Genomic DNA, 72,089 nt, shown 5'->3' on the forward strand with positions numbered 1-72,089 from the left:
CTGTGTGCAGGGGCATAATACTGTGTGCAGGGGCCACTATAGGGCATAATACTGTGTGCAGGGGCATAATACTGTGTGCAGGGGCCACTATGGGGCATCATATTGTGTGCAGGGGCCACTATGGGGAATCATACTGTGTGCAGGGGCCGCTATGGGGAATCATACTGTGTGCAGGGGCCGCTATGGGGGATAATACTGTGTGCAGGGGCCACTATGGGGGATAATACTATGTGCAGGGGCCACTATGGGGCATAATACTGTGTGCAGGGGCCACTATGGGGCATCATATTGTGTGCAGGGGCCACTATGGGGAAAAATACTGTGTGCAGGGACCACTATGTGGCATAGTACTGTGTGCAGGGGCCACTATGGGACATAATACTGTGTGCAGGGGCCACTATGGGGGATAATACTGTGTGCAGGGGCCACTATGGGGGATAATACTGTGTGCAGGGACCACTATGGGGGATAATACTGTGTGCAGGGGCCACTATGGGAAAAAATACTATGTGCAGGGACCACTATGTGGCATAGTACTGTGTGCAGGGGCCACTATGGGACATAATACTGTGTGCAGGGGCTACTATGGGACATAATACTGTGTGCAGGGGCCACTATGGGACATAATACTGTGTGCAGGGGATACTATGGGACATAATACTGTGTGCAGGGGATACTATGGGACATAATACTGTGTGCAGGGGCCACTATGGGACATAATACTGTGTGCAGGGGCGACTATGGGACATAATACTGTGTGCAGGAGCCACTATGGGGCATAATACTGTGTGCAGGGGATACTATGGGACATAATACTGTGTGCAGGGGCCACTATGGGACATAATACTGTGTGCAGGGGCGACTATGGGACATAATACTGTGTGCAGGGGCCACTATGGGGTATATTAGGCATTTCCTAATAAAGTATATTTAGAGTCCCTTTCCTACACATTAAACAAAGCACAACACAATTTCAATAACACACATTTTAATTCATAAAGATTTACAGGAATTTTGAATTGTGTTGCCAAAGTTGATCCTAGTACTATACCATCGAAATAGGATCTGTCTGCAATAAAGTCATTTGACAAAGCATATATTCATACCCCATCTGCCATTATAGTACAAACATGGTAGCCGCTCAGATAGTCCCCGGGAAGTAAGGCCCCAGGTTTACCTCAGTCAAAGCCGACAGGCGCGCCATTTTCCCGGTGGCACATGGGTGCTGCCATCCATTGACGTGACAGCCAGAAGCCTGCAACAAAAGTGCTGTCAATTTGCAATGCATTGCATTAGTGATCAGATCCCTTTGGGATTCAAGACCCCAAGGGGTCTTATAAATACTGTTAATACAAGAATTAAAAATGTATATATAATTGTTATATATAAAATTTCCCATATTGTGAAAGCTGCAGTGGGAAAAAAAATATCAAAAGAGCTAAACCACCATTCTACTTCTCTTAAAAATATGACTAAAAAGCAATTAAAGGAATAGGCATTCCCCAAAAAGTACATCTGTCCCTGCAAAAAAGAATACTTTATGCGTCCTCATTTACGGAAATATAAAAAACTTATGGGTGTCAGAATATGGCGACTCCAAGAAATAAAACAAGATTCATGTTTTATCCTCTGAATGAATTGACCCATAGAATACAGGTCACATGTCATTTTGGCTGCAGAGTGACTGCACTAAACACAAAGCCTATAAGAAAGCTGATCAAGCACATTTTTCTCCAATTCTACCCCATTCTGAATTTTTTACCATAAGGCTATAGCCCCACATAGTGAAACACACCAAAAAAACTGTGGCGGAAATGTGTTTTCCATTGTATTTTCCTCTTTTGACTTTCTACTCATAGAGAGCCTGCACACGGAGTAAACGCTCCTTCATTCTGAACGTAAAACTCATTCAGAATGAGCGGCGTTAAAACAGATTGCATTGATTTCTGGTGGGAATTAATGGTAGAGGGCCGCAGTGATAGTTGACTTTGTGGCACTTTCTCCCATCTCCCTACTGCATATCTGGAGCTCAACCACCGTGATCTTTGAGTCCTTCTTTACCTCTCTCAACAAGGCTCTTCTCCCACGATTAATCAGTTTGGCTGGATGGCCAGGTCTAGGAAGAGTTCTGGTCATCCAAAACTTCTTCCATTTAAGGATTATGAAGGCCTCTGTCAGTGGCGTAACTAGGAATGGCGGGGCCCCGTGGCGCACTTTTGACATGGGGCCCCCCCCCAACCGACACCAACGTTGAAGACCTCGACCGGCCCTCTCCTCCGCACTCTATTATGCCCCCTGCACACAGTATTATGTATAATGATAGTATTTGTGGGGCCTGCGGTGTCACTTGCCGATCTCGGCCCTGCCAGGATCGGTAAGTAAATAGGGCGTGTAACGGCCTACTAAAAAAAAAAACACACAGCGGTAGCGGCTGTCACCGGGCCCCCTAATGGCCCGGGCCCTGTGGCAGCCGCCTCCACTGCCTCTATGGTAGTTACGCCCCTGGCCTCTGTGCTCTTAGGAACCTTGAGTGCTGCAGAAATTCTTTTGTAACCTTGGCCAGATCTGTGCCTTGCCATAATTCTGTCTCTGAGCTCCTTGGGCAGTTCCTTTGACCTCATGATTCTCATTTGCTCTGACATGTACTATGAGTTGTGATATCTTATATAGACAATGTGTGCCTTTCCTAATCAAGTGCAATCAGTTTAATTAAACACAGCTGGACTCCAATGAAGGAGTAGAACCATCTCAAGGAGGATCAGAAGGAAATGGACAGCATGTGAGATAAATATGAGTGTCAGAGAGTCTGAATATTTATGACCTTATGATAATTCAGTCTTTTCTTTATAATATAGGTTGGAAGGCCAAATATGTAGAGAATGTATCCGAAGATATTTCATCTTCACGTCACACAAGTTACAGACCGGCAGACTCCCACATATATAAAAATTGCAAAACTAACCATGATTTACAGAAATAAAAGCAGAGAAAACCCTGACTCCCACGTGTATGAGTACAACTACCTTCAGTAACTGTAGACTATGCAGAATATTCCTGCTAGTCAGCTCCCACTGAGGAAGTTTTGCGTAAAATTCGGTCACGTCAGGGTGACCCGGCTATACTTGAAGTGATGTGAGCAGACTGTGCGGAACATGTCAGCCAGGTCATACTGACACCAGCCGCAGGCACAAATAGTAACAAGTATTAACATATTGGAGTATTTCCTGTTTTCTTCCAGAATTTGGATACCTCATGGGGAACAAACACAGATGGTGATTGGAACTTGGTTGTTCCAAAAAGTTTTTTTTTTCTGATGTTATGTAAATAAAGCTTAGTCATTGTATAATTATAGCTAGGGCTACACGCAAACTTTCTGCAATTACATCATTAATGTGACCCCCCTAGTCGCACTGTGACCCGTAGTGTTCTGCGACTGCACCTACAAGTTGTACACTAGACTGCAATGAGACTCCATTAACATTACTGAAGGAGCCACAGGGTGACCCAGTGATCTTTGGTCACATGACAGGAGTGTAGCTCTTGCCTAAAAGTTCAGCAACTCACTAATATGTTTCAAGTGCCAGAGCCCCAAACTCCTGGCCCACTCGGGTGCCCGATGCTAACTGCCTCACTGAAGGGGGCCCGATGGGTCCGTTTTGTTTTAAATACGCCATTACGAGCCCTAATTACTTATCGATCCCTATTCCTGCCCACGGCTGCGGCAAGAGTATTTGTCGGTTGAACCTTGCGGCATTCGTCTCGCCTGGATCACCTTTTCAGATCCCAGAGTATAAAAAAAGTTTGTGAATTGTGAACCCCCAAAATTTTGGGTCCTGCCAAACTTGAAATGTTTGCAATATTTGCAACGAACACCATAGGTGCTAGTATGGAACATTATGCTGTGTAAAGGGGTCATTGTAAGACTTTAGACTGTGTGGAGAGGCAGCTATGACACAATACACTGTGTGGAGGTCACTTTGGGACATTAGACTTGGTGGAGGGGCCAGGTAAGGGGGACAAAAGGTTGGTATATGGTTTAGTTTTTTGCTAGCTATGCCCAGATAAAAGTGTTTATTGCACGGTTAACAGTATTAGGGTATGTTCACATTGAGTTTTTTGCAGGTAGATTTTGATGTGGAATCCACCTCAAAATCTGCCTGCAAAAAAACGTCTCCTATTAATTTCAATGGGAGTCACTCGATTTTTTTTCCCACTAGTGATTTTTTTCAGCATGCCCTATCTTCCCGTGGATGAGTCAACAGCGGCGTCTGCGGCTTGAGACTCCCTCAGGAGCGGGATACCGATGCACTGCATCAGCATCCCGTGGTGGCTAGCTGCACGGAAAAGTCACACGGTGGAAACCTTTTCCACTGTGTGAACTTATCATTAGGCCCTGTTCACATGGTGGAATTTGGCACTTATTTTGCAGCAGATTTCGACCCCCAAATCAGTGGCAGATTCTTCTCTCTTTCTGCTGGTGCTTTCTATTGCAAACAACTTAAACTTTTCCTAGGGTATGTTTGTTTACCTGGCTGTAACAATGAGGTTGGCTGTGAGCAGGAGTGGGTATTGGTAAATAAGGCTGTGGGCCCGCGGCAAGAGTATTTGTTGGGTGAGCCCCAATAAGTACTGCTATTATTATTATTATTCACACCCCAAAGTTTAATGATTGGAGGCCTGGGGATGTAAGTGAACATAGAAAACCGTGTTACTTACCTCTCCTGGGCTCCAGAGTGACTCCATGCTGTCTTCAGGCCGCTGTAGTGATGTCATGTAAAGCAAGCTGTTGTTGTGACACATAATGACGCCAGTATGACCCACATCTGAAAACAGCAGAGTCAAGCCAGAGCAGTAAGTAACATTGTTTTTTACATTTGTCATAAATAGAGATGAGCGAACACTATTTGAAACAGCCGTTTTGAATAGCATGCTCCCATAGAAATGAATGGAAGCGGCAGGCACGCAGACTTTGCCGGCCGCTTAACCCCGCGCGTGCCGGCTACTTTCATTCATTTCTATGGGAGCGTGCTATTCGAAACGGCTGTTTCGAATAGTGTTTGTTCATCTCTAGTCATAAGGGCCGCTATAGTACATTATAATGTGAGGAGGGGTCACTATGGGATATTAGGTTATGAGGGCTCTTTGAGATATTATTGTGTGTAAATGGGGCTTTATATTGTGTGGGGCCCTGGAAAGGGGGCACTATGCTGTGTGTGTGTGTGTGTGTGGTAGGCGCTCAAGTCAAAAGGCTGATATGGAGCCGAGTCTAAACTCAGTAGGACATTTGTCCTGATCTGATATTCAGCCCGATTGAATGTATACAGAACTGGTTAAGGACCACACTCCCATTCACTTCAATGGGACCACCAAAGATTGCCAAGTCCATATTGTCAGCCATGTATATTATCTTTCCCCCTTCTTTCTGCAAATTGCTTTCAGTTGCTGAGTCCTGATGAATGCCATGAAAGTTTCTTGATGGGTGCCTTCAAATCCTGAGATGGAGAAACTCCTTTTCCTGCAGGGATTGCCCAGGGAGAGTTTCTACTCTACTCTCTACCCCTACTCCCAATACTATTGCGAACCTGGGGTTAGAACCAGGCCAAAAACTCAGTTTGTCCAGACCTTGTATCGCTCCGCCGCTGCCCCTACAGGCAGTTTCTTATCAATCCTGTCTCTAATGTGTTTGAGATATGGGAATGAGGGTACGCTCACATGTAGTCATTTTCTGTGGGATATGGGGACGGATTCTGCCCAAATCCGCAGCAGATTCCATTTTGAATCTTCCTCCCATTGTTTTTAGAGAGATCAAGCTGAAAAAAGGAGCATTCTGATTGCTCTTGCCGCAGATTTTGTAGCTGGAGACTCGCTGATGTACTGGCATCTCATCGCCGCAAAACTTGAAGAGGAATGTCACTTCCATTTTCCGCTGTGTGAACTTACCCTTAGAGTGCCTATAACAATCTGTGCGCAGCGCTGCAGCGTATGTTAGCACTACATGGCAGTGTCAGTCAGGAGCTATAAAGCAGACTATAATCACATACTGCCCCTCATGTTCTAGCCCTTGGGAATGACTAGCAGTTACCTCACTCATCTGGTTGCTAGGGGTAACTGCTCACTCGCCCTTTGCACCGCTTTTGACAAGTCCTCCCCTCCCCCCATGGGACCTACGTCACGTAAAGTAATTTCTATAGCAGGACTGTGAGAAAAAAACTAACTTTTCACGTGTTCATAACGAAACATGAGACGCGCTAAAACGTCAGGTCACCCACGACTGCTCCGCAGACTGAGCCGCACTACGTCATGATGACGCCAGGGGGCGTCCGCACTGCCCTGCCGCGCACGCTCGGGACTGCGAGGACTTCTGTGATCACCAGCAATCACGAAAGCCACGCCTACTGCGATTCTAGGCCGTCCAATCACGACTAGGTATGACGTAGTTGATGAGTGGGCGTGGTATATGACGTAAAGAATAATGGCGCTCGTGCACTAGAACTTGATGTGGGGGCTCTGGTGAGAGCGCTGAGTGGGAGGTGGCCGGACTTCTGAGGTATGGCTGACGGTAGGGACACCGAGCAGCGCCGTCACTCTAGCGGTTGCGGTGTATGTAGCCGTGGGCTGCAGCCTGTTGTCATTCACACGTTTATGCCTTTCAGACCAGTGGTTTATATCATGGGCTCCTTGCTGCTAGGAGAGATGCTGCAAAACTAGTTGCCCATGACAACCAATCAGATTCCTCCTTCCATTTTTCAGAGGTAGTTTGGAAAATGAAAGCAGTGACCTGATTGGTTGTTATGTTATCCTTTTCTTTTTGGTTGTGGTATGTCTTTTATGGCTTCTTATGGCCATAGACTAATGTGCAGCTTCTTATGATGCAGCAGAAGTTATGTTGGTACTTGTAGTCCCACAGCCTCAAGTTATTTGGTGGATGACATTTGGGTAAGTGCTACAATGGGGTGGTGAATAGAAAGCGCTCCCTTGTCTGGTGTAGATCCAGTAGGGGGCGCTGTAGGCACCACCCCTGTGTCCAGGTCAAACCAGGTGGGTTAATGTTGCATCTAGTAGTAACTTACAGTAATGGACAATACTAAGGTGAAGGGTGTGTTATGCCAAGTTCACACTAGCATCGCCTCTCTCTAACTTCCCTGAAGCCTAGGTAGCGCCACCTACTGGATCTATGCCACAGGAGAGAGATTTGGCCTCAGACCACTCCATTCTAGTATCAACCATGACAGCAGTAAGTGTAAGGGTTTATTCACATGGTGGAAGAGGAATTTTAGGCAGAATACTACCTCCAATTCCTCCATTTCCGCTGTGGTGAACCTATTCAGGACTGACTTGCTGAATCCGCCACAGAACCAACAACGCTTATTTATTTCAATGTCTTGCTCCGATCTCTGCCTCCCATTGAAAGCCATAAGAGGCAGGATCAAGGTCAAATTTGGCACAGATTTTGAGATGGAATCTGCCTCAAAAATCAACGCCAAATTCTGCGATGTGAACAGGCTTTTAGACTGTACACCAAAACATAAGTGAATGCCAAGCTGCTTCTGAAACTCCCGTATGTCTGCAAGGTGCAGTAAGGCATTTGTTGAGCCACCTCTTTAATAAAATGCTTTCTCACTGCATTTGGGGTAATGAGTTGCTACTCATTTTTGGAGATTGGTAGGGATCCTGATTTTGACTTTAGCAGGCGTAATGCTGGCTAGCTGTCAGCTGAGCGTTATCTATTCCAGCCCCCCTGATGGACCAGAGCAACGGACAGGCCAGTGCCAGTGTGAACCTAACATAAGTCATAAATATGAGCTGTATGACCCCTTTGAGTACACCCTTAATTTCTAGGAGTAAATAAGGTGGTAAGTTAGACAGGTGCTGATAATCAAATGCCCTTGATTTGACTATCAGTAGAGATGAGCAAACACTGTTCGGATCAGCCGATCCGAACAGCACGCACCCATAGAAATTAATGGAAGCACCTGTGACGCCGGCAAAGTCAGCGTCACAGGTGCTTCCATTCATTTCTATGGGTGCGTGCTGTTCGGATCAGCTGATCCAAACAGTGTTCGCTCATCTCTATCAGTAAGTATGATCAGCTCTAAGCAAAAGCTGAAACTTTGGCAGTTTGCTGGTCTGGAGCATTTAATACCAATGAGAAAAGACCTCAGCAGCATTTTCTCATTTTTGCAGAGTCTGCATTGGAGATTTCGCTGCAATATCTGCCTGAAATTGGCCAACAAAAAGGCCTGTGTGGAGAACTTTCTTCCAGCAGTTTCTTTACAAACAAACCCCATTATAGAGAATGAAGTCTCCGGGGCTCCCTGTGTAACTGCTATTACAGTGGTTTACCTGTCTGTTGTTCTGGTCCTCTGATAGACCAGAGCAATAATTAGGCTAAGGCTAGTACAAACCTAGTATCTGACAAGCAGTTGCCACCATTCAATCTGGAAAGGGTTAACAGGCCATATGAAGTCCATCGTTCTTCAGTGATAAAGATTATGCACAAGTGGAAAACATTTAAGACAATTGACAATCTTCCCAGGAGTAAGCATGCCAACAAATTCAGCCCATGGTCAGACTGTGCAATGCTCAGAGAAATTGCAAAATTCCCAAAGCTACATCTAAGACTCTACAGGCCTCTGTTAACATGTTAAATGTTCAAGTCCATGACTACAATTAGACCGAACAAGTTTGGCCTGTTTGGAAGGGTTCACAAGAGAAAGACTCTACATAAGAAGAACTTAAGCTTGTTGCAGCTGAAAAAAAATCATAAGACTTTAGGGAACAATGGCCTTTAGACAGGTGAGACTGCAGGGGCGATGATGGCAATAAAGCAGCAAACAAACCAAGTGCAAGAGATCAGCACAAACGATGGCAATGCTTAGAGCTGATCTCTATAAAGGGGAAGTTAGATTATATATATATATATATATATATATATATATATATATATATTTTGAACATATGATATGGGTGTGTATATGTAATACACCCTGTTTTTCTCATGACTGTCCATCTGGTTTTCCTGTGCATGATCTCTGCACCCTTCTCTTGTGAAATGTTTTTCGCCCTCCTCTCACTTTCCTTTTTACTATTTTCTTGTTTTATATGGAATAAGGACATTTCTTAGAAAGCAGCCTCATTTCCTGTAGGTGACCTCAGCTGTTTGTGAAGAACAGGAGGAATGGCAATTTTAACTCTTTAAGGACACTGCCCACTTTGTCCTTTTGAGAAGCAGAAATTAATTTTCCATTATTTCAATTCTGCATTTTGAAAGGCTAGAAATGTAACCTTCAGTACTCCAGCTGTTGTATAACTACAACTCCCAGCATGCCTACTTGCTCTGCTGTTCTTAGAATTCTCATGGAAGTGAATGGGGCATGTTGGGAATTGTAGTTTCACAGCAGCTGGAGAGCCGAAGGTTGTTGACCCCTGGACTAGAGCAGAGAGAAACTCGTCTTTTTGTCAGACTTCTTAAGCTAGGGCATCGATGGCAGATTGGTGAGGGTCTGACTCCTTGAAGTTGTGCCGATCAGCTGTTTGCATTGGGCATAGTGTACTGAAACTAGTCCCGCGCTATACTTTGTAGCGACTGTGGAAGTTCTTACAAACTCTGTACTCTTGACCTGGCTTCTGATCTGTGGGGGAGCCAGCAGGAAATGAACTGGTTCTGCATAACTATATCGCAGGATCTGTGCAGCCAGTGGTCATTAAACCTGACGATGGATAAAGTCATCAGATCCATCATTTCCAGAGGTTAATATGGTTTAGTTATTACTCATTGTTCCTGAGGTTACTAATTTACAGGTCTTGTCACTGCAGTTTCCTTCTCTAGCTTCTATTATTGGGATGTTCTCTGTTTTGTGGCTTTTATAGTGCAACACATTCCTGTTTAACTGTAAGGGGCTATGAAGATGCAGTAAAAGTTCTACCACTTAGTTTAATATTAGTTTTAATTTAGTTTTAGTTCCTTACAAATTTATTTATATTTTTTTTTACTTGCACGGACACGAAGTCCTGCATGTCCGACTTTGTGTTCGTACGAAAACCCAGTGTCATGGCGGAGAGGCTGCATATGAACACCGACGGTTTGCTCTAAAAACCCATTGAAATTAATTGGTTTTGAAACTGATCGCCAGCAAGCTGTCTCTATGCAGTTTTTCAGGGAATTTAGGCGGAGACTCAAAGGGCGGACAGTGGCGCTAGTGTGAACACCGCATTAGATTTGGAAACTAAATGTTGCCTGTTATATTTTGTGTGTGTATATGTGTGTGTATATATATATATATATATATATATATATATATATATATATATATATATATATATATATACACACACTTCTCCCATTCTTATCAGCCATGTTAGCAGTACTTAGTACCTGTAAGGGCTCGTTCACATCTGCGCCTGGTCTCCGTTCTGCAGGTTTCAGTTTCCTGCACAAAACTGGGCAGAAGATGGAAACCTGCAGGCATATTTTTTTAAACCCATTCATTTGAATGGGTTTGAAAAGTGTCCGACGGTGAGCATTTTAGGCTCTCCGTGGCGAAACTTTATTTTTTTTTTTTTTTAACACTGACTCCTTATATGTGTCTGAGGCCCCATGTAGTGAGGAGCTGCAGCCAAAAAGAGCTCACTGTTTTTCCCGCAGCGACAATTAAAAATTCAATTTGTCCTGCAAACAAGTTCTCGTACAGCTTGGTCTAAGCTTTCAAGATCCTGGAATGGAAAAAGAAAATAGCTTTGTCTTAAAGGCCACAATAGGCAGTGGCCTTTAAAGAGTTAAGATCGCCGTTTCTCCTCTTACGACAAGCAGAGATCTTGGAAAAAGTGACAATTTTGGTGAACGTATTTGTTTAAAAAAAACCCCAAACTTTGCATCCAGTTTTCTTATTTCTCCATTACATCAAATTGTTAAATGGTCCTAAATGTTAAAAAAAAATAAAAATCCTTGTCATTTAAGCAATGTTTTTATTTTTTTTCTGCAATATCAGACTCTTGCCTTTACAGCTCCACAGCAGATCTATATGTATATTAACAAAAGAATGAGCAAATAGAAAGGAGTGCATGCTGTCCCATGGTAACTTTGTACAAACGGACCTCTATGGAGAGGGGAGGAGGAGGAGGAGGGGCCGCTGTCGGCTGGATAATTGATTTATTGGCTTATTTTGTGTGGTTATAAAGTCTTATCTGGGAGACAGTAGCACAGCAATAGTAGATGTCGCAGGACCGGGCTCTGGATCCTGTGGGAGCCACAAGGGTCTCTCGACCATGTAAAATATACTCCTGGTCTAAATAATAGTCTTATTACAGACTTTGCATTGGGGCCCAGCAACATCAAGTTACACCTCTAAGGGGTGATGGAGGAGTCGAAGAAACAATTTGTCTTTTCCAGCGGCCTCCTGTCCCCCCTCCGCTCTTCATTGACTGATATGTAGAAAGATATAGTAGCTCAGCCTGAAAGGTTTAATAAGAGATATTACAAGGTTTCTTCTACTCATCTGTACTATTCACGTATACAAAGTTGTTTATAAGTGAAGGTACACTTTCCTTTCACAGACTGTGATAAATCATTGATATCTGCAGATTGATCTCCCCCAGCCCGCCTTAGACCTAGTGAGGTGACTGCGACATCCAGAAAATGGATAGAGAGATGGCCGCACATGTGTAACTCTCCATTCTCTTTTATGAGAGCAACAGAAACGGCCGCCTACACTTGCTCCATAGAAGTGAATAAAGAGCCGTGCGCATGTGCGGCCCACCCGCCATCTATTCTCCTCTCGGATACAATGGCAATCCCCATCTCAGCTGTCAGGACTGGAGTTCTAGGGATCTGTTGTCTGCAAACTGCAGAATAGCTGTGAGAAATGTCCCTGACCATTATAGTAATGTCGCTGTTGTTTCCTTGACTTGACCAGGAATGAAGATGAAGGGATTGGTGGTGTTCCTGTCCATGTTCCTAACCCTCAGTGCGTCCCACCTGCACAAATCCTTCAATCATCATGATGAACACTACGAGGATGATGAACACAATGCTGACTATGACAAGAAGATGTTCCTAGGAGGAGAGGTATTACTAAGAACAGAACCGCCGTCACCCTGTATCTAAATATCCTAGTGCAGACACGGTGGCTTTATGGCACCTTCCTGGGCAAACGGCACATACAGTGGTTATCCTGCTTGTCCCCCAGTAACTATATTCCTGAATGAGTCCCATTGCAAGATATTGATAGGGTAAGGACGTTGCTTCATACCATTTATTTGGGACAGTGGTTGAGAATCTCATCTTTAATGTGACACCAAGATTACTCTTCTACCTGTTTTTGGTTTTTCCTAGAGATATTGCCAGTTCTTCTACTGGGTATATCTTTGGAAATACCACAGGTAGATCAGTGATCTTGGTGTCATATGGAAGATGCGAGTTTTTAGTTTTAGAATTTTAGCACAGGACTTCACATAAAGGAGACATAATGACGTATACGAATGAAGTATTTTACATTTATTAACATCTCATGTGCTGCTGTTTGATGGTGATTTCATCTTGTAGATCAGTGTTTTTCAATTGGAGTGCCATGGAAATCTGGTAGGAGTGCCGTGTTTTGTTAGTGGTAAGATGGTGGCAATGGAAAAAAGAAAAATATGGCCGGCTCCCTTTATAGCAGTTTAAGGGTTTTTGTCGTTACTTATCCACAGGATAGAAAATCTCTGAGGGTCTGACTGTTCTCATCACTGGGGGTCCTGGCAAAGTATATTACATAGTGACAGACTCCATGAACTTAGCTTTGGGTCCTGAACTGGATCTTTTTCACAGAAAGAATAGTGCTGCATGCTATACTATTCTCCCCATAAGTCTCAAGTTACAGCCAGTTGAAGCTTCAGTATGAACAAAGCCTGAATTTAACATCTCTGACTGACCACTTCTTCAGGCGTATTTGTTTGACCATACTCTTCACTATGGGGTACTCTGCTTGGGAAGAAAAACAAAGAAATTCTACTCTAAAGCAATCTTGTAATTTTTTTTTTTTTTTCCCCTGTAAGGAAGAAGTGGACGAATTTGCAGAGCTGAGTCCAGAAGAACAGCAGAAAAGACTGAAATCTATTATTAGGAAAATTGATGTGGATAATGATGGCTACCTCACCGTAGGTAGGAGAGATCTCTGCATGCGTGGCTGTAAGGTCAATGCCACAGTTTCTGCACAGTGGATGGGATTCTTGCAACTCCAAAAGATACAGCCCCTGGAAGGTTATATGTAATTTAGCTCATAGACTCTCTTCACACGACCAAGTATATTGGCCAAGTAACACTCGAGATCTGTGGAAAAATAGAACATTGAACACTTTATTTTTTTGGACCATTGGGACCATTCTCAGGGACCTTATTCACACATTGAAGTGAATGGGTCCCTGAAAAAAGGGTGCATGCGGATGGTCGAGTGAAATGGCATAATTCTCCAAATGGGCAGTAACCTTTCATTCTCTTATAGGAAACAAAAGGGGTACAATCAACTCAGACAGTTAAAGCTAATTCATGTATTGCCTTCCAGGGAATGGACTAAAAATGCCAAATTGTTCAGGGTCACAGCAGAACGAAGCAATATAGAATTGGTGTTGCACAGAAAGGGATTGTAAAGTGCGAAACAGAATAAAAAAATAAATATATTTTGTATGCAATAGTAGTAAAAACAAAAAAACCCACATTAGAATAAAGGTAAAATGCTATTTATATGGTAAGTGATGCATATATAAATAGGAAACACAACAAAGAAATTGCTCAGCCCCTAGTACACTATACTGTCATTCCAGAAACTCTTTCAAATAAATGTCATCATTAGAGATGAGCGAGTACTATTCGAAACTCCTGTTTTGAATAGCACGCACCCATAGGAGTGAATGGACTCAGCCGGGGGGATAAGCGGGCACGCAGGGAGATAAGCGGCCGGCCACGGCAAAGTCTGCTTCCATTCATTCCTATGGGTGCGTGCTATTCAAAACGGCCATTTGGTCTGTTCCAAACATTGCCACTAGAGTGTGATATAATTCAGTGAGCAGAACCTGTCACTGCAGGAAAGGATCACTAGAGATGTATTTAATACACCTTCTATAGCAAAGCATATGCTAGCAGCACCCCCTAGTGGCAGCAGCTCAAATGATCTCTCTTCTTGGGGGGGATAAGTGGCCAATCTGAAGGAGTAGGCAAATGTGATTCACTCATATTAGTATGTGTACCTTCAGACTATTTTTAACTGTCTTCCAACTTTCTCTTGCATACCTTAATGCTTACTACTTTAACTGCTTCTCTTGTTCCTTAAGACGAGCTGAGCTCATGGATTCAGAAGTCCTTTAAGCATTACATTTTAGAAGACACTAAAGAGCAGTTTGTAGAAGTGGACTTGGACAGGGACGGCACCATAACCTGGGAGGAATACAATATACACATGTACGATCGTCTCATTGACTATTCTGAAGATACTATTCTTGAAGATGATGAAGAAGAATCTTTCCGCCTGGTAAGAAAATGGGCCTAGGTCATAGTTCTTCTTTTTAGTGCTGTGGGCTTGTAGTAGTCATTGGACGCCATGTTAACAGTGGTTGTTCTCTTTACAAAGATCCACTTGAAGGACAAGAAGCGATTCGAGCGCGCAGATCAGGATAACCAATCTGGACTGAATTTACATGAATTTACTGATTTTGAGCACCCTGAAGAAACTGATTATATGCTGGTAAGATGTAAATCTGGAATCTGTTGTAGCGATGGCTCTAGGATATTCTACAGTAGTGCAGACTGTTACTAGATCAGGCAGTACATAATACATTTCTGCTGAAAGGAGACTGTCCCTGTGTATAGATATTAGTGTTACAGCTTCTCTCTGTGTTCAGTTGTGGTGGTCACACATGCTCAGTAACTCACTGCCTGACTTTGCTTTCATACAAGTAACAGTGTCATTTCTACTGTTGCTGAAAGCGACCAATAAGAATCCGGACGTTTTGTTTGATTATTTCCAGAGTATCTTGTTCATAAATGGATTGTGATAGTATTGATCAATGATGTCCTAAGTTAAAACAACAAATCCCCAATCATTCTGCCATGATCTGTGGCCTAGTCTAGGCCTGAAAAAAATTCTGCATGGAAGATCAGCTTTTAAGCCAGATCTTTGTCTTTGCTTTGTCTTTAGGCTGGCACCCCACGTAGTGTAAACGGTGTAATTTTACCGTGACTGAAATGCTGGGGAAAAAACTGCGGTGCTCTGTGTTAACCGCAAAGTGGATGGGATTCTGGCTAAACTCATCCTCACACTGCATAAAATAACCCGCAGGGTAAATGATGTGGTTTTGTAAGTCTGACAAGTCAGTTATACCTACAGAATTGTGGGCGGTTTCCATATAGTTGTAATGGAAGCAGAAAGTCCTCAGGAAACCTATGCAGACTCTGTGAAAAGCACTGTGGAAAAAAATGCAATGCGTTTCTGCCTCGGTCTTTCCTGCAATGCTTTTTGCTAGCGGCCTGCTACGTGGATCCTTAGTCTTAAATTATTTTTTTTTGTAATATCAATAGACATTTAAGGACCTTTCACCACCTCCACTAAATTCAGCTCTTAGCATCTGGTAATGGCTCCTCTTCACTGGTTCCAGAGCAGTTGGAATTTTTTTTCTCTAGCTCCTGCTATTCCTGAGTAGTCAGTGCTGTTAGTTTGGTGCCTTATTTGCTATTTGTTAGGTGGGCAGTGTGAGATAGGAGCAGGAAAGGGTGCGTGATTCAGGATGCCTATCAGAGACCGTGTCATAGCTTAGAATCTCGCCCCTTATCTGCTCTTGCTCGTGACCACTTGATAGTACAAAGCCTATATAGCATATCGGGCACCAAAATGAACAGCACAGGGAAAAATTGTCAGAATCTGTGGAGCTGTGCCTATTACATGATGCAAATTGCTAGACTTGGAAGAGGCGGTGAAAGGTCCTCTCTGTGACTGATGGACAACACCCACCCCCCTACATTTAGTGTCCTTGTGCGTTTAATCTCAGGTAGTCTAGGTGTCAGTACAAGTGAAAACTGCTTTTTTTTTTTTTTTTTTTTTTTTTCATAACAAAATAAGGCTGTATTCAGACTACGGTGGAGATCTACATTGGCAGGATCGTTCAATATATGAAAGGCTGAAATGTACAGCAATCAAATAAAATATACTGTGCTGTGTACATTTTTACTGTAGGCCTTATGCTGTTTCATTGCACAAAATCCTCTTAGCATACACTGGTAGAATGAGGGCCTATGATTGCTATGGACCTATGAGGACCTATAGCAGGAACTTCCTGGTGCCTAAGTTTTTATTTTTAGAGCTTTGTATTCCTCTAACATTCCTAATAATATCCAACCATGCTGTTTCTCTTAGGAATTTGTCATTGAAGGAGCTTTGGAAGAACACGACAAGGATGGGGATGGATTTGTTAGTTTAGATGAATATCTCGGTGAATATTCCCAGGATCCAGGTATACTTTGTTCATCATGTTTTGCCACATTCTGGAAAAGTAGATATTTGTATAGATGTTGAGGTACTACGTGTCCTACTATGCCGTACCAAGATAAGCAGCCATACTGTGTAATGTGTGGTGCTGAACAGTAAGTAATTGCTTTACCTTTTCTTAAGAAGCTACCGAGGATCCACAGTGGCTTATCATTGAGAGAGACCGGTTTGAAAATGACTACGACAAGGACGGCGATGGAAAGCTCAACCCTACAGAACTGCTTTCCTGGATTGTCCCAAACAATGTTGGGGTGTCACAGGAAGAGGTAAGATAGCTGCTAAAAAAAGTCCTATAATTTTAGAAGAGATGACTGCTTTGTACCCAGTTAGTCCTTACCACAGTATAACTAGCCATATACATAGCATAGATGTAAAGTACCTGTGGGGATTCCCAAAATCAACAGTATAGATGCCTTTGATTTGGGACTCCTTAAAGGGGCCATCGGCGAGTAATAGTTTACCAGCTTTATTAATATGCAGTCAGATTCCTGTATATTAAATGTGTAGAGGGCAGCTAGTGAGGCTGGGGCGGTCGCTCTTCTGGCTCTGATGTGACAGACTCCCCTCTACTCTGCTGCCGGGCTGCTTAGTAGGGTGGTGTTAGTTATGTGATGACATTCAGAGCATCAGCAGTGGAGGGAAAGGAAAGGGGTTTGACCTCTCCAGCTGTAGTCCACACGGGTAATAAAGTGGGGGCTCCAGGGTGTGGATATGATAGGATATTTCTTGTTGAACTTTTAAGGGGGTTTCCAAGATGTGTATATTAATAACCTATCCTTAGGTCTTCAATATGTAATCGGTTGGGGTCCAGCACCAGGATACTCACAGATCAGCTGGCTAAAAAGGCTACAGCTTTGGGTTGAGTGCTGTACCCTCTACTGAATACAGTGCATTCAATAGGGGCTGTACTTTGTATTGCAGCTCATTATTCACTTGAATGGGACTGAGCTGCTGCACTATCTGTTGATTATGTAATTAACATAGGGAAGAGGCCGCATTGCTCTTGATCACTGAGCCCGATCACATACTGATGACCTATTCTAAGGATAGATCTATCTAAAAGTCCTGTTCAACCCTTTCCCCACCTTGACCAAATAGTATGTTGGGTTCTGATGTACTGCTACTTCAAAGTGATCACATAGGCACTGCTACTGTGCCCATGCCATCACTGGAGGGGGCATATCGGTAATACCCACCTGTCTGAATACCCCCCTCCCATCGTTAACCCTCTCGGTGCTGCTTTGAAGCCTGGTTACAGCAGCTCTATACTAGGGGGAGCCATGAATGCTAGTCCCATTATCTTGATAAATGACACCATGCTTGCTACCAAGAATGTTCTCTTGTTTAAAAGTTAACAGCTTTTTTTTGCCTCTTCTCACAGGCAAACCACCTGATTGAGTCTATTGACTACGATGGTGATGGGAAACTTTCTGAAGCTGAAATTCTGCAGAACAGAGACATATTTTTAACCAGCGAAGCCACGGACTATGGGCGACAGCTCCAAGACGAGCATTTTTACCACGATGAACTCTAGTTTACCTGAACACATTCTGTTATTTATAGAAGTTCCTGATGGTTTTATTTGTGGTCTCTAGAGGCACTTAATCTGCTTTAACCCACATTTTGTAGATTTCCATTCCAAAGAGTCTATAAAGCCTGGAACACGTGTTAGAGAGAGACTTTCATTCCAGTGTAAAGTAAGGACCAGCTTCTCATTTCTGTTGGAGACTTCTTCAGATGCGTGCTACCAGCTTAGGGAATGACAGCTGCCAGCCAGTAACCTTCTCTTATAGCCATTTGTCACGCTTTAACTAATCGTTGACACCCTGGGGGAAAGTGGGGTAGATTTATTAATATTGTTCAAAATTTAGGCTGCATAAAGCTAGGGGAGACTAGCATAAATTGCACCAAATTTTTCACATTGATGCACACTATGTTGTTTGGCACACTTTACTTGCAAAGGTAGACCTTTTTTCGTTCTCTTGTAATTTCACAAAAAAAAAAAAAAATTCTGCTGGACAACCCCATCAGTTCTTCCTTTAATTCTGTACTTTTGGAGAAGAATTTACTTGTACTTTTAGTTCCTGCCACTAGGGGGAGTGATGAGTCTTCAATATTCCATAGTGAAGACTGCTTTGCTCCTCTGTCAAATCTAGTAGTTGTGCTTTAAGAGGAGCGGGCTACAGAAACTTTATAGAAGCATAACCAATCGCTGCCCATCACTTCCGTCTATCGCCATGTAATATACTACACTGTGCAGCAATGGAGGTGGCTCATTGATGTGGGATAGGACTTTTTCATGGCTAAAGGTAGTGGACCAAATAGATGTTTTTGGTTTAAGTGAATTTTTCCTTATTTCATATTAAAAATAACAAGACTGTGGTAAGGGTGCTGCTGACAGATAACATCGAGGAGTACTAGACCATAGACTGACTTCTTGGATGCGATTTTTTTTTTTTTTTTTTTTTTTTTTTTTTTTTTTCCCCTTTGAGTGGATCAGTCGTCATGAAATAACTTTTCACCCTTTAAGTACTTAAATTTTTCCCTCAAATGGCACTTACTGCAGATTTTTCTTGTTCTAATAAAAAAAAAAACAATCTGTCACCATGACACCTTTTGACTTGTGAATGGCACTTTTTTTTTTTTTTTTTATTAATTTAAATGATGCAAAAAAATGGCAGACATATTTACAATTGAGTCTGTGACAGCTAGAAGGCAACTGGGATCTGACATGCCAGCCATGTTAGCTATAACTTATCTGTTTTATCCGCTTCTATGGAGTGGGAACTTACCATTCATAATGTCGTTTGTAATGCCCATAAAATGCTTACTATTACATACATACTTTATTTAGAAGGAAATCTAGCCCTGCCATTATCTCTTCCTTCATATCACTTCCAGAGCTTGGTTTGCACACCGTGCTGTTTACCAATCACACACATTCTCCCACATTTACTAAGGCTGCAGCACCACAAGGCCTAGTTCACACGGGCTAGTGACCACGTATTTTGGTCCAGATTTTGACATGGGAAGCAGTGTCAGAATCGGGACCAAAATGTGGCTTCCCACTCCGGTGTAGGCCCAAATGAATGGGCCTAGTCTGGAGGGATTGTCTTGATGTGGATGCGCCGCAGCGTTCGCCTCAAAATAGGGCAGCTCGTGTAATTTTTTTTTTTTTTTTTTTTTTTTTCCCCTGCAAGTAGGAACAAACTGCTAGTGGAAAAGAGCGCTAGTGGTCTACATAGACCTCTACCTCCTCATAATAGATTTTGACGCGGAATCAGCCTTAGGCTCTTGCCCTGTGTGAATGAGCCTCAAGAGTGCCCTCTGTGCCATGTAGCCTCTGTGCCACACTTACCACTTTGTCCAAGTGGGTGATTTCCAGGGAATGAATTAAGACTACTGTAATAATGGCCAGTCTTAATAAACTTAAACACCAGTAGTTTGTAACCTCATATACTAACTTCTTTATTAACAGTAGACCCTGCTGACATATCAAGAGTCGTCCAACCCTAAGGATGGGGGTGGGGAGTGCTCATACCTCTGGGCTGGGGTTTAGAAACCAACATGTGGCGTTAGGTAGGTATAAAAGAACATTCACTTACTCTATGTATGGGTCTGATTGTGTAAAAGACTGGTAAATGTCTTATTTTGGTGAGAGCAGAGATTGTCCTTGGGTATGGGGGGGGGGGTGTGTTTTTTTTTTTTTTTTTGCATCCTTGACACAAAAAAGGGAAAACCTTGAAATGCTTGGCATGAAACTGAATATGGCATTTCATGAAGCTCCCAAAGTGAGTCCTACAAAGAGAAGATCAACGTCAATGGATAGTCCAGCTGGCTTCTCCCACCAATTGAACAAAACAAAAAAACTGCTTTAGACCACAATTCTGGAGTAAATCAAGGAATCCCACACAAACTTGGGGAGAGCGTAAAAGCTCCTTGCAGATGGTCTTAGCTGGATTCAAACCCAAGACTCAAGTGTTAACTATTAAGCCACCTTGCTGCCCATACTAACCCAACTACCCCCCCCCCCCCCAAAAAAAAAAAAAAGCCACTGTTTCTGCGCCAACCTTGCCACTTTTGAATGAAAGTGAGCAGTACAAGAACCAAGATGGACCAAAGCAAGGATGTCTTGGCTTGTCAAATTTACTATTACTCAACTATGAAAATATAGATACTGTACAAACCTGTATGAGAGAAAAATAAAGTTTTATTGTCTACTTCAAGTGCCTACGTCATTTCAGTCGGGTGTAACTCCCAACAAACCCACCTGGAAAACCTGCATGGTAATTGTTTTGTCCACAGAGCTAGCAATTTGTGTTTCAGTCTTGTGGTATGGTCACAAGACATTGACGATAAAGTTAAGGCTACACCATGATTCTGGCTGCGTTCCTGCTGTGTGATCAAAGCTCATCGGATCATCCTGTAACTCATTCACTAATGTTAGTGGATGCAGCTTCACTGTGACCCTTAGGCTGAGTTCACACTGGGTTTTTTTTTTTTGGTCAGGAATCCGCCTCAAAATCAGTCTCCCAATAGAGTTCTATTGGGAGCCTTTTTTGGAGGCTGATTTTGAGGTAGATTCCTGACAAAAAAATTACCACCCAAGGATGACGCTGAGCATTAAGGCCCTCCTTCCTGACAGTGGAGAGATATCTGTGCTGAAACTAACGGCACTGACGTCTCTTGCATCTGATACTGCGGGTGCCAGAGTATGTGAAAGGACCTCTATAAGCAAATTGTGCAGTGCTGTGGAATATATTGACACCATATAAATAAAATGGAGTATTATTATTAGAAGCAATGTTTCACCGGGAGCTGTGGTCTGAGCACACTAGCAGTTGTATGCAATGCCATTCACTATTAAGTATTCGCAGAGTGACCAAGTAGTTTTTGGTCATGCGACAAAAGTCAGGATCAAAGTCACTAAGTAGTGCTAGCCTAAGTTGCTGTGAGGTGGATCCCCAGCAACACAAAGGAGCAACCAGCAATAAATGTTTTAGTTGCGTGATATTATGCCTAAGTTCCTGGGCCCCAATGCAAAATCTGTAATGGGGCCAGAGTCATCTGCTGTGAGAGCAGTATCTACCGGTTGTAGATAGCCATTATTTGTACGATGAATTCACCTGGTGGTCTTGAACACGTCTGAAGCACAATGGCTATTATTAAATTAGAAACGCCGAAGAGAACAGGGAACTGTGCTGGAGTCCAAAGGAGGTGAGTAATACATGAGGGGTCACTATGGGACATTACACTGTATGGAGTGGCTGATATATTACACTGTATGAAGGGGCCAATATGGAATATTATTCTTAAAGGGGTTTTCCAGGAATTGGATCAAATATGAGGGGGCTGAGGCATGAGAACAAAAAAAAAAAAACAAAAACTACCACCTGTCATTGGTGCTCTGCTATATGCCACCGCAGCCCATTCAGTTGGCGTACCTCACCTCATACCCCAGAATCTCTGCACCTCATGTGACCGCTGAGACCAATCAGCAGCTTCAGTGGTTGTTGGAAAGGGTCCGGTAATGTCACGTGGGGAAACAGGGTTTCTGGCTTTGGCGGCAGACACTGGCATGCTAGGAACAGGTATTTTTTTATTTTTAATTATATATTACACATGTGCCCAGGGCCCATTGATTCCTTTCAATCACTAGGCACGGTTGCATCTCATTCAGATGGCATTAGTGATGAGTGGTGCGCAAATGCCATGGTAGCCAAACCTAATGTTCTAACTGTGAGGGGCCATTTCAATATCCACTTCAGGCAGCAGAAAAGTCAAAATTGGCCCTGAATGGAGCCCCACTTATCATGTGCTATCTATGGTCCAGTACAACCCTGTTTATGCACATATAACGCAGTTACGTGTAATACTAGAACTTGACCACTAGATGGCGATAAGACATTCATTTAATTCGCGTTTAGGAAGTTTGTCCGCAGTGGCTTCCTGTAGCTGTGGTTATAGGGGGTGTAGCTGCTGCTCGCTCAATGCTGGTTGACATTTCAGTGTTGCAGGAATAGAAAGCTGCTTTGACTTCTCCAGCGTTATGGCCGGCAAGAGAGCCCTGGTGATCCTGGCCAAGGGGGCAGAGGAGATGGAGACCGTCATACCCACTGATGTGATGAGGAGGGCTGGGGTGAGTAGTGGTGCAGCTGGGGGCTTGCAGCATGGACTCTGCTATGTGTGCAGCTGGGGGCTTGCAGCATGGACTCTGCTATGTGTGCAGCTGGGGGCTTGCAGCATGGACTCTGCTATGTGTGCAGCTGCTCTGGGTCTGTAATAGTTTATCTGAGAAATTGAAACTGCACTTTAAAGGGGCTCTATCAGCAAAATCATGCTGATAGAGCCCCACATATGCGTGAATAGCCTTTAAAAAGGCTATTCAGGCACCGTAAATGCTATATTAAACACTGGGCAGACATTCAGGGTGCGCCGTCTTCTTCAGCCACGCCTCTTCTTCCTCCGACGTCCTCTGGTCCCGTCTTCCTCCGACGCTCGCGAGCGGACAGAGGCGGGGATGAAGAAGACAGCGCACCCTGAATGCCCGCCCAGCGTGCACGATCCGTAAGTAGATCACATTCTTTTTTAGGTTTTATTTTAAAACGGGGGGGGGGGGGTAGTTTAATATAACATTTACGGTGCCTGAATAGCCTTTTTAAAGGCTATTCACGCATATGTGGGGCTCTATCAGCCTGATTTTGCTGATAGAGCCCCTTTAATTCTGATCAGAAAGGCAAAGTCTTCAGGGTTTGTAATGGTCCTCAAGATAGGGGAGAAGCCCCAAAGTAAAGGCCCCTGGGATTACGAGAATACGGGTCCCTGAGTCCACCGTCTGGATGGACCAGCAATGCAAAAGTGTGACCGCAGCCTCATTCACTTCCATGTCACTAACAGATTGAGCAGGAGACATCGCTCCCTAGGCCACAGAAGTGAATGGAGCGCTGGTCACACACGACACTGCTTACTTTACATGGGGCACACATTATCGGGATCATATGAGTCTCGTTTGGGACCATTTTAGAAAAAAAGTTACAAATTCCGTTCTCTAAATAAATTGGATGACAGTGGATCAGTGACAGCAAATTGGTGCTTGTACTAATAGGGTGCTGTTTTGTGGGGGGATTGCATAAATCCCTTTACCCTCTTGTACCTTTTGTTGTAAGTATATGTATATTATAAATTAATTTTTGTGTAATGCACAGATCATCGTGACAGTAGCGGGACTGACGGGCAAAGATCCAGTCCAGTGCAGCAGGGACGTCGTCATCTGTCCAGACACCAGCCTAGAGGAAGCCAGGACAAAGGTAATCCAGAGTACTGAGGAAGGGTCGGTGGTGTAATATCTGTTCCCCTGCTGGACCATAGATATTGTCATCGACCTTATCCAATTTAATGTGAGTTACAAAACCAGGAAACCGCTGATGGGTCAGCCATTGTGGTTCGTACATATCGGAAGAGAGCAGCCATGTTTTTCTATTCCTGTAGACTCTTAATATAAAGGACCTGGCTGATTTATGTTGCCGATTATTGTAGGACAGTGGACATGCATATTGTCATATAATGTATACAATATCAGTGGGAGTCTGTCAGCGTGTTTGACGGGTCATTGATAGATATGCTGTAAAGTAGTTAAGATATACCTAAGGGCTAGTTCACACGGCGGACAAGTTTTCTGCCGTGTGTTTTGCCTTTTGGCGCGGATAGTGCGACGGGATGCCAATGCAGTGTATCAGCATTCCATTGCGGCATTCTGCTGCTGATTAGGCCGAATGAATGGGCCTAAATAGGAGCGTGTCCCGAGCCGCGGCCGTCACAGCTGACTCCGCCACGAAATCCTTGGCAAGATAGGGCATGTGGCTTCTTTTTTTTTTTCTGCCAAAATCCGCCTACCACAAACTGTGTGAACTAGCCCTAAGTGGTCATACTAGTTGTATTACAAAGAAAAAGGAGTTTTCCTTCACCTTGTGCCATGATTGCAACAGTCATGGGCTATTTCTGTCTGTCTGTCTGCTCTGAATGCTTAGGAGTCTGCTCTTCTTGGTTTCTTGGGTGGATGCTAAAGTTGTCACCCGACAAGGCATTCACTTAAGTCAAGACACTCCACAGAAAGGAACTGCACAGGGGACAATTTTGGCACAATGCAGATAAAAGATTATCATGTGTCTCCTACAACTCCTTTGGTTGAGGTACAGGCAACGGCTTTACACCTCACTGATCTAGCACAGTCAGAACAGCTGACTCTCTATTTAACCACTTCTATGCTGTGCTCCAGCATATAGTAAGGAGCAGAAACAGTGATTCTCTAAGAGTAAGTTCACACGGAGTAACGTGCCGCGTGATGTGGCACGTATACGGCGTGTGAGACTTTGAGTGCCGTATACGCTCCCATTGATTTCAATGGGAGCCTGGATCGTATATGCCGCGTTATTTTGCGGCGCTCAAAGTCTCACACGCCGTATATGTGCCACATCACGCGGCACGTTACTCTGTGTGAACTTAGCCTTAGGCCTCGTTCACATCTGTGTTTGGATTCCTTCCGGAGGAGTCCACATGAGGACCCCCCTCCTGAACAGAATACCGAACGCAATTGCAAGCAGTATGCCAGTGAAAGCACACGGACCCCATAGACTATGTGCTTGCCACCAGATCTCCTCAGGGATCATGCAGATAGGAAAGTAATTCACAATCTACTTTCCTGTCCGCATGATTCGTGCGGGCAACACGCGGAAAGCACACAGACCCCATTATAGTCTATGGGGTTCGTGTGCTTTTAGTGCACACCGCTTGCAGTTGCGTTCCGTATTCCATTCGGGAAGGGGGGGGCCTCATGTGGAATCCCCGAACGGAATACCAAATGCAGATGTGAACGAAGTGTAATGCACTATCCTAAAGATGCAGCATTTAGCAGGGAAGTAGCTATAATTTTACCTATATTGGGGGATTTGAATGCTGAATGAATATATATATATATATATATATATATATATATATATATATATATATATATATATATAGAATTTTATTTATTTTTTTTTATTTTTTTTTTTATTGATATCAGATATAGCAGGTTATAGTTCACAGGCCCCACCACTCCTGAACGTCAACTATTTCATAAAAATTCCCATCCAACGCCCATGATATTCTAAGTTGTGCAGTTATGGTTGCTTTTGGTCAGGGATTATGTCCACATTGGGGATTGGATTTTTTTTTTTCCCAGTTTGACTGAACAGCATAGCATTTTGGTTTATATTTGACAATCGTGAATGGTGCAGTATGCTGTGCTGTTATATAACTTAGGCGGGTTATTGCAGCGCTAAAGGTCAGAATTTCTGGCACTCCGTAGGACACGGCTCGGGCTAATTTAGGAAGTCTCCTTCTGCCAATTATTCTCTCATCTACAGTTTAACCCTTTTGGGTGCCAGAGCCATATTACTTTATATAAAATGAGTTTGCCTGAAGGGTTTTACATTAAAAAGTTGGGTTAATTTTGCATCTTTGCTTTATTTTTGTAACCTTAATGTTCTGTTATCTTATGCATTTATCCTTCAGTTATACACATATAGCTTTCAGAAATCTGCCCATAGAATTGGCACACTGTTTAACTCCATCTACTGTCAGACATGTGGCCATACACATTAGATTTATGTTGGTTTAGAACATCATCTTCAGCAGCACTGAAAACCCATCTATTGTTTATAGGATTCTGACCATGAAAACAGATACCAGAGAGGAGTAAAAGGACTGGGCTGTTTGATTCTTATCTTCTTCAGGCTAAGGCAGCTCTTTCTTTTTTTTTTTTTTCTTTTGCAGATTTTGCTGCGGTTTTTTTGAGCCAAAGCCAGTGGATTGAGCAGGAGGTAAAAGTATAAGAACCTTCTATATATTTCCCATTTCTTATTCCTTTTGTAGCCAATCTTGGCTTTGGCTTAAAAAACTGCAGCAAAATCTGCAACTAATAGAGCTGCGTTTCCACAACGTGGAGCCTTAGCCTTACAGTTTTGTTCTCACAGGAAGTTGCTTACTTCCGTATCAGCATTCAAACACATGCATGCTCACCCTGATTAAGGAGAGGTTGGGAGGAATAGCTATGGGCCGAATAACAATTTATATGACCGCTATCTAAAGTGTATGGCAAGCGTTACTCAACTGCACAACTTCTTCTAGATTTAGTTTCGGTGAACCTGTCCTTATAGACCAGCGGTTTAGTGTCTCAGGTAAAGATGTCTGCAGCTGTTTTAGAAAAAAAATACTTACCGTATGTCTGTTCTCCTGAGCATTCAGTGATGCTGGGGAAAGTACCCCTCAGTTTCATAGTGTATAAGCCAGACCTCAGGCACATGTACAGTGAAACTGAGGTGTACCACAGGTGCCAGGAGTCTGTGTCTCATCTTTAGGTAGGTGTTTTGTAAAATTTTTGTCTTAAAGGGATTCAAGCATTAAAATGACATTTTTTTGTCCCTAATAGGTAGGAATAGCCTTAAGACAGGCTATTCTTCTCCTACCTTTAGATGTCTTCTCCACGCCGCCGTTTGGTAGAAGTCCCGGTTTTCTTCTGTATGCAAATGAGTTCTCTCGCAGCACTGGGGGCGGTCCCCAGCGCTCAAACAGAACTGGGGGCGTCACCAATGCTGCTAGAGAACTCTCCAGCGCCGCCTCCATCTTCGTCTGGAATGCCTCTCTCCGTGTCTTCTTCTTGTGCTGGGCTTCAAACTTCTAGGCATGCACAGACTGCTCTGCCATCTAGGCCATTTTTTGTGTAGTACGCTTGTGTAAGTGGCCACAAAAAAATGGCCGCAGGCATGTGCATTCGACTCTGTCCGATGGCAGAGCTGACTGCGCAAGCCTAGAAGTTTGAAGCCAGCGCTGGAAGAAGACGCGGAGAGAGGTGTTGCAGACAAAGTTAGAGCCGGCGGCGTCCCCAATGCTGTGAGAGAACTCTCCAGCGCCGCCTTCATCTTCGTCTGGAATGGCCTCTTTGTGTCTTCTTCCGGCCCTGGGTTAAAACTCCTTGGCCTCGGACAAAGCTGTCTGCGCTTGCCCGCCAGCCACAACAAAATAGCTGCTTACACAGTAAGTGTAAGTGGCCATATTCTTGTGGCCGGCGGGCATGCGCAGTTTAAACCCAGCGCCGGAAGAAGACTCGAAGAGAGGCCGTTCCAGACTAAGAGGCTGCACTGGAGCTTTCTCTCGCAGCATTGGAGACTCCCCCAGTGCTGTTTGAGCGCTGGGCCCCGCCCTCAGTGCTGTGAGAGAACTCATTTGCATACTGTCGAAAACCGGGATTTCTACCGAACGGTGGCCTGGCGAAGAATAGCCTTTCTTAAAACTATTCCGATATGGTAGGCAGAAAAAAAAATACAATTTTAATGATAGAATCCCTTTAAGTAGGTTATGTAAAACGCTACATTCTCCCCACACACTTGACATCTAAAGACCTTTCCCAATATACTTAACATTCGTATAGTTATACCCACTTCCCCTTTTAACAACTCTTTATATATACCACAGGCCTCACCGCCTACGCTTGACAGTCAGTGTCCTCAGTCTGGGTTTGGACCCAATGGCCACCTGTCAACTACTCGTCTCCATGCCGTGACATCACTTTATAAGGTTGTCTGGTGTGGACAATGTCCTCAATCACAATCTGTTATTAGTTACTCTGGATGTATTCACACTACAGTTCTAACTTGGTTATTTAAAAAAATAAATAAATAAATAAATTGGGGGTTTCTGCCTATTCAAGACATGATGGATATTTTTGTTTTTATGCATGGGAATAACCATTAAACTATGGTCTCTTACAATTTTTGTCTTCCAGGGCCCTTATGATGTTATAGTGCTTCCTGGAGGTAACCTTGGCGCTCAGAACTTGTCAGAGGTAATACGGCTACCAAATATTGACCATAATAAAAACTGATTTTTTTTTTTTTTTTTTTTTTCAACGCTGCACCAATTTCAGCCATGAGTTGGAAGTACAGAGCTGCCAGTTTTTGACTGTTGTTTTTTAGTCCTATACTCTCTACAATTGTGATGTTTGTAATTCCTCCTGTTCAATAAAGCTTCAGAAATCTGAATATTTTTTTTTTTTTTCCTTTCCAGTCTCCGGCAGTAAAAGAGGTTTTGCAAGAACAAGATGCCAAGAAGGGTTTCATTGCTGCAATATGTGCTGGTATAGTTACATTTTACTTTATTGGATTTACTTGGTGTCATACAGATGTGACAATGGAGGTCAAACACAAAATCTAAAATTATGTTCGTTGCTGTCATAAGATAAGACATTTACAGTAGCGGAGTAACTGAACCAAAAATGAGCGCCCCGTCTGTCCATTCCCTTTTCATATACCATATACGGTAAAGATGGCGGACACAGTCTTCTGTCATGTCTGTTTTAGTTTTGTTATGGAAGAAGTGTTTTTTTTTTTTTTGTTTTTTTTTAAACTTCAGGCTCGCTTTTTACATCAATGCAGTCATTGAAGAGGGCTCCACTTGCCACTTAATGTCCATTGCTCTTATCCTGTGACAGATGAGCACAATGGCCATTATAGGGATTGTCCAATTATGGACACTTATTCAGTTCCCAAGGGATCTGGAGAACGGGGTACCAAAAGTCTCCCTAAGTCCTCCTTGTGAGTGCAGCCCTCCATTCTCTTCTATGGGACAGCTGGAACTGTGGTTCCCCATTCTCCTGATCCCTGGGGCACCCGGTGTTCGAGTGCATGTATTTCCTAACCTGTGGATAGGGGATAAGGGACAACCCCTCTAAATAACTGTAGTGTGAACCCACCCAAATACTCAGGAGGTTAAAGATTTGTGTTGCGACTCTATTTTTATCTTTGCTTGTTTTTACATAGTCCTTCCATGTTCAACACTGGTGCTGCTGTTGAATAGACCTTTAGTGGAAATAATTAAATGTACACCTAATGTAAATTTTACTCTTTACAGGTCCAACTGCGCTGCTGGCTCATGGTATAGGCTTTGGAAGATGCGTGACTACACATCCCCTTGCAAAGGATAAAATGATGACTGGAGGTACTGGCTTTATTTGTAAAGTAATATGGTATAACCTATGGATTTGCATAATCTTCCTGCAATGTATTTACTGTCTGCTTATGAGAATTTCCAGTATAACCGAAGTGATATGGGAGCAGTGAAGGGTTTTCACTCCTTGGACATTTTATGTGCCAGGACACTTTCAGTGCAATAATGGTGGGCATCGTTTCAATGTATACATCACTAGCCTCTGCCTGCGACTTCGTCTGCGTGTTTTTGGCATCAATGATCCGCCAAATTGCTGCCGTTGATGGTTCACCTGCTATGATCTTTTGACAGCTCTTAAGCTGTCCTGCTGCTGAACTTGTTTCTCACACCGTGTCAGTGATTGTTCCGGCATCTCAGCAGCTCGCTGGGATGCCATATAATGAGCATGTTGTTGGCGTTGATGATCTGGCGTTTCAGCAGCTCTCAAGTTGGCCTGGCACTGAAGTTGTTCTTTGCGCCGTGTCTGTAATTGTTTCGGCATCTCAGCAGCTTGCTACGACGCCATATAATGCATGTGTTGTTGGCGTCAATGATCTCTCTCAGCTCTGCTTGAGGAGAACTTCTGGCTACATAGCTCTCCTTGTGTGCCACAAATTAGATTTTCTCTTTCCAGGCATGTTTAAAATTGACAAACTGACATGAGCAAACACCTTTAATCCAAACTGTCAGTTTGTCTGCACCTCCTGGAACAGATCAGATAATATGCAGATGCATGTACACTGAGGGTTAGCGTGTGTTTACACAGAGAGATAACAGACCTGAGAGAAGCTGCTGCAGGAGCAATGTAATATAGTATAGGAACATAAATTCATAACAGTCATGAAGCCATGTCATTTACTGGGATAAAAAGTACCCTATGTTTTAATCGAGGTTACAATCTATGTGCCAGATTTCATTCAAATCCGTTTAGCCGTTTTTTGCGTGATTGAGGAACAAACACACAAACATCCAAACTTTCACAATTAAAAATTCTGCAAGTCAACATACTAGTAATACAGATGTGTACATGTTTTCTTTAGCAGCAGCCCAGATAGAGAATTTGAGTGTTTCTATTAAATGAAAAGTTAGATAGGTTAATTAAGTATATTACAATAATGTTCTCCAAAAACCCCAAAAGACAATTGCAACAACAAAAAAAATGAAATAAAACAATTACACTATAAAGTAGGTGGAATAGCCTTTTAGGCTAAGGTCCCACAGGGCGTAAACACTGCAATTTGCCTGTGGCGGGAAAATTTGTGGCGTTTTATAGTCAGGGCAAAGTGGATGGAGACCCAGGCCTACTTTGCGGTTAAAAACCGTCAGTTTTGGAAATCGCAGCATGTCCGTTATAACTACGGAAATGCTGATGGTTTCCCCATGGGTATAATTGAAACCGTGTGCAGAGGGTACTTCTACGAACTTTGTCTAAAGTGCTGTGGCAAGAACCGTGAAGCTTTGCAACGTGACGCCCTGTGGGGTCTAGGCCTTAGGTCTCCAAGCAAACGCCATACAACCTGATTTTGTGCATTATATACAATTTATGATCTTATTCTACCCTCTGGTTTCTTGTCTCTTCAGATCACTACAAGTACTCTGAGAATAGAGTGGAGCTGGACGGACACTTCATCACCAGCCGTGGACCTGGCACCAGCTTTGACTTTGGCCTTGCTATTGTAGAAGCCCTGATGGGTAAAGACGTAGCTAATCAAGTAAAGGCCCCTCTGGTCCTTAAGGATTAAGACCTCCCATTCACAATAGCTATCCTTCTTGTCCCTGGTAATGGAGATGAGCTAGATAAAGCAATCCCTGAAGTTCTAGGTCTTCTATTTCATGCAGTTCCAGATATTATATCTAGAGCTCAGCGGTCCATTAATTCATCATTTGACCTCTAACAATATTGCACTTAAACTGTAGCACTTAATTCTTATAAAGATCTGTTGAGGTGTGCGACTTATGTCTGACTTGGAATAAACCTCAATTAAAAAATATATATTCTGTTCTCTTGACTCTCTTCTACAGAACTGATGGAGGATACATCACATTGAGGTATAGCTATAGTTCGGGTACATTGAGACTACACAATTATGGTGGAATAAATAAGATATTGCATACATTGTATGACTATTGGCTACCAGATATTGGGGCAGCTGCTTTGTTCTTACCCTAGGGCAACTTCTACACAGTCACTATTTGGCCAGTAATTTTTTGCCTCTCCTATCAAGAAAATATAGCGCCAAAACAATTTTTACAAATGTATAGAAGTATCTTTAATGACCACCACAAATGGTGATGGTTTATATTGATCCATTTCATTGTAAAAACTTTTATACTAACTGGTGCTCACATGATGGATGATAATGATGTTATGCAAACCAAAATGGTCAAATGACTTAGCCCTGCCTTATAAATTACCCCATATCACGTAACGGCCATGATACATTGCATATAATAAGGCACAATGCTTGAATTTTAGGGTATACACTTATGTGTGCACGCCCGGATCTCAGACAGACCTTTCACTAGATGCTTCCTCTGGGGGTGAAGTGGCATAAATGACTTGGGTGAATTAGGTGGAGGAGATATGCCAGTCTATGTCCCTTCCATGCCACTCTCTTTAGTTTGGCCAAGACAGTGTTAAAAGCTCCACTTCCAAATATTATTATTGCAAGTGGCATGTAAGTCAGATCTCAGGTTTTTTCGTGTGTGTGTGTGTATATATATATATATATATATATATATATATATATATATATATATATATATATATATATATATAGTGATGCGGATTGTTGGTAAATCTGCCCCACTACATTGCCACCGACTTAATAACATTATGAGGCACTTAATACTCTGTCTACAACGTGATTATTTAAAGTGACTTATTTTCCATGATATACTGGGAAGAATATGTTTCCCAAGATGTAAATAGAGAAACAGTGCCTCTGTATGCTGCCTCTAGGGAGCTTCCACTTAGAGGGCAGCATACAGAGGCACGGTTTCCCTGTTTACATCTAGGAAAACAGATTTGCATATTCTTCCCATGATCATCATTCTGAACGTAAAACTCGTTCATAGTGAGCGGCGTAAAAAACAGATCCCATTGACTTGAATGGGTGCCGGCATACGCGCGCTACCCATTGAAATCAATGGGAGGCTTTTTTTACCTATTGCTTTCAATGGAGAGCGCGTGTATGCCAGCACCCATTCAAGTCAATGGGATCTTTTTTTTTTTTTTTTTTTTACACCGCTCACTCTGAACGAGTTTACATTCAGAATGAGCAGAGCGTAAACTCCATGTGCAGGTGCCCTAAGACTCCACACACCTGACAAGGTGGTTTATCCCTAAGGAGTGACTATCCCCATTACCATGATATACTGCATTTCTAAACATCCTGCAATTATAGATTTGAGCACCAGATGGCATCAGTATACACACTTAGCATATTTTTATCTATTGGTAGTGTTTCTGTAAAGTTGCTGCATTTTTGCAGTGATGTTCTAGTCCTCTATATAGGAAGGGGATCTTAACAGTTCTGTCCTGTAGAGGTATTAATGACAGGGCTACAAATAACTATAAAATATAGGAGCTAGAATTTTGGAGATATAGGACTCAATGCACACAGTGGAGAGAAACTGAAGTGGAATGGATTAAAAACTAATGTATGATACAGAAATGGATGAAAAATTGACACACTGATGGGAATCAGATGTTCAAAACTGACAGTTTCATCCATTATTAATGTGGGTTTTTTCTTTTTTTTTTTTTTTTTTTTTTAAAGCGGATTAGGTTTCTGTTCAGGGGTCCACAATCAGATTTCTCCCCCAAATGCAGGTGTGAACCTAGTGTAACCCTGCAACTTTATTAAGTATGTAACAAAAATGGCTTTCACTATTGCTATGGTGTTTGCTGCAGTGGACCAGGTTACTTTGCAGGCACCTGAAGTAACTTGGCACATTAAACACAAGATGGCGCCATAATCTATAAGAAAACGCCATAACATTTCATTAGACCATTTTAACAGCATGTAAATGGGAGAGATTACCTCTTTGCATGGTCTTCACAATGAATATTATCTAACGCTGAATTTTTCTGCAAGGAAAACTTAAATCATGTGAACAATCACTAAAGGAATAAAACTAGGAAGGCATATAGATTCCCTCTTTTAGGCGAGACCCCATGTTGCAGAAATGTGATAGAAGCACAGTGCGTGTCTCGCTAGTCAAGTAAATAAGGAAGTCCTGGCTCCTGCATGATGTCTTCAAACCTATGACCGCAAAAAGGACCATATAATAAAGAGTTTATAGCTTTACTAATAAAAAGGTATTCCCATCTTGTAAAGCGATGGCATATTGCTAAGGTAGGTGGTGCCAGACGTTGTTGTGATGTGAGTGAGCTGTCTATGTAGTTATATTGTAGGTCTAGCAAAAAGAAGAAGGCAGAGGGAAGACAACTAAGTGGCGCCCAATTACACATGTGGGATAGAAGTGGAGCAGTGAACCATATTGCCGCTTCTAGAAGGAGTGAAAGACCTTGGGTCAGATGTCTTAGGTGCCAGCAGATGTATACCCTATATATGCTTTGAACAGAGGTAGGTCTTGGGAAACAAAAAAGTGTCTTGAAGTGGGATCTGAGGAAAAGGAGGCATTGCAGGAGCTCAAACGTATGTTATGGGCACCCATTGTAATTCACCAAACTGTTTGTACGAAGGGAAGCCTAAATGGACTGAGGACTGTCCTGACTCAAGCCTAGGCTGGAAGACAAGGGGTTATTGCCTAGGTCAGCGACGGGGAGAAGAGTCCTAAAAGTTATAACTCATATGAGTCAGAGTTGCGAGCAGTGCTGTGTGTGGTCACCAGGAAACTTGCAGCGTTCCTTATGGAAACATAAATCAAACTATGGACTAATAACAACCCCCTGCCCATCTGGGTGCATTAGAACAAAGATGACTAGCCAGGCTGCCCAAGCTTAACTGACCTAGGTGCGGCAACTTGGAGACCCTCAATTATACATTTGACGAAATGGAAGTGTTACGTGTCTGGGATAACTCGCCTTCCATCTTGTCACAAAGTGAAGTGCAGGCTTCAAGCTAAGTGGTTGGATGGTTAGTTTGAGAGAAGAAGCGAGTAGCAGTGGGGTGCCCAGCTTATATCATTCAAGCAGTGACTTGCTGTTGAAAGAAGAGATGTCACCAGAATGGAAGCTATGGGAGAAACCATATGACCAAGTGTCAATTTAAGATATTGTATTAGGCCACCAAGTGAACCCATCCATCAAGATGAGGTCAACATGCTAATTTTACTACCAGCAGATTGAATGAGAGATGTAGTGGCTTAGATGCATGAGAAAGGGGACATTCTGGCCCAAAAAGGGACTTTTATTTTAGAAATTCTTCTACCATCTAGATCTGTACAGAATGCAGGAAACACGATCTTGCCAAGACAGGTGAAAAACGTGTGGTTTTTTGGCGCGTTTACATGTGTAAAAAATTACATTGAAGTCAATGGGAGTCTGATTTTTACACGTGTATTCTTTACATTTGTATTTTGCCAAAATGAGTGAGCATTTACTCCTTGTGAATGGACCCTTAGGGTGCTTTCACACGGAGTATACACTCAGCTCATTCTGAACGTAAAACGCGTTCAAAATGAGCGCGTACAAAGCAGATCCCATTCATTTCTATGGGTGCCGGCATACGTGTGCTCCCCATTGAAATGAATGGGCGGCTTTTTTTTTCCTATTGCTTTCAATGTGATACTCATGTACGCCGGCACCCATAGAAATGAATGGGATCTGCTTTGTACGCACTCATTCTGAACGTGTTTTACATTCAGAATGAGCTGAAAGGGTGAAAGCACCCTTAGACTGTTTCTGCTCTGGGGGGGGGGGGGGTGTCTACGGACTGGCTCTTGCCTTAGACTAGGGTCCTCTTAGTGAGTTAGGGGTATGTTCTCACACAACAGCAGGTCTCAGGCAGCAGCACAACACTGCAAAATGATAGGTGAATAGACCCATGAAGTGACATTTGTGCCTAAATGTCATCTCAGTCCCCCGATACATGACCTAGATATTTAAAGAAAGAACATTCTAGAAAAATAGTCACAAGGAATCAAAGAAAAGGGCACCTGGCGTACCAACAATACGGCAGATAATAAGAATACAAAGACCAGAGTCTGAGATCATTCTGCATCCTTACAGTCACACCAGGGTTTCCCATTTAAATCTATTATGTTAAAGCTTATTTCACTGTTTAAGACCATTATTTCGGCAAACCAAGAAAAAGTGAATCAAAGCTGCAGTGTCTGTACATGAACGTGTTCACAATTCACCATATTACAGCCATAATCCTGTTAACTGACAATTACATTAGTGTATACTCCGCTCTATAACCTTCCCCATCAATGGTTAACAAGGATTCACCTTTCATGACTCCTCTATTATCATCTTGTTATCATACTGCATAGAATTTGCCTCCCTGACATGACTATATGGTATATGATAACAAGAGCTATGGTTACCAACTATATTCTATATAATAGTGAAATGGAAGATGATATATTTTTAACCCTTATAGGGGAGAGCAGAGACCACGTGTGAGCCGGACATTGACTGAGTCCCTACAATCCATGCATAGATATTACTGGCAATTATCACTGCTGGCAAATGTATTACTAGGGCCGGTCTCCTTCTGGGCCAACCCCATTGCTTAGATGTACAAATTAAGCTCTATTCAGACCATGTTTGTTTGTTGTTTTTTGTTTTTTTTACATCCGCTTAACAGATGCAAAAAAAACAATAGGTTCACCCTCCGAATGATGGAGAGACAGACTGCTAAATCAGCAGTTACATATGGACACCGGGGGATGTAAAAAACGTGATCTGAATACAACGTAAAGGTCATCGGGTGCCATCAATAAAACTAGCACCAGCTGAAACTTGCTCAGATGTAGAAAAAACACTGTAAAAATATAAGTTTCTGCAACTGTAAAAATGCTACAAAGTAAATAGAAGTTTGTAATAACTAACTGGTTATGGGCAGCATGGAAAGATATGAGGTGGATGGCGCTGCAAGGTGCAGGAGGGAAGGAACTCATCAAGTTAATGAAAGTGAGTAGTTATCTGGGAGTTATGTGTGGCAGATAGGACCTCATAAAGCGCCCTAATCTAGATGGGGAAGAGATCCCGGCGCTGTCATTGGATGCCGTTTATCGTACAGTGCTAAGGTTTACCATGGCTTATCTCTACTTTATATAAATGACCCTTTATAAAAAGATAAATCTTAGCAACTGTGATAGTGCAAACACATAATGGCCTTGTAGGGGCGGTTTCACACACAGCATTTTCTAGAAAAAGGTTCTGATGCAGTTTTTAGCAACAAAGCCAGAAGTGTACTGAAATGGAATGGGAAATGTAAAGGAGGGAATAGTACTATTCTCCATACTCACTTCACTAAAGCGGAATAAAAAAATCTATTTTTCATCGTTTGAAAACAATGGGTAGCAGAAGCTGGTCAGAATCTGGTCAAATCAGCGCCGGATTCCTGCACACGACCATATTTATTTCCTATACTACAACTGTGTGTTTCATGGGTCTGCATGGGGGGCTGAGAATCTGGCCACTAAGTATGGAGTAGGTCCTATTCTGTTTTGTGGTCCAGGCTTATTCACTCAAGTGGCAAGACAGACAGACTGCTAAAACAGCAGTAAATTGTTCCACAAACACTTGCTTATTGCATTACACTTTATTATAGACTGCATGCACTTATATGTGTGCGGGAATGATGTGGCTAAACCCAAGAATGGATGTCCACGTGTAGCATATACTGCAAGTATTACAGAATACACATATATTTTTACATAATGTTTTTCTATAGCTTGTTGCAACATATTTTCGTTACAATTTGCTATCTAATGACCTAATTCCTGGCAGCCATCTCCATTATCACACCCAGTATAATTACTCCACAATCCACAGTGTGAAATTAAGCGTGTTTTTCCACCAGTGAGTAAGGCGCAGTAATGCCTAGTCCCTGTCTGGCAGTCACTGATCCCTCCAGATTTTATGATGTGTCTCACGTCCAGCCTGATCTGTGCGGGGTCTGGATGTCCAGCTCCCATAGATCAGATACTGATGACCTATCCTGTGCCTATCAGTATGAAAAATCCTTTTAGGACTGGAAAACCTCTTTATGGAGATGGGTGCACTGTAGTTGTGGTGCCTGGAACTGTATAAGAGCAGTGCTTCTTCTTGCTGTACTTAGTAAATGGCTTCCGTTGGCTGCATCAGCTGATCAGTTCGGGTGTCAGACCCAAACTGATCCGATCCTGATGACCTTTCCTTTAAATGGGTTTATCATTATCAAAAATCTTCAGATCCTGGACTGCCCCTTTAAGTGTAAATCTTTTGTAGGATCAATTTGCTGGAGCAGTATCCTTATAACTTAAGATTTGATGTCAGGGGACATGAACAACAGAGAATCGGACTGCTAAAACAACGTTTACCCATGGACACTGGTGGACCTCATTGACTATAATGGGATCTGCCAGGTGTCCACTGTTTTTTTTTTTTTTTTTTAAATATAGATTGTGAGCCCCACATAGAGCTCACAATATACATTTTTTTTTTTTTTTTCCTATCAGTATGTCTTTGGAATATGGGATGGAAATCCATGCAAACACGGGGAGAACATACAAGCTCCTTGCAGATGGTTTTTTGCCCTTGGCAGGATTTGAACACCAGGACTCCAGCACTGCAAGGCTGCAGTGCTAACCACTGAGCCACCGTGTGGCCCCTTACCACTGTTTTTATACAGAAAGAGATGGAGAGAAAAGTCCCCAATGCTACATTTTTAAGAGGACCCCTAACCACCATGAGTCTTTTATATGTCTGTGTTTTTTTTTACTTGGCAGAGAGACCCTGTAAGTTGCCAGGCTTTTGGTATGACTTCACCCCTATATATACCCCCCTGAATAACATTATAGATACTTGGGAACGTTTCCTGTCCTCTTGTTGCCTTGCTCTTCCATCCTATAATTAATATAGTTTTTTTATACTGAAGATGTTACATAAGATAACCACACACCTAAGGTGAATTGAAAGACAGGTCATAAAATCCAGGATTAAGAAGTAACACCTACACCCCAAGCAGTTGAAGTATTGATAAACATATAGACATGCATTAAATATGCATCTGTACCTGGTAGAGCTGGGTAACAATGAACCTGATGGTTATTATAATACTCACAGAATGATCTTCTTTTTCAGATTTGTGAAAGAAAAAATTGTTTATTGAAGCCTTTACACATTCCACACTCCAAAATGTCTGCTTTTCTGGGCTCAAAGAAAGGTGGGTGACAATAAATATGCAGAATGTTATAGTATTCACAGCCTTGCCATCCAACTTTGTCAGAAGCCTAAATGCCAAATTTGCTAAGTGACACATTGATACATTCCACATGTCTGTATTACAGTATATGAAGGTGCACTTGCTATTCAGGACTCTAGAAGAAACTAGGAGACACTGGTTATATCTGAGCTCTTGCAATGAGAGACAACACCAAGAAATAGCATGGAAGCAGAGCAGTAGTAAGTAGCAGTAGTAAGCAAAGAATATGTGTGAATATCTCCCATCTTTTTGGACTGTCAAAAAGGAATATCTCAAGGAATTTATAGTATAGACATTTTGACATACTATATAATCAGGGTCTAATGTACAGTTAGGGACCGTATAGTTTCTGGAGCAAAATAATTAAAGGGGGTTGTCCAGCTGCCACAATTTATCTGCAAATACATCCACAACAATACTAAATCCTCACTGTTCCCTTGTTCACCCTTTGCTTGGCTTTATTTTACTTGTTGTTGTTCCTTATATCACTTTTATTTACATACAGTAAATCGGTGGACAAACTACATTTCCCATGATTCATCTTGCTGCTCTCCATCTCTCTTGCAATGAAATCAGAGGTAATAAGTCATACCCATATATGAGGTCATATGATGCTGTGACATTTCATTTGTAATCTCACCCTGCCCCCAGCCAACACAGAGAGTGAGCAGGCAGATGAATCATGGGAAATGTAGTTTGTTCACAAGTTCACTGCATGTAAATAACAGTGATACAAGGAGCTAAAAGTAAAATAAAGCCAAGCAAGGGCTGCACAACCCATTTAAGTTTATTAATCACATTTATTTTCATTACCAAAAAGAGGGAATTGGGTCAAATGTAGAGACACTTGGGAAGTATGTTATAATCCACAATACTTGATCCAGCGCCTATCAGATACCATAGACAATAAAGAAGCATAGACTGTGCTGCCCCTCACTGGAATTTTATCTCCTTGTTTTACGCAGCGTACAGTTTTTATTTCATGTGTGAATAATCTCCAAGGAAACTCCACCCAATTTTAATTAAACAGTAGAAAGAATAATAAGAGTGATTTCAAAATGTAAAGGTATGGGCGGATTTCCCCTGTAAAACCTTATAAAGTGCTTTATAAAATATAGTAAATTGTCAACTAGCTGGATGGATAATATCTATCTAGCATTAATGATGCCATAGGGTCCCCTTGTAATGAAAAGGGGCTACTGGCAGAGGTGTAACTAAAGTCTTGATAGTGCTGGTTACGGGTACAAAGTAGTTTATTGTGGTTAGTGTAATCTGTGGGTCTCCTTGGTTTACCGGCCAGATGGAAGCTACAATCTCAATACTGATGCCAGTGCTTAGGGGCCCCATAAGGCTCCTGGGCCCCGTTGCCACTGCACCCCTTCAAGTTACACCCCTGGCTGCCGGTCTAGCTCACCAAAGGACGTACATAGATGCAATGTGTAATGTTCTAGTGCTATATGACCCAGCATACACCTGAGAAGAAGGTCCTATTTGCTTCTCCTCTTAATTTCTGTAACCCTTAGGTTCCATGCACTCGAACGTATGCTTTGTCAGTGTGCTAGTCATGTTTAATGGCTAGCATACTGACCCATTATTTTCTATAGTGAATAATGTTTCTGACTCCATATTAGACATACAATGAACCTTTGGCTCCAGGCAGTATGGTGGGTTTTATTCATATTATAGCTTCACCAACCTTGTCAAAACTTCTACGTGCCACTGAAGAAGATCTCCAACATGGTGTTGTCTGGTCTTGGTTATCGACTCAATAAACGTATACTGTTTGCAACAATTTCCTATTGGATCGCCTCTAATGTTCTACAGCCATTATTTTCTATAGACCTCATACACACGACCATATATTATTACGGAAGTGTGTGAAAGGCCGTAAGCCTGGGGCAAAACTAATGTTAGGTCCTATTATTTTACATTTTGTGGCTGGGGCTCACTACAGGAAATCAATAGGTCTGTGGGGGCACAGGTGGCACATGGATATTATCCCCCTGCTGATAGCATGGTGGCTCGATGGTTAGCATTGGAGCACTAGAGTCCTGGGTTTGAATCCAACCAAGGACAACAGCTGCAAGGAGTTTGTATGTTCTCCCCATGTTTGCGTGGGTATCCTCCCACACTCCAAAGACATATTGAAATTGACCCCCCAAAAAAACAAAACAAAACAAAGACTATGCTAACCTACCCAGGCCCCTTCTCTCCAATAGCCCGACATTGGCTGACTTTATGTTATGAACCCTATTTGATAAAACCAATCAAAAATTTGGTCTAGTCCTTTTTTCCATGTACTCTATTATTATTAATGAAGAGATTGAAGGTCTTTGCCATGACATCTGCCATAGATCAGTAGTGTCATTACCATGTTCCCGTTACCTAATCTGTTACATCTGGTCTAGGCTGTGCGTGTCTTATTATCCTCCCTTGAAAAAAAAGAATATACTCCATTATATGCTATGACAGGAAGCTAAGGATTAATGGCCGGATCATGACCCTTAACTGCAGTCTGGGGGGTCTCAGCTACAGCTACTTGCTATTCTACACATGCTGATCATTCGTCATTGTTAAATATCTCGGGTTGGCAAAGCTGGTGATAGATACTGTCAGATGGAGTAGACCTTGTTGTCTCATTTGGTGCCATTTTTTTTAACCAAAGGATAAACACTTTGGTTATCAGACATCACAATTGTCTCCTTATCAACCAATCCATACTCTGCGGGACAACTAGAAGACTACTGAAAGCTGGGAACTGTATGTTCTCCCAGGTTACCCTGGGATATTGGAGGTTTAGAGAGGGTTGGAGAAATTGGGTTGGTATTGCCATCTCTATACAAATGGCGTCTTGCTCACATTGGGGCACTTGTGGCTAGCATTGTTATAAGGGCATTGTTAGTGTGTGTTATGGGGGCAATGTGGCTTACGAGCCCAAATTGGACATAATTGGAGCAAAGGCAGGCAATGGTATAAAATAACAAAGGAATGCTCGAGAAAGCTGAAGACTTCCTCTCCAGCCATGTCTGGGGAACTTTTATTCTACTATATGGACTTACAACATTGAAATGGACTTTGTCTATTCCAGCATTTGGAGATTATGACCTACAAATGGTGATGTACAATATACAGATGTAGCAAAGGTTAACATGACTCATATTGCGTTAACAACACTGTAGCAGCGAGTATTAAATCGCTTAATGACTTTTCAATGACTTTTGTTGTCTTCTGAGATAAGATATCATGGCATCGGAAGGCAAGTGAAACAGTGCTACATCTGTATCTTTTTTTTTTTAATGTTACTCCTTTTCCTGGCCTTCGCAGGGGTTTGTCCAATTCCTTGACAACCCACTTAACGGTCTTGGCAGAGGTCTTAATTTTCATTTAATCAGTTATCAAAATACATAGACAAACAGTGTGTGTGTGTGTGTGTATATATATATATATATGTGTGTGTGTGTGTTTGTGTAGAGAGAGACACAGGGAAAGAGAATGAGAGTAAATCTGCTGTATAATATATCCGTACGATACATATGACTCATGTGATCATCTACAGCTCCTTGGAATCAAGTATTTTCCAGAAATTTGCAGACATTTTGAAATAACATCCATATCCTGTGCCTTGTCCTCTCAAATTCATTCAGTTATAGTTACTAGTATTTTGCAAATGTTGGCAAAAAATAAAACATGTCGATTTTATAAAAGAAACATTGACCAGAACCGTGTAAAAAAACATTCAAGTCTCCCTGAAATTCAGTCTTCCCTGTCTGGGGCTCTGCCCAAGTGAGTGAAGACAGCTCATAGAGTAAAAGGGCTTATTGCACTGCACAGGAAATTAATGGAATATCTGGAAAATAAACGTGGGCTGACACCATAGTATAAACATAGCTCACCGGACTGGGTGGAGGCGCCATTACTCGCTCACAGATCCTACACACAACAGGAGAGACTCATGCAATAACAGGTGAACACACCCGAGGTCAGGACAAATTGTACAGACCTGTCCTCAGACAGATATCCAGACTTCCCCCCCAATATCAATATCATTACAACTGTAGTAAATATAAGTATTGAGTTGTTCTCAAGTTGTTGAAAGGTGAATGAAAACCAATATAGATTCCACATGGGTTGTCACTCAGCTTTCCAAAAATTCTCAAAATAAAATTTAACCAAACTGCTAAAGGATACCTTCCTAGATCAAAAAAACCCCATTGACTGGTTGGGATCCTATTGCTGGGACGTCCGCCAACCCCAAAAATGAATTAGAATTAGGGCTATAGAGAGAGAAGTATAGGGATACATATCCATCGGGTCAGGCTGCTTTCTAGAGATCTATTGGATATCAGTATTCTGCTCAGGGCTGGGGAGTGGGCAGGCCAGATAACTAACTCTGGCTTCTTTATCTTTCCACTCCCAACTCCAACTCCTGTTTGACACTTAAATGGCTGACACACGTGGTCAGGCAGACGCAGGTTAGATCTTCTAATTCATTAAAAATCCAATGAAATATTTAAAAAACTAGTTTATGGATTTATGTAGAGCAAGAATTCTTTTTTTTCAGATCCCCAGAGAGTTCTTTGCCATGTTGAACTTCAAGTGACCAGTATGAGGGAGTGTGAGAGAGATAACGCCACATTTAAGACTTCTGCTCCCCATTCACACCTGAGATCTTGTAACACTAAGCAGTCACATGACATCGGGAAAGGAAAATGACTATGTCCTTGTTGATATCTGTGTTCGGTATTCTGTTCGGGAGTCCACTTGGGGACCCCTCGAACGGAATACCGAACACATTGACAAGCGGTGAGCAATGAAAGCACACGGACCCCATAGACTATAATGCATGGTCTCTGCACGAGTCATGCAGAGAGGAAAGTACTTCATGAACTACTTCCCTCTCCGCATGACTCCTGCGGACAGCACACGGAAAACACACGGACCCCATTATAGTCTATGGGGCCCCTGTGCTTTTAGTGCTCAACGCTTGTCAATGAGTTCGGTATTCCATTTGGTGGGACTCCCCGAAAGGAATACCGAATGCAAATGTGTACCAGGCCTAATTGGGTACAATTTGTCCATTTTCACTTGGAGGTGTACTCACTTTTGTTGCCAGGGGTGCACACTATACTCTGCCTATGTTACATTGTATCAAAAGGTCATCTTCAGTGTTATCCCATGAAAATATATAATGAAATGATTACAATAATATGAGGGGGGGTACTTGCTTTTGTGAGATACTGTGTGTGTGTGTGTGTGTATATATATATATATATATATATATATATATATATATATTTATTAGCACCTGTCACTACAAGCCTCGATGCAAATGTGCAATAAACTATGAACCTAATTAATTATACTATATCATTAATTGTGCAATACAATTAACAATAATTAATCATTTTATTTAATCATCCCAGCTCTGATTCTGTCTCCAGAACCCTCATTCTATTCATTGAAACCCTTCCATCCCCCCCAAAATAAGCCATACTTCTTTGGTAGGAAAGTCTTGCTTATGGCATGAATCTATTTTCTTTCCTCCAGAAATGTCCTTCAGAATCAACAGATCTACCTTAAAGGAAATCTGTCAGCAGATGAGAACCTGAACCCCTCCCTCTTATTTGGCGTACCTCTAATGAGTACCCTCTTGTATATGGATTGAATAGCTTCTCAGTGGTCTACAATCTGTGGATTTTCATTAGAGACTATGACTCCAAGCAGACCTGCAAAACCACTAGTTGGGGACCCAAAAGATTTTTCATATTCTTTTCAAATTCTTTCTCAAGAAACACTCCCCATGTGGTTGCCAGGTCTTGATATGGACTTGCTGGCACTTAGTAAGTACTATGTACCTGTACGTATTGATAAAAGTAATGAGCGAGATGTTATTTACCTAGCAAGGTGTACTTAGATGATATTTGTGTCTCTTGTGCCAGTCATATCTGTCTGGTTGCTTGGATATGCTCCACGTTTACACGTTGCTTAGTGAATTATCTCTAGCGTGCTATAAAATTCTGGGCGTTGGTAACTAATGGCACGGGGGGCATGTGGTCAAACTCAAGCGATGATACAAAATAAAGGCTAAAGAACAATATGAAGCCTGATTTTTTTTTTCTATACTTGGATGTTGTTTTAAAGGGGTTCCGGAATAGACCATTTATATCAGCTCGGCAGTGGTCCAGTGCCCACCAGTCAGCTGTCTGAAGGAGCCGGTGTCCTCATGAGAGTCTCTTCACTGTTGACATTGACCCATGAATTGATATAAAGATCCCATATGTTAATAGTATATGAACTTAGCTGTATTAGATCAAACTCGTAATATATGCACCATCAGGCTCTCAATGTGGAGTCTCGGAGAGGTGTATGCTCCAACACAATTGCAGCATTTTAGGGAGGAACTAGGAGTTTGTCATAGTTGTGACACCCATTCTGGTGTAATCTCATTAAGTGTCCACACCCCTAAGTGTATAATTGTGATGACAAAGTGATCCTGCTTTTGTGTAAGCATTAAAAGATGAGTGTCTTAGGTGTGTGGTTGTAAATTAGATAAGATAATGTAAATAAATGGCATCCGAAAGCCTTTCGGTGACTGCATTCACTTTTCAGGTTTTCATTGGAAGACATAAGAGATAGAAATAGATGGCCAGAAATCTTATGGGTAGTGAGACCTGTGCTCATCATTAGATACTCAGTGGTACACGAGAGGTCTTTACATGTATACAATGTAGAGGAAATTAGAAATGGTTTCAGTAAATCATCAACAACGTAGGGTGGTCGGTAGCCTACTAGCCATCTCTCTCAAGTCTAGGCGTTCCATGTGCCCTTCTGGTCCTACCAAAAGCTTCTCTGATACTGGTGGTCTAGTTGATCACTGTCCATCTGTATTTTTTCACTTTTCTTACATAATTGTGGACACATTGATGCGCTTTTCTGATAATTATAGTGTAGATCCAAGCCTGCTTTGTGATATAGGATCAAAATGGGACAGAACCCATAGAAACAAATGATTCATGGAAGCTTTTGGATGGAGTGTGCCTTCCGTTGGCACCAACTTGGCCAACACACTGTCGCGCGTATGAGACTTTGCAAGAATATAGGTACTCAGGCCCTCCTACATAGTGGTCTGCATATTTGGAATAATACACCTATTATGCCTTAGGATGAAGCCCAAAGCTCAGAATGTCTTACTAGTAGTTCCCTTACTAAGTAATCCCTCTTCTATGGGCTACCAAGAGCAGCAACATCTCAGAAAGGTGGTTTGGTCACTCTTCACTCCCATGTATTTACTATGCCGTATTGCCCCAATGGATTATGGGTCGAGAAATAAACTGGCGCCATAAGCAATGTCATAAATAAGTATATTATAGCTTTATTAATTTCAAAAAGACATGATAACACACAGTATTATCCAAAAACAACAAAATGAACAGAATCATTCTTTGTCAAATACTGTACATATGCCGGAATATCAGTGCATTTTATGCTAATATTTATACCTTCATTTAGTCTGTATTAAAAAAAAATAAAAATGTAACTTAAATAGTTAATTATACATCAGTTTCAAACTGTAAACAGCATGTGTATCACTGCATTGTGAAGAGACAGATACAGGGGCACTAGTACACAACTAAGCGGGGGTGTCACCCTCAGCAACCAATCAGGTCACTGCATTCATGTTCCTACTATGGACAAAATCAGTTGTCATCCAGTTGGTTGTTACGGGCAACACCACTGTTCTGACTTGCACCAGCTCTTCTAAATCTCCCCCACAGTGTTATATCTGTGTTTTTCCCCCAGCAGCACCTCTTTTCTTTAACATTCCAAAAATATGGACAGTCAAGCTCACAGCGTAGGGACACAACTCCACCTGTTCTAGGGTGACGTGGAGTGTGCCCACCCCTGTCAGTGTGACTCTGAAAACTGCTAACACATCTCAGTTTCTTCTAAACATCTACATTTATGGAAAGGAAGCCTATAAAAATATAGATGAGAGGAAAGAAGCTTTTTTTACTTACAAAAAGGCACAAACATACATCTTTCTGGTAGCCTGAGGAAGATCACCTACTGTCCTAATGTGGTTTCTGAATTAATACTCCAGGTATATTCTGTCTGCCACTGCTGGGTATCTCAGCCTACATTGAAGTTATCTGTTGCCTATGGCAGAGGTGGCCAAATTAGGGACGAACAGTTTGAGTTGATCTTCATAGACTGTGTATATGGGTCTACTGGTGGTCACCACATGGTAAAAAGGTGGTACCTTTGTTAAATGGATATCGCTACTCCATCATGGCACCATGTGTATGGACTGAACAGACTTGACGTTGGAACGTATACCGCAGAAGATTGCCCATTTCACTTGGAACCAGTAATAAAGTGCCTCAGGGATATCACTGGTTCTACGCAACTAGAAAAAGTTTCCATATTATTAAGTTACGATGGCCGCCTCTTCTGTATGTAAAGATCAGCTCAGTTATTGACACAAACTTGTTTCTCTCATGATCTGTAAGTTAAGAGCATATACAATGGATGATGGCACTCAGACGGTCAATCTAGGCGTATACCCAAAGGGCCAGCAACAGCTAAACATTATAGGGGTATATATAAAAATTGATAAATTTTAGTTCAAATTTGGAAGACTGTTGACCAAAAGAATTAAAAACAAAGCGTTATTGGATATTGAAAATAAACTAAACCTAAATCTCTAAATGCCGTTTTCATGGTCCCAAATTGGGACTCCAATGCTGTTGGCTTGGAAGCTTTTTGAAACTTGGATGAGTCTTTTGCCCAGGCCAAGTTGTCACTGTTTGCAGCCCACCTAGCCATTGTCGGGGGCCTATGGTGTGCAATTTATAGTCCAGCGTTTAAGAAATCTGGAACTAATAGACAGTAACCCATTTCCCTATAATTAGACACCCTATAGGACCCACCTAACATACAGTGTTCTTGATGGGAATGCTTTGGCCTCCTCTATGCTCTGTCCACTAATTCTATCATGCAATTTTTTTAGCTCCCTGCTTATTTATAACAAGAGTCCTTCGGCTCAGGAAAAAAACAAAAAAAAACAAAAAACAAACACCCTATATGTATACACACAGACTGTACATACAATCATTACACTCTGACTCCTCTATTGACCTTGGCAAAAAGTTGGATTCCATGTGACAGACTCCTGGTAAGTTTGTGCATAACTTCCTATAGAGCGATTGTGCCATGTGTCACCTATTATATTTGCAATATTTTTATTCAATGCACAAGGAAAAAAAAATACTGAACAGATAGCAATAACACAAGGCCAGCTTGTGCTTCAGATCCATTAATAGATGAGAGAAAAAAAAAAAAAAAAAAAAAAAAAAAAAAGAGGGAAAGAATGAACAAAGACCTTACTGGCAACCTAGAATAAACACTTTACTACAACTAGAAAGAACACTGGGTTTTCTTCATTTTTCATTTCACTCTTTGGACCATAAGAGGAAGGTAAAGCAGAGTCTGACAAACATAAAACAATGCGAACAGGAACTAACCGTTCTGATTATTTACATAGTAGAGGCAGCCATTTTGTCAGTCGTTTCCCATGACCATCCGGCCTATCGGAATTAGTAACGTGACACTCATTGGATTTCAGTGGGTTCAAGATCTAATGACAGTGTTAGTCCTGCTAGAGGCTGACCTGTTCAGACAACCCCATCTCAGACTGGTCAGTCTCCGAGAAAATGGCCGCCTTTACAATTTTTAGCTTGGTCGAAAGGTCCATGGAAAAGTTTCCCATTCAGAACATCTTAGAAATTCCATTTGTTTGTGCTTTCTTTTACTATCTAGAAATAGATAAAATAAATCGGTGTCCTATTCTAACAGGACACACAGCTAGCAGCTTTTGGAGCTTCAGCCTACGGTTAAGTCCAGATTTTTAGACAAGTTAAGAGGCAAATTAGAAAGGGTTAAAACAAAGTAGGATACACAAATACTGCACTATTCTTCTCCAAACCATTCAGTTTTCATAAAATGTCAGCAGTAGAAAGTCACTGGGTCATCTTCTCGTATGTAACTGCCCAACCTATCCTTACTGCAGTCTACAGTACACAACTGTTCAGCAGCGACTTAGGCTTCTCGCCTACCCATCACATTGACACAACCACAAAATATACCTCACATTTTAATAAGGAGACCATTGACAGACTCCATATCTGCTCAGTTTTTTTCTTTATGGCAACTGGAAAGGATCACTTAGAACTGAGAACATAATCTTAGTCTTTTTTTTAGTTCAGTTTGTCCTTCCGCCACCTCTGAACCAGCCATAGAGGCATATGGTAACATCCCGTAGTATGCTAATAACCTACTCATTTCATACATTACAGGGAAACTACATCTGTAAAATGTTTACGCTTGGTATGGTTATTGTCCAATTTAGCCTTGGTATCTGGCTTTGTAGAGGCTGAAGATAGGCTACTGTCACTAGACCATGATTCAGAGCAAGCGTCTTTCGATTCTGTGAAATACTTTTCATATCGGTAAAGGTATGGGGGCCTCTCTGGTAAGAGATAATAATGCGTTGAACTGGCCTTTTTACCATTTTCTATAATAGGCAAGATACAAGGGATCTTATTGGCAGATCCTTCACTGTTTTGTCTCTGAAGAGCCTTATTGCTAACATATTTTGGGTCTGGTGCAAAACTTTGAGTTGGGGGCATTACACCATTGAGGTATGAAGGCAAACTCTTTGGGCTTGGTGTACGAGAATTGCTTCTGGATAAAGGTTCCCTTGGTGGTACCTTAGGAGGTCGGTCCTCATCGCTGTATGTGTTTGAGGAAACTTCTGCTGACCACCTTCGGTAATCTGGCTTGACTGGCCTAGGGGGTATTGGGATCCTTGGTGGAACTTCAGGTTTGTCTTCATCTGAATTAGGAGAAGTCCTATTTGCATGTATCCGAATAGCAGGTTTATTATATGATCCAGCTGGCCCAGAATGAGACCGCCTTAATCTCCTGTGACATTGTTCAGGTTTCTGGGGTTTTAAGTTTTGTACACATCCATTCTGTTGGCATGTGGGGATTTCATCTGCTTTTTTGGTTGCTGATACAGAATCAAAATAGGCATAATTGATCTGTCCACATCCCCTGAAGCTTCGTCTGCTTGGAACACCATACTTAAATGCCAAAGGTCTTCCATCTTGTATGAGCAAGTCAGTCTCAGAACTCGTAATAAATTCAACCTCACTGTCTGCTTCATCTAGAGAATGATCTTCTGAAATTGGGAGAGGTGGTAAGGGCCTCGAGCTTCGATCACTACAAGGAATGGCATAAAATTGTGGTGGTCCACTTTTAACAGGTGTTAACGGAGGAGTCCTCTCGGCCCCATTCATTGACAGTTTCTTAAAGGAAGGTACAACCTGGTCATCTTCACAGCTTGTAGAATGTTCTATGATAGGCATACCAAGATGAAGAAAGTTAGATTTCTTCATACAGTTTTCAGAGCAGCAATGTCCATTCATGGAGGCAGGCCTAGAATGTTGACCTGAAAAAGACAGAGATTTTATTCCCTGTTTTCTACATCCATAAGTCTTATGTTCTAACAATTTTTTGATGCTTGTTTTATGGACATGGAGAGCAGAATTACCTAGCTATGTGCAAAATACATTACGCAAGTAGACTATGAAATAAAATACTTTGGGTAGCCAAGTATGGTCTTAAGTTTTCCAGAAACATAACTTTACAACCATCAGATCTAAAAATAGTCTTACAACAATCGATCGGATTGAAGTGTGTTATGAAGTCACTTTCACTTTTTTTGTCTACAGTTAGATATGGGGCCTATATATTGTTTAGATACACTTACTGGACTTACCAATAGAGGAAGTATGCTGTTGAGCGGTGGATTTTATAACGTAGGGCATAGAATCCATCCCGTAGAATGTACTACAAGAACAAAAAAAAAAATATAAATATGACTATAATTATTATTATTAATATATTACAATTATACTGAAGCATTTAAGGACACCCAATTGGGAAAATCTAGAATAGTAGAATGTATGCTATTATATTGCCTATTTATGTAGTTATAGAGAATACTTATATTCCATGGGTTGTGTTTGGTATTGCAGCTCAGTTCCATTGATGTAATTTTATTGCACAACCCGTCTCTTTAAGGGTTGGGAATTACGTTGGCTGTCAACCTTTCAAAAACGGGTATTGCAAAGATGGATATCTGATGGACGCCATTGTAAGCCAAAGGGAATCCATCACAATATGTTCAAGTGCAACTGGCATTGCTGACGTGACTATTATGAAATAGCAGTCATGATGCAATATGAATGGAGCCATGACGAGCCAATAGGACAAATTACCCATTCCCACTGTTCTTTCCTCCCTTGGGTTGACTTGAACATTATGTCTCATTATGGTGTGGAACGTTCTCAGATCCTATTACTTACTTTTCATACTCGCTATGATTTGCCCAACATGATTTGCCGCACATTAGACCCTGTGCGCTGTGCATAAAGCTGTTTTTCAATGAAACGTCTTGAGTTGCAAGCCCAGCTGTTGTCATTGTGTCTTGTTCCTTGTAGACTTTAGCTATTCACAAAGAGCTCCGGACATGGGATCTACAAGCAGCTGTCATTCCCTCAACTGCAAGAGAAAAAAGAAAGAAAAATAATGATTCTACAGTGATATAACAGTCTGAACACATGGTGGATGGGTGTGATATCACCGCGCCAATGTACTTATGCAGATTTCTAAGTCACGTAAGCCTGGCATTCTTAATACTTAGGACATCAATTACAGATAATTAGAGCTGGTTGTACAACCAAGGACATTTCTCAGGAACAGGATCATGCCCAGGGATCGTACTGATCTCCATTAGATATGCCATGGCCCAGATCTCAGCTTACTCTTTAGTAATACTCAAGTTTTAGTCAGTGACTATGAGAGAGTTCCAGTGGTTGAGGCCTACAAATGGAGGACATTACTATGTATTCTTTATTATATCCTCAAACTGCCTTACAGACAACGATTAAATCAAATCTAAAGTGGGTCAGACACATATATAGACATAACACAGCAGGATAAACATACTGGTGGTGTAAATGCGAATATTACCAGTCCCTTGAATAAGAAGCAGATCTGTAGGATTGAATTCGCCTACGTTGATGGTGATAGATTTTTGGCAGATACATAGCTTTGCTATTACATGTTCCTGAATGTAACCTTGTGACGGACAATAACCCTACAGAGCGATGTTGGTTTTTGGGAATGCATGATTCATGATGACTGAATTCATTAGGCTTGGAGGTTACGTACATTGCTTGTATGTGTTTGTATCAAATGGTCCCTATACTCAAGAGAGTCTCTTGGCCACAGTACAAAATTTGTACAGTTCACCCCTCACCTACCATTTATAATACTTTTTTTCTTATGTGGCAACAGGGCCTAAGGGTGGCCTCAGACACCAGGGCCCAGACACCCCCCTAGAGATAAGTCTCTGCTGGGACCATCAAGAGACAGCTTATTAAATCTGAATATTTGCCAGTGTTTTTTGGACCCGGGGTAATACTTTAAAATAAACCATGTCATAGCTTATTAAAATGGACAAAAACCCTTGGTGAGGACCTCGCTACTGGGACCCCTAGTAATCCCCAGAAAGCTATCAGGAAAATCAAGTGATCAGTCTCTCTACAGCACCACCACAGGAGAAAACGAGGCATTACACAGTGCCCACTGAAATGACTGTAGTGCCTGGACATACTGGGTCCTCCAGACAAAGACACTCTTTGCAGCTGCTCTATGCTCTAATAGGCAAGGGACTTCCCTAAATTATTTGCAAATCTTAATCAATTCAAAACAGTTTCTAAAGTAACATTTTCCACGATGATACAATATTTATGGCTATCCTAAGACACAATAGACATTTAAGGATTTCCCATCCATCATCACAATGCTAGAGTTAGTTTCCCATAGACAGTTAATGGAGGTTTAATGTGTCTTGTTTTATTTGGACATTTTAGAAGATGCCAAAAATCCTAATGACCTTGTTTGTGCTTTTCTGCTTCAGCGTTTCAATACATTAGGCCAGGAGAAGGGCCATTAAAAATACCACTGATGTTAGACTGTGTAGACGCGTTTCTATGGAGCCTCGGATGGAAAGCATAATTGATTCTGACCATTTGTCATGCAGTCTCTTGTTTTGACTGCTGGCATCAGACTTCATCTATGATTTCTTCCATGTATGGGCTTCTAAGAACATGGTTTGTTTTTGGGACAAGGACCAAGTCCCGAACAGAAAGTGTACTCATCATTCTAATGGCAGTCTATGATATATTTCTTACACATAGCACTAGATTTAACCACTATCACATATAAGGATCTGTTCGCACTGTTTGTGAACCACATTCGTCATGTGCATCATATGCAAGGTCTTATTCACCCTATGTCCTAGCCATGTGAGAGGTCATCATAATGCGATCTGTGAGGTTCGATACCCAGATCCCGCACAGTTTAGCTATTGCACCAGCCTCTGGGTGCAGGAAAGCTGCAAGTGGACCAGGAGTGTGTGCAGCACCTAAAATTTCCAAGAACCACTGCTATGACCTAAAACTTGAATAGTAGCGGTGTTGCACATGCTCCTAGTCTACCCAGAGGTTTCTGCAACAGCTGATCTGTGCGGGATCCAGGTGTTGGACCTCACAGATCACATTATGATGACCTCTCCTGTGGACAAGTCATCAATATGATTTGGGTTTGGACAACCCCTTTAACACCATTTAAACCATCAGTATGCATTCTGAAGATGACCTTACAATCCTTTATCGGAGCAAACAGTTCAGGCTACATGTGTCTGCCCCTCCCTAGTCTACTGACCAGAGTCCATACCTGCATGAATCATTACACCCATGTAAAGATTGGATGAATTACTATTTATTTAGTCTTTGGTGTTATAATTTGGGAATGTGTAACTCTGGAGCGTTAACGTTTCACATTGTAAGTTGTAAAGTCCAACCAGTAAATAACATTTGGAAAAACCTACATAACGAGCCTTAAAGGGGTTTTCCAATGAACATAACCCTATAAAATTTGTAGCCCATTAAAAGTTGAACATTTTTGTAACTACAAATGTTTAAAAGTTCTGCAGAGTTTATTTTATGACCTGCACTACCTCGTAGCATATTTAGAATATTGGAAACCATATTTTGACACATGCCAGAATCTTGTGGTATCTGCAGAGGACGCTGGGATGTTATGGGAAGTCTACAATGATCTGTTTTTTATACAGTGTATATTATAATGAGATCATTGTAAATCACCGGATATAATAAAGTAATATAAACATGTAATATTTTCCATATACCCCTCCCTCAATGCGCAGTTAGCCAGCAGGAATTTATTGTGATGACAAAGTGGTCACTTGCATTCCCAGCTCTGTACTCACACGTTACTACACATACACAAAACCAGCATCATACATGGAAGTGGCTGCTGCAGTCTAGACGTCCCACCGCCATATTCCAACCAGGATAGAAAAACAGTGTCAATGGTCCTCAAATAAGTCAGACATGTACTAATGTTCACATTAGCTGCACTTTCCAAGGCAGGAAGTTAGATAAGGAGTATTGGTAAGTGGATGCTTAATGCCTTGTTACTGACAAGTCTCCAGGGATGTCTAGAGAATGTCCATTAGCAAGCATTAAGAGTCTACGGATACATGGCTCCTGACAAATGCAGACAACATAGGTGACTGTACCTTTGCATAGCGTGAGTCTAGACTAGCAGTCTCCAAGCGGTGGTAAAACTACAACTGCCAGCATGCCATGAAACATATAGACAAGCACAGGCTGGAGACCACTGCTCTAAGCAGTGTAGATGGCCTAATGAGAACATAGGCAGTGTACAGATCCTTGAATCTAGGTCAGAGACACTAACCAGGTTTGTAGAGTGTTGTAGTTTTGTAATACATAGTGATGTATAGATCTCTGGTTGGAGTTGGAGACATTGCTCTAGATCAGGGGTCAGAAACCTTTGTCACTCCAGATGCTGTGAAACTACAACCCCCCCCAACATGCTCCATTCACTTCCATGGGAGTTTGAATAACTGCAAAGTAAGCATGCATGCTGGGAGTTGTAGTTTTACAACAGCTGGACTGCCAAAGGTTGCCAACCTCTGGTCTAGATGATTTTGCAGGTTGGTGCAAAACTGGTGGTACATGCTGGAAGTTGTAGCAGTTTTATAAAATGACTTGCAACGTGGGACTATATATAGGTATAGTCAACAAATCATCCCTAGAAGAGTCTGTCTTCCAAGAATACCTTTCACATTTGGCTAATAAGCAAAGAATGACCAGAGTAGCTGTAAGCTTTTAGGACCGGAGCCTATCACTGGGTCTGACCTCTACATTGTATCTGTAAATTAAAATATTCATTTATGTAGTGACTCAGCTCCATATTGTGTTATTACCTTGAGCTTCCTCTATCATTGTCCTCCCTAAAGCAGATGATTTGTTGCAGCCTCAGCATTCCTATACAGGTTTACTCTGCCTCTAATTGAATGGCTTAAAATGTTGACACTTTCCTCCCCACTATTACTTGGCCACTAGGTGGCAGTGTTCTACTGTTATCTAATTAATATATGTTGCAAACCTCCATAAACAGCCAATATATACCTTAACTAAATAAAGAAGTATACATATATTTATGTATCCATAAATATATTACATTTAATAATAAATGTCAATTCAGGGGTTATAATGACCAACCTGTTCTACTCATATGACAAGCCTTTCTCAGAACAATGATATTTTACCACGTTCTGCTTAGCTGCAGCAGCCTTATGGGTATTCGACATCCCCCAACCCCCACCTGCACCCCTGCTTTAAGGCCCCACTCATAGTCCCACAGTGTGTTCAGTACACAGATCTCATTTAAGCTCATCTGTCAGCGATTGTGTAACTAGGGTCCGCTCCAAATTCCCTGTGGAATTCCAAAGTTTTAATGAACACTTAAAATATTTATGCTTGCTCTAAAAAAAAAGATTATTTTTGTTACTCTTTTAAAAATTTTGCTCGCTTCCAAGCGTAGGGGGGGGGGGAAACATCTCCAGCCTTGCTTATGACAGACAAACGGAGTCTTTGTGTCACACGAGGTGACCTGCCTTGAGATTCTGCGGAGAATTGTGAATGGCCAGTATTATGAATGTGGGGAACGCTGCATGGACAGGAAAGAAAAGAGAGGGGTGGTGGGGGGAAAGGATACAAAGTAATTATATACTGTTGACAAGTCAACTTAGAAGATTCGTGGGAAGCAAAATAAAGGCCCTGAAACGCGCTAGAACATTTCAGTAAGGTGGTCATGTGTATTAGTATTAATGTGTGAATGCAGAATCAAATGAGGAGGCCACTAAAGTCTATCTGGTCATTAGAAATCCTGCAGCACAAGACAGGTCCCATAATGTATATAGGATATGTCAAAGACAACCAGTCAATATCGGTTTTGATGCCCTAAGCCAAGCCATGAATGGAAGAGTCTCTTTGGTTGCTAAGGGTTGCAGTTGTGCAATGGTAGTAAATAGACAATACAGCACCACTCTTGTATTCAGACTGGGGGGGATGGAAGTATAGGATATAATGATAGTAAAAAGGAAAATGTATATTTTCTATAACTGTTATTTATTATTAAGCCCCGTCATCATTGCATTCTCTATATTTACAGAAGTCCAGATTATCATTACGATAGGCTATCAATAATAGAATGGAGAGAGCATGATTCTTAGCACCCCTGCTGATCAGTTGTTTAAAGGTGCGTGTCCTCCTTGTAACCCAACTGTATACTTTATAGGAATGACAGTGAAGGGTACTGCTTTGTCCCATATAAGTAAATAGGACAAAGCTGTATTACCCTGCACCACCGCTACTATATAAGCAGGTGCCAAAGTGATGAGGCTGCAGTGCTTGCATGAGCTGATCCACAGAGGTGCAAAGACCTTGGCCCCCACCGACAACCTATAATACTGTTATAGAAAGTGTCCACAACTAAAACAAGGCTCTTCAATCCAAGGTGGCAAAATCCCGCGCCATCATAAAGGGGCCCAGCCTGATCAATGCTATGGGACTCCATCCTCTGTGCACGTCAGTGTCTGTAGCAGGTAGCAAGACATCAATGGAACACTCAATGGAACATTAGACCCTTCTTAGAAATCTCAAAATCACGACCACCTTACAAATCACAGCAGCCAAAATGTTCAGTTTGCGTTTTTTTTTTTTTCCAGACACGTCTCTAAGCTTGCTTTCGTCATCCAGCCACGATGAAGGGAGGGATCCGTAATTAAAAGGTATCACCTTCTGCTAGGTCGCTGGCATATTATTAATGAAAGACAGGAGTCAATTTAAGGAGGAGAGGCATATTTCTGTGACACATATCATTATCATGCACTGCCCTTCCTAATCTCCCTCTCACTACAGGCACTTCTTAAAGGGGAAACCAAAAATTGCACAATACACACTCGTACAGGATTTCCAAGTGAACAAAATACCAAGTACGGTTACAAGTTCAGTTTTCTGAAAATTATTTTTTGCGAAATTATTTGTAGACCTTTGCAACATATTTGTCATGTTCCTGTATATGAGAACACTGTATTGTATTCTGCTCTTTCCAAGTTACCCAATAAGAGGGGTAGTAGAAATACAGTTGCCATATTGATCAACAACAAGTCAGATGTGTTAAACAGGGACACAATGGAGTCAGTGGGCGATCTGTCATTGGCCCATGGTGGTGTCAAAGATGACAGACATCTGACTATGTCCAGTCAAGGAAGGCAAGGCAGTCAAGGCTCAGCAAACATACAAACTCTATATGTGCATTGGCCTGGTTGAGACTTAAATCCAAAGTATTGCAAACCTACAGAAATTCGCCCATTTTGAGGGTGCCTACTCCCAAAATAGAGAGACCCAAACAGCACTAGCCCACCTGTATGTCCAGGATGTTCTCCAGCATACAGCCGACCCGAACACATTGACATAGGGCACCAGTTCTTTTCTACACCAAGCTCTGTTTTGTCACTTAATAGTCAGTAGTGGACAAAACACATTTTTATTTTGTCTATTTTTTTTTTCAGTTTTATGTGAAATTCAGCAGCGCCATCTGCTAATCACTTCGCAGCCATTCCTACAACTCCCATGGGGTATCATTTGCATAGGAATAAATGTGGGAACTGGAGATGAAGGTAGCAGATTAGGAAATTGGGAGGCGTTGCCAACTAAAAATTTCCTGAATTAAAAAAATTAAAAATTGTGTAGACGATCCATATTATGAGCAGTTAGCAACAGAAGAGCTCATACAAGTATTTTGTGGTTGTTTAATCACTTGTCTAATTTGATATGTGTTCACCTCCAGGCAGGCTTTAGATGTTCACTATTTTGGGTGAATTTTTTTTTTTCCAACTCTCCCATTCATTTCAATGGGAGCGAGCAGCCATTTCAATGGGAGTGGATTCTGCATTGCAAACCTATATATATATATATATATATATATATATATATATATATATATTTTTATTATTATGTTACTGGTAGGCCTACTTCTATTCTATACTAAGCAGCTAGAGACTATCATATTCCCCAAATATTATTAATTAACCACAAAAAAGGTCAGCATAGAGGCGTTTTAGGCTACCTATACACATTGCGGACAGATTTCCATGAAGGAAATATACAACATAGTACAGTATCATTAATGTCTATGAGATTTTCTACACTGCATTTTGTACCATTGACAAAATCTACTTTATGTCAATTTATTGTCCAAATAAGAATGTAATTTCAATTTCACTGGCTGCTATGGACTAAAACAGGGGTAGGGAACGTACGGCTCTCCAGCTGTTGCAAAACTACAACTCCCAGCATGCATACTGGCTCTGCTGTTATGGGAACTCCCATGGAAGTGAATGGAGCATGCTGGGAGTTGTAGTTTCACAGCAGCTGGAGAGCCGAAGGTTCCCTACCCCTGGACTAAAACGTGCTTGTACTAGTCCATAGCAACTAGAATTGATGCGCCATTATCCCAATGCGGCTGATTAGTTGCTATGGGCAACACAACCACGTTTCTTTGAGGCAATTTTGAGGCCTAGTGTTGTCCCTAACATCCAATCAGATTGCAGCTTTCATTTCTGCCGCGCAGGTTGTACCATAAAGCCATCCCTCTGCTACCAGCAATGTCTCCACATTTCTTTGGCCAGAACTTGATCGATTCCAGTGGGAATTTCATTGAACTTTCGCTGCTCCGAGATAAAAGACGGACACTCGGAGCTGCATGCAAGAAGGACAGCAAAAATAAACAGAAACAGTGACATTGGGAGATCGGAAAACACATCTTTTTTTGTTTTTGGGCAGACAGGGGCACTTGGCAGCCTCAAGACGCTTAAAAGGCAAAACATGACATTTTCTTTTAGAACGCAATGTACTTGGCCTTACAATGTCACCCACCTCACATACAATTCTAGTGCCCTGCTATAGTCAGAATTGTATCTGAAGCAGTGATAGATTAAAGATATATAAAGATATTCGGTACCTCCCCTTCCTTGATTGAGGAGCTGCCCACCATTGATCCAATTTGATTTTCAGGGATTAGTCCTTCAATTGGTTTGCCCAGTGTATTCTCTGGTCAGATAATAATTTGCCACACTGTAATATACTGTACATATCAGTGGAGATGGTGAAATCTTTACCTGCCCTGTATACTAGCTCTTAAAAGCATATTTTTAGCTCACCTATATCGCCCTGTCCAACACACCCAGGGCTTGCTGTAGTATTTTTATGACTAATGGGGAGGAAATACTGTACTAAGTGAATGAGCAAGGGGTTATTTAGACTATTTGAATCTATAGGACGTGAAGGTAGAAAACAATGACACAATAGACTCCGATGATGCATGCATCCTCCTGCAAACTTGTTTTTGCTGTGACAGTAATGTGACCCATATTATTTGCACGCAGTCAGTGTAGCAAGTATACCATAGTAATATACAGGTGAGCCACAAAGTAAGAAAGGTGGAAATGGGGAGGGGGCAAAGGAGGAATTAGGAAGTCCAGAACCCTGGTGCCCATCAGTAAGAAAATGCATCTAGTAATTAGTTAGTTATCCCCACACCAGTAATGTCACCATAGCCTGGTAGTAGGAATCCTATAGGACATCTCTTTTATGTGGTAGTGGGTCTGGGAGACCCCATGGCAGTTCTACTGAGTGATAAGGGCTCACAACTGTTCTCTTGAGTGGTAGGAGACCTGATGGCGCTAAATGGGACCCCACTATTGTCCTCTTGCTGATACTTTCCATAGGAGGCCTGTGAGACCCCCCCCCCATCATTGTCCTCTACACTATATATTATATTTCTTCTTGTATTGGTTTTAATATGTTATCATGAAGTTTTAGGTTCCTGTAAAATCAATATATCCTTGGCTTTTGCCCATCTTCATCCATTTATCTCCCCAGCAGCTAGGCCAACCACCACTTATTCAATGAACCGGGATACTGCTGTGCTCTTGGTATGAATCCTGCCAGGTTGCTGCTATCTTCCGTGAGATTGTATCGTCTTATCACATTAAAATTGGTTTCCCTGAGTAGTCTAAAAGTGAAGTGATAATTTGTATTGAAGAATGCTGTTGTATGATGGTAATAGGTGGAAATGTGATAGTAAGCTCCTCTGTGATATGAATAGGGGTCTGACTATAGAGGACTGTGGATTGCTACCGGGATTATAAAAGGGCTATTGTGTCAGTCTGGAGCCATCCATCACATCCAGGAGCTATCCACTTAACAGAAAAACTGGCACATGTTCTTGGAGGATTTTTTTTTTTTTTGGTGCCTTGACCAGCATGTACATCAACAAATGAACAGTATCGTACATAACCAACCTCTTGTATGTTGATACGTACGATATCATGACTGTTCATACATCTTCCAACACTGCCTACCTATAGAGAAACTACGTCTAACGAAAAAAACGGACTAATAATAGTCAGTAGCTTCACACCGTGAGATCCTACTTTTAAAGTCTGAATTGTGTAATACAATTTCAGACCAGTTTGGGTACAAAACTAATTAATGTCGCAGGACCTGAGCAGGGTAAAAATTGGGTAAGAGAGTTTTCAAAAAGTTGAACCTTTTAAGACTCTTCTCAGTTTCTGAAATACTACCACATTGTTCAAGTGAAATTTAGACCACCCAAAGCTGCATTGAAGAGTGGTCTTCTATAGGGTCAGAGTAAATCTCTTCTGGAGAAGGGATTGGTCTTTTCAAAGTGGTGTCTTATGGAGAAGACTAACTATAAGAAGTCATAGATTTGTTACTTGTGTCCTATAAATATGATGCAGATTGCAATGTATGGTTTAAGCCTATAGGCTAAGAGACAGATCACCAAAACCAGGTGCAACCAGAACGGACCATAGATGTGAGACTCATACCGTAGGCAACATCTTACCACCCCTGTACCACCAGGGCTACCTTCACGACAAAGATTCACTCCTCCTTTTTAATTCTTAATCACAATGATCCCCAACAATCTCTGGGGAGAGGATAGGTGGACAAGGTCACTATAGAATTACGCCATTAAATATTATTCTGCACCTCAATGACATGACTACGCTCTGCAGTGTTTATAGACTCCGGTATCAGCCTACTATCAAGCAGCGCAACACGTTGCAAAGCCATTTACTGAATGAAGAAATTTGCAATGACAACATGACTAGGTATATGCCAATATACTAGGTATAAGCCAAGATTACAACAGGCATTTACAATCTTCACCACCAGCAAGATAATAATCAGTGAGTCACCATTATGGCTCACCTATGTTCCAGTCACATCATGTGAACAACGCTCTACTATCAATTGTGTAAGCTGTCACTTACCCTGACAGAAAGAAAAAATCCTAATGCTAATGAGACCTACAAAACCAGATTCACAACAGACGGGAAAAAAAAAATGAAAGATTTCAATCACACCATAGGTGTTGTGTTGCACGTTCCTCTGCAACTGCTAGTATGCAGCGCAACACACAGGGGTTGAAAGTTGGACGGCGAGTGCAAGTTGCTGGCAAGTGCAATAATGAACGGGATAACATAAGGTGAGCACGTAGGTAATAGCAGTGCGTGTATACAGTACTATACAGGATCATAGTCCATCTTGTATGTTTGCAATGCTGATTACTTTAGAATACGTCCTGAAATCAACAAGGCTGTAGCCTGTAAAATAAAAAAAAAAAACAACCTCACCTTTCTTCACCCCTTACAGTTGCTTCGCAACCGTTCCTGTCATACCTGTGTGGCAGGTGCACATTTAGCCAGTGACACACCTCCTTAAAGTGACACTTCCAACCCTAAATCTACTTAATATTTGGAATTCATTGCACCAAGATTTCTTGTACAGATAATATTGCTTTGTACTTACAGGGTGACCTCCACAGAGAAGTGAAGCATATATGGGGGTTGAATCAGGTTTTGCTACCTGTATGCTGTATATTACACATATTCTGAGCTCATGCATGCAGGAGTATATCTGTAGCCCCCAATAATACTTATGGCATCATACACAGCAAAAATATAGTAACGTTCTGATAATCCCGAAATAGCCAAATTCCTGGTAATCCAGCAAGACTAGTTCTAATACTGGATTACCAGGAATCCCCTGGACTGTGGGGTGAGCACAACCAGAAAGGGGCATTTTTCAAAGAGATCTGTATTTGACATTCAATACCCATCTTGCTAACCTGCCAACCCACCAGGAGTACTAGTTTGGCATTTTGGATAATCCTATATCTCTATGGTTCCAGATTATTGGATTGTATACCTTATATTCTATCTTCATGGATATGCACTCATGTACATATACAATACATACATCTCAGTCTATATTCATATAGTAGTACATCAGTAGTGTGCCTCTAGCTAGCGAGGCATGCTGGGGATACTTGTACCCCAGAAGGTTCAGAACAACGGCTTGCACACCTCTAGATCCATATATTGTATAACCTATAAGATTTATTATACATACTGTCCATACCCATAAGGTATACTTATTACCTTCCATTTGTATGGACCCCATTTCAATTTGGGAAAGAGGCATAGGAATCTATTTTACAACTTGTGTCCTTAGAAAGACCCAAATCTATTCTGACATGTCTGTAGCACCCTGACATAACCTGCACCAGCACCCTGCTAGACCGAATAGAAGGGGGATTTATGACAGAGCTGAGCAGACAGCCATGTGTAGGTTAGCAGAGGGGTGCATTATATACAAGTACAGTAAGTGATATTGTGTATACTCTGCACAGTGTCAGACAATATTCTATGAATGTTCCTGTACTAGTAGAGCACTGTGGAGGTAGTATAATAATAATAATAATAATAATAATAATAATGATAATAATAATAATAATATCATACAGTCTTATGTATTCTTTAGCCGGACTGCAGATATAGATACAGGCAATGACACATTCAGCTCTGCTACATCTGTCAGGCTCCTGACGTACAGTAATGTTATTGATCGCACGGACAGTCCTGTTAACGGGTAAGAAACAAGACATATGTCCATCCAGTTCCACCTTCCCAGTGTGCGGCCGGGGCTCGTACCTGTGCAATGAGGGCGGCCTCAGCTCATGGTTAGCACTTCGGGATGACACCAACGTTCCGTATGTTTTCCGGTTCTAGTATCCCGAGCATTCCAGGCGCTTCTCCGGCGGTACAGAGCGCTGCTTGTTATGTCCTGTGCGTGCCTGACACCACATTCACTAGCCAGTGTGTAATTCCTCCTGACTTCTAGAGGGAGGCCAGTTTATATGAATGGGTTGGGCAGTGACATCACACAAGGACGCCTACCACTAGGTTGTGCTTCTTAAAAGGGCAACAGCCTGCGTAGGGTGGGGGTGGGTCCCATGAAAGAACACACTGTGTGTCAATGATTGATTACTGGGGTTATATCATATTAGAGTCCTAGGCAGCCCCCTACATGGCAAGCTAGGAAGTGACAAGAACTGGAACTTCATTGTATCTGTCCGCTAATCTAAGAATAACAAAGCATCAATGGGCTATATTCTTTCTGCTTTCCTTCTTCTCTTTATTTTTGTATTTCCTTCTTCCTTCCTTTTTCTCTTTTTATTTATTTCTTCCTTCTTTTCCTTTCTTAGTTCATTACTTTCTTTCGTTTTTACTTTTCTTTCATTATTTGTTTATTTCTTTTCTTACATATTCAATTTTTCTTTCTTCTCATGTCCTTCCTTCCTTCCTTCCTTCCTTCCTTCCTTCCTTCCTCCCTCTTTCCTTTCCGTTCCTTTCCTCTCTTCCTTCCTTTCCTTCCTTCCCTTCCTTCCTTCCTTCCTTCCTTCCTCCCTCCCTCCCTCCCTTCCTTCCTTCCCTCTCTTCCTTCCTTTCCTTCCCTACCTACCTTCCTTCCTTCCTTCCGTCTTTCCTCTCTTCCTTCCTTCCTTCCTTTCTTTCTTTCTTTCTTTCTTTCTTTCTTTCTTTCTTTCTTTCTTTCTTTCTTTCTTTCTTTCTTTCTTCTCTTACCGTCAATATTTACTAGGAATGGGGAGTCTGTCAGCAGTAAATTGGTTAGAAACCTGATGATGTTATTATGTAAATCCCTGGATTATTTCAATTGAATTGGGAGGAAAATGTATTTTTCTGTGTCTTAGCTTGGTTGGGCTTTGGCCTCAGCTCTAGATTCCTGGGTAAAGCATTTTTCACCTAATTTGCATAGTAATAAAATGTCCATTTACATGAGGTGAATAACAGAGGCATATATGGAAACTGTAGAATCACCTCTATAAGGTACTAGGATTAGAGGTGTATATTTACTGCTGACAGACTTACTTCAATTCCCTAATACACTTGACAGACCGATTAGAAGGGCCAGCTCTGTCCTGGGGAGCCCCCTGGACCCAGTACAGGTGGTGGGTGACAGAAGGATACTGTCCATGGTGAGCTCCATGCGGGAGAACAACTCCCATCCCATGTATGAGACCGTGATGGCACTGGGCTGTACTGTCAGTGACCGACTGCTTCACCTCAAGTGTGAGAAGGAGCGCTATCAGAGGTCCTTCCTCCCAACCGTGGTCAGGCTGTATAATCAGCATCAGGCTAAATGGAGATCACTCCGCACAGGGAACTAAATGATCCTGAAATCATTTTCTTCTTAGTTACTATGTCTCCTAGTATCTTTTCTATCTGCTATGAGCTTGTATGTGTTCTTTCTTGTAATATATTACTGCATTATCCATGCTGCTGCAACACACTGAATTTCTCCATGGTGTGACTATAAGGGATTATCTTATTTTATCTCATCCCATCCCATCCATAGGTGCCAAACTGTACCCATCACTGTAGACACCTGATAATCTGTAACCTAATAAAACATAGGTTTTGTTTGAGATTTTTAATGAAATCTTCAACTACGTATGAGCAGTTTACAAGCTCTGGCATCATTGCTATAAAGGAATTGCTGATTTCTAAGTGTCTTACAAGGGAAACCCTTAAGGTTATATCAGGTGAAGCTCAGCATGTCTGCTTTATATCATCTGCATTCAGGCCAAGCTGTTGGCACTTTTGGACCGCTTCATCTAAAGTAAAAATATGGCAAAGAAGTCCTTTGAAGGCATGATGGGGTCAGTGCAGGACTGTTTGTGTACTATACGGTTATCGCACAAAAAGTTGGATACAAAAGACTGCAATTCACTGTATACAGGGCGACAGGGTTCAAGTCATGTAGGAGGTTATGAGAGGTTGAGGCAAATACATAATGTACACACAGTGATATTAACCAAGAGCTGGCGGTAATGATATATAATATTTACATGAGCCAGAGTACACTAGAAGCAGGGGTATAGCTATAGGTAATTGTAAAGGTGAGAATAGCACCTGGGGCCTGGTGTTAGACGGGCCCAAAGGCTTCACTGCAGTATAAGTCCTGGTTCACATCTGCGTTTGGTATTCCGTTCAGGGAGTTCCCATGGGAACCCCCCCGAACGGATTATTGAATGCATTGGCAAGCGGTGAGCTCATGAAAGCACACGGACCCCATGGAGTATAATGGGGTCTGTGTGCTTTCCGCACGGTGTCTGCATGAATCATGCGGACAGAAAAGTACTTCATGAACTACTTTCCTGTCCACATGACTTGTGCGAACTCCTCGCGGAAAACACACAAACCCCATTATAGTCTATGGGGTCTGTGTGCTTTCACTGTTCACCGCTTGTCAATGCATTCGGTTTTCCAATTGGGGGATCCCCATGCGGCCTCCCCGAACGGAATACCGAAATAAGATGTAAACCAGGCCTAAGAAACACCAGTGTTATATTTGACACATGTTAAGTGGGTGATCATGTTATCTGCACTGGAGCTCTATAATGTGAAATTTAAGTATATACATCTATCTATTTCATATCTATCTATCTATCTATCTATCTATCTATCTATCTATCTGTCTGTCCATCTTAAAAAAATAGATAGCATTCCAAGTGAAAAAAGGATTTTTTTAGTCCTAAGTGCTTTATGAAGACCTAATAAAGTATTCATCAAAACCGCTCATTGCTTCTCTGATTCGCTCTTGTCTTGGCTCCACTAATTGGTCTTCCATTTACTAAGCTCTCCCCTCTACAATCTGTCCTGAATACATCCACCAGACTTATCTTTCTGTCACACTGGTACACAGATGCATCTACCTTGTGCCAGTCGTTACACTTGTTGTCCATCCATCACAGAATAAAATATAAAATTATCGCAGTCACCTAAAAATACTCCATAGCTCTACACCTACTTACATCTCCTCCCTTTACCCGATATGCTACCTCAACCAGTGGCGTAACTACCGTGGTAGCAGTGGTAGCAGCTGCCACAGGGCCCGGGACATTAGGGGGCCCGGCGACAGCCGCTACCCCTGTGTTTTTTTTCTTTTTTTAATAGGCCGTTATCGGCTGAAGTTACGCCCTATTTACTTACCGACCCTGGCAGCAGTCGGGATCGGTAAGTGCCGGCGCGGGCCCCACAAGCACTATTATACTCAGGGGACTTTTCGGACCTCCGAGTATAACGATCGGAAGCCCAGGAGAAGTAAGATAACATAAAAAAAACTGGGTCTTTTCAGACCCCAGAGTATAATAATTGTTCATGTGTGTCCACAATGGGACATAATACTGTGTACTGTGGCCAGCATGGGGACATAATACTGTTTACTGGGGTCAGTATGGGGAAATAATACCGTGTCCTGGGGCCACTATGGGGACATAATACTGTGTACTGGGGCCACTATGGGGACATAATACTGTGTCCTGGGGCCACTATGGAGTCATAATACTGTGTGCAGGGGCCAATCTGGGGTATTATAGTGTGCACAGAAATGCGCCCGGGGAAGGGGGGGGGGGCGGCGGTAGGGGTCAGTCAGTTGGTTGAGGTCTTCAGCATCAGATCTATCTATCCTATCTCATGCCAATTTATCTATCTCATCTCTATATATATATGCCTATCTATCTATCTATCTATCTATCTATCTATCTATCTATCTATCTATCTATCTATCTCATGCCAATTTATCTATCTCATCTCTATATATATGCCTATCTATCTATCTATCTATCTATCTATCTATCTATCTATCATCTATTATCTATCCATCCATCTCATATCTATCTATCTATCTATCTATCTATCTATCTATCTATCTATCTATCTATTATCTATCCATCCATCTCATATCTATCTATCTATCTATCTATCTATCTATCTATCTATCTATCTATTATCTATCCATCCATCTCATATCTATCTATCTATCTGTCTGTCTGTCTGTCTGTCTGTCTGTCTGTCTATCTATCTATCTATCTATCTATCTATCTATCTATCTATCTATCTATCAATCATCTATTATCTATCTATCTATCTATCTATCTATCTATCTATCTATCTATCATTATGTATTCTGTTATAACTTATGTACAAAAGGTTTGTCATCAGTCCATGGAGGGTTCTCTGTAACCTCAGTGCTATGTGTTATGCCAGTCACTGGGGCCCCCTAGCACAAATGTTACTTGGCAGGGGTGGCAGATTGGGTTGTCACGTACTGCACTAACTAGTACATGTAATTCTCAATGTGGGCTGTTTTCATAAACTTAATCAACTGCTGCACTGCGTTCCTTTCCAAAAATGTGCACAATTCTCTGTGTCTCCCCACGTCCTCCCTGCTTCCCTGCTGGAGCATTCCCTGCCAGGGGAGCTTAACATATGAACCTGTCACCCACAGACAGCACACATTTTATGCTTTGTTGTTGATGAGGTTGGTAGGGTAACCAAAGAAAATCACTAAAAAAAACCTATTTGTTGCTCATCTAATCAGATCAATAGGTACTGAATAAGAATTGGGCCCCCTAGTGGAATAAGGGGCCACTGGGAATTTTACAGCGACTAGAACCAAACGATCCTGCTCTGAGTTAAATGAGAAGAGAGCAGCGCCACCACATGTGAAATGAAGTATTACACATTATAACTAAGAAAAAAAACTGCAATATCGTTCCAATCCCAAGGTGAAATGAAGTAGTACATGCTTCCCATTAAAATCAATGGACTGTTTGTACTATGTACGGATGGGATGGGTCCTCCTGGGCAAGAGATGCTCTTTCATGCCCTGGTCAAAATAGATGGGGGCTCAAATGTTGAATTCCCATTGTATTAGTTTATTAGGGAGATATTCAGACTAGTTCAGATTTCTGTTCTGCTTTCAATGGCAGCAGATGATAAAGTAAAATAACTGTCCCTATATTAGAGACACAGTCGAAGTTGATAGGTGTTCACTTTCTTTAGAGAAATACTGGAACTTTTTTTTTTTTACCTTAAAGGATTTTTTCCATGAACATAAGTACGTTTAAACAATTAAAAATGAAATTTTTTTGCAAATATAAGTAATTACAAAATTGGCAGTACTTTAGGGATTTTCTTTAACCCTCATGGTGATGACAGTTTAGATCTTGATCAGTTTCCAACAGATCTGACTATAACTGTAGGAACTTTCTATAATCTGGCACTTGTGATCAACCCAGCCATGTGTTTGATTATTGTGGTTGGGTTATCAGAAAGGGAGAGAGCATGTATGAGAAGCCACAATGAGTAAATCATGGCTGGGTCTCTGACAAGTGCCAGACCATAGAAGTTCCTGCATTTATGGTCATATCCACTGGAAACCGATCAAGTCTGTCACCACTAAGATGGTTAGGGAAAAGCTTTAACACACGGACCCCATTATAGTCTATGGGGTCCATGGGTTTTCTTCGGTAACCACTTTTTTATGCAGTTGGGTTTCCGTTCAGGGGGTCCACAAGCGGACTCCCTGAAAGGCAACCTAAACCCAGATGTGAATCGGGCCTAAGGAGACATAGCACCCTTCGGACCTACAACTGTAGGATTCCATGACAGCCATTCGGATGAATGTCCACTTAAATAATACATGGCCAGCAAGTTTGGGAACTGCTCTTATCGAGAGGGGTCCCAAGCAGCATAGGATATATAGTCAAGGGGTGAATCCTCCTTCCTTAAACCTTTCACCTAAAATTCATTAGAACATTTGGGACAGATTTTCTTTAGCATGCGGTCTCCCTCAAATAAAAAAAAAAGAAAACCATTATGCAAGTTATTTCTTTCTAATCATGTGATCTGCTCGCTAATGCTTGCAATGGCTCGCAGATTGTCGACAGGTCATGTTATTCATTAACTGTACCTGCTATTTACCAAAACTATTTGTATCCCCTAAGTTATGAACATCTGCTTGGAAAATAAAGCTGTAACGTTCCGAATCGGAGGACAAAATCTACGGGTTATTGTGCCCCCTCCCGCCCTAACATTATAACATGGAACACTTGATAGAGTATGGGTGTTTATAAAAAATTAGGAATGTGAGCGGGAGGAGGCTGACAATCTAACAGGAAATTCCAAGCCCAGTTCCTCTATTCACACTTTCAGAAGTCACCCACTTGGTCTAGGTTAATAATATTTACTTTTGCCCACTCTAAGGACAGGGGAGGCTTATATCCAGAGGTAGGAGAGACAAGGCTCTGTGCAGCTGATAAAGGCTTGTGTTTGCTTATATACTGGCTAATCTCTAGTTAAACAAATGCTAGACCAGTGTATGGAGGTCACATACGTTAACCTGTTCATGCCCCAGATACAACGAGGTTTTCTAGTATAGCCCTGTACTCTTACAGTAGAATATTTTACTTACATTTTTCCTTATTTTTTTGCTATACGTTCTCATAAAACTTACGGTAACTTGATTCATATATTAAATTCTAAATATATCTTTACAAAGGTTGAAGGACTTTATTTCTGAGCTCCAAATCCCCTCATTGTACAGAGTTACATTACAGAATTTTGGTTTCCTGCAGCCACCACTAGGGGGAGTCTAGGAGCCTACTGCATACTGTTGTGTAATATTGTGTTATTGTATTTGTAATATAATGTAATATTTGGCATGTCCTTTATGAGGGTCCTCATCTGACCCTAAGGGTAAGTTCAGACCAAGATTTTTGGTCCAGAACTTGAGGCGGAGGCCACCTCAGGTTCCGATCCAAAAACCGGGTAGCCGTGTTTGCATGAATTTCCATCCCATATTCCAAAGACATACTGATAGGGAAAAATGTACATTGTGAGCGCTATGTGGGGCTCACAATCTACATTTAAAAAGAAAAAATTAAAAAAAAACTAAAAAAAAAAACGGGTATCCGTGAATGAAAGCCGATGCACTGCACCGGCATCCAGCCACGCACTCTGCTCCAGATAAGGCCAAATGAATGGGCCTAGTCTGGAGGAGGAAGTGTCTTCAGGCCAAATCACGAGGCGACTTGACCTGAAGAATGAGAATTTTGCTTCTTTTTTTCAGGAGCCAGAAGCAACAGCTCCTGGAAAAAAGACCTGAGCAGCTCCCATCGATTTCAATGGGAGCCGTCTTTTTGGTCAGAATTTTGAGGCAGATACAGCCTCATAACCCTGACCAAAAACCTTTGTGTGAACTTACTCTAACTAGTTGTTTCCTGTTTCAATGTACAACACTTTGAAAAAGTAAGCAGGTGTGTTAAAAATGTTGCAAAGTAAGGCTAGGTTCACACCTGCACCTGGTTTCCATTCGGGGATTATGTTCTCTTCTCCTCTTTGCAAAATGTAGAGAGAAAAGTCCTGCAAGCATTTTTTTGGCGGAAATCAGGTGGGTTACTGCTTTTTAAGTGGATTGGGTTTTTGTCTTTTGGGTCTCCAAGCGAACCTGAAGAACCTTAAAGGGATCCTATCACTCAGACATGATTTTTTTCTAAGTACTACGTCGGAATAGCCTTAAGAAAGGATATTTGTCTCCTACCTTTCGTCGTCTTCTCCGTGCCGCCATTCGCCTACAATCCCAGTTCTTGTCGGTATGCTAATGAGCTCTCTCGCAGCACTGGGGGCGGGCCTCAGCGCTCAGACAGCACTGGGGGCGTCCCCAATGCTGCGAGAGAACTCTCTCCAGTGCCGCCTCCTCTTCTTCAGCAGAGTAAGAACGCTAATTTTACTTTATTTTTGTCAATTAACAAATGAAATGACCGAACCAAAGACAAATCCAAATGCAATCAATATTTGGTGTCACCACCTGTAGAGGAGGAATCCTGGAAGTGATGATATGGCCCCCCACAGAGCCCTGATCTCAACATCCAGTCTGTCTGGGATTACATGAAGAGACAGAAAGATTGCAACAAGTCTGTATCCACAGAAGAGCTGTGCTTAGTTCTCCCACAATCTCCCTGTGGAGTTCCTTTAAAAACTGTCTGAAAGTGTATCTAGAGGAGCTGATGGAAGGTAAAGGTGGTCACACCAAATATTGATACCAAAAGTATCAACACTTGTATTCATATTTTGCAGCATTTGCTTCTTATCACTCTGCACAGATAACTAAATGATCCTGATGTCTTCTTTTCTTCTTAGTTGCTATGACTCCTAGTATTTTTTTCTATCTGCTATGAGCTTGTATGTGTTCTTTCTTGAAATATATTACTGTACTATCCATGCTGCTGTAACTCACAGATTTTCCCCGTGGTAGGACTATTAAAGGATTATCTTATCTTACCTCCATTTCTGCCTAAAACTTTTTTCACAGCACTGCAGGCATGCTGTATGTCTGATATGTAATCC

General features: G+C 41.8%; 3 protein-coding genes across 7 annotated transcripts; 2 read left to right on the forward strand and 1 right to left on the reverse strand.

The window, feature by feature from the left end:
- Nucleotides 1–6,362: 6,362 nt before the first annotated feature.
- RCN2 (reticulocalbin 2) lies at nucleotides 6,363–18,765 on the forward strand. Of its 4 annotated transcripts, none has more exons than XM_075279842.1 (8): nucleotides 6,363–6,433; nucleotides 11,913–12,064; nucleotides 13,033–13,138; nucleotides 14,305–14,501; nucleotides 14,601–14,714; nucleotides 16,380–16,476; nucleotides 16,635–16,777; nucleotides 17,893–18,765. In XM_075279842.1, the coding sequence occupies exons 2-8, from the start codon at nucleotides 11,915–11,917 to the stop codon at nucleotides 18,043–18,045; spliced, it is 960 nt and encodes a 319-aa protein (XP_075135943.1). In that variant the 5' UTR covers nucleotides 6,363–6,433; nucleotides 11,913–11,914; the 3' UTR covers nucleotides 18,046–18,765. The 4 variants fall into 4 exon arrangements, with proteins under 4 accessions (XP_075135943.1, XP_075135941.1, XP_075135939.1 ...); XM_075279840.1 differs by lacking the exon at nucleotides 6,363–6,433 and adding an exon at nucleotides 6,446–6,559 and having other exon boundaries at nucleotides 16,638–16,777; nucleotides 17,893–18,756; XM_075279838.1 differs by lacking the exon at nucleotides 6,363–6,433 and adding an exon at nucleotides 6,446–6,559 and having other exon boundaries at nucleotides 17,893–18,514.
- Nucleotides 18,766–22,461: 3,696 nt separating this feature from the next.
- Nucleotides 22,462–31,522, forward strand: PARK7 (Parkinsonism associated deglycase). Of its 2 annotated transcripts, none has more exons than XM_075279829.1 (6): nucleotides 22,462–22,650; nucleotides 23,717–23,818; nucleotides 28,333–28,392; nucleotides 28,614–28,683; nucleotides 29,457–29,543; nucleotides 31,113–31,522. In XM_075279829.1, exons 1-6 carry the CDS (start codon nucleotides 22,561–22,563, stop codon nucleotides 31,271–31,273), a joined length of 570 nt encoding a protein of 189 aa, XP_075135930.1. In that variant the 5' UTR covers nucleotides 22,462–22,560; the 3' UTR covers nucleotides 31,274–31,522. The 2 variants fall into 2 exon arrangements, with proteins under 2 accessions (XP_075135930.1, XP_075135931.1); XM_075279830.1 differs by lacking the exon at nucleotides 22,462–22,650 and adding an exon at nucleotides 23,001–23,078.
- A 17,237-nt stretch (nucleotides 31,523–48,759) lies between these two features.
- Nucleotides 48,760–63,693, reverse strand: ERRFI1 (ERBB receptor feedback inhibitor 1). The gene is made up of 4 exons (XM_075279831.1): nucleotides 63,528–63,693; nucleotides 51,349–51,544; nucleotides 50,760–50,830; nucleotides 48,760–50,429 (listed from the first exon to the last, which is right to left on the reverse strand). Exons 2-4 carry the CDS (start codon nucleotides 51,462–51,464, stop codon nucleotides 49,267–49,269), a joined length of 1,350 nt encoding a protein of 449 aa, XP_075135932.1. The 5' UTR covers nucleotides 51,465–51,544; nucleotides 63,528–63,693; the 3' UTR covers nucleotides 48,760–49,266.
- Nucleotides 63,694–72,089: the final 8,396 nt, after the last annotated feature.

This window comes from Leptodactylus fuscus, chromosome 6 (genome assembly GCF_031893055.1).
Source record: "Leptodactylus fuscus isolate aLepFus1 chromosome 6, aLepFus1.hap2, whole genome shotgun sequence".
NCBI classification, from domain to species: Eukaryota; Metazoa; Chordata; class Amphibia; order Anura; family Leptodactylidae; genus Leptodactylus; species Leptodactylus fuscus.

Coding starts and splice junctions, on each gene's coding strand:
- PARK7 (XM_075279829.1), top strand. CDS start 22,561: ATGGCCGGCAAGAGAGCCCTGGTGATCCTGGCCAAGGGGGCAGAGGAG. Junction 22,651..23,716: donor ATGTGATGAGGAGGGCTGGG/GTGAGTAGTGGT, acceptor TGTAATGCACAG/ATCATCGTGACAGTAGCGGG. Junction 28,393..28,613: donor GCGCTCAGAACTTGTCAGAG/GTAATACGGCTA, acceptor TTTCCTTTCCAG/TCTCCGGCAGTAAAAGAGGT.
- RCN2 (XM_075279838.1), top strand. Junction 13,139..14,304: donor TGATGGCTACCTCACCGTAG/GTAGGAGAGATC, acceptor TTGTTCCTTAAG/ACGAGCTGAGCTCATGGATT. Junction 14,502..14,600: donor AAGAAGAATCTTTCCGCCTG/GTAAGAAAATGG, acceptor CTCTTTACAAAG/ATCCACTTGAAGGACAAGAA.
- ERRFI1 (XM_075279831.1), bottom strand. CDS start 51,464: ATGACAACAGCTGGGCTTGCAACTCAAGACGTTTCATTGAAAAACAGC. Junction 50,831..51,348: donor AATCATAGCGAGTATGAAAA/GTAAGTAATAGG, acceptor TTGTTCTTGTAG/TACATTCTACGGGATGGATT. Junction 50,430..50,759: donor ACAGCATACTTCCTCTATTG/GTAAGTCCAGTA, acceptor TGTCTTTTTCAG/GTCAACATTCTAGGCCTGCC.